At 41.2% G+C, this 51,235-nt stretch overlaps 2 pseudogenes; one reads left to right on the top strand and one right to left on the bottom strand.

Moving 5' to 3' along the window:
* The first annotated feature begins 612 nt into the window (after window positions 1-612).
* On the top strand, window positions 613-43,331 carry LOC127432293 (protein mono-ADP-ribosyltransferase PARP14-like; annotated as a pseudogene).
* Window positions 43,332-47,394: 4,063 nt separating this feature from the next.
* LOC127432294 (histamine H2 receptor-like) lies at window positions 47,395-47,953 on the bottom strand (annotated as a pseudogene).
* Between the last annotated feature and the right edge of the window lie 3,282 nt (window positions 47,954-51,235).

The following is a 51,235-nucleotide window of genomic DNA, read 5'->3' on the forward strand; positions in this document are numbered from 1 at the left end:
CACAGGGGTGCCTGGGTGGGCCTGGCCCACCCATTCATTAGCTTGGCCCACCTTGACAACCACACCCACTCCTCCAACTGCTCGGCCCACCCAGAGGGTCCTCTGGCCCACCTTAAATCTTAGAGCTGGAGCAGGGCCTGGCACGTGATCATCCTTGTGTGAGAGTGAAACCTTGCTTTTGGGAAAAAAAAAAAAAAAAGCTGTTTTAAGTGTACTTTTAAAAGTATTTTGCATTAGGATTGATTATTTATGGAGTTTTTATTCTGATGGTGCTATATAAGATCATAAATTCAGGTGTCATATGTCACTCAACAGGAAATATTAATACAATTATAAATATTAACAAAAAGAATATTGTTGCCTTTCCTAACCACATATTTTTGTGAGACATCGTTCTTAACCATGATGACAAAATACAGGGCACATCTTAATGTAGAGAATGACTTGATTGACAGGCTCTGCAAGGAAAGACAGTCTTGCCTTGTCTTCTCACTAGGAAAACCTGTGCATATTTATAGTGATGTTAAACTGATATTCCATGTTTTATACAGTATATTTCATTTTTAAATGACATGTTTTGATATGGTATGGGTTCAGTGATATGGGCCACAAATGGATGTACCTTACAAAAGGGGTCCTCATGAATGGTTTTTTCTTTCATGTTGGATATTTTTTCCCATTGCTGTAACCATTAACTCAGCAGGGAGTCCTGACCGTCAAGTGATTATTGACCTCCCGCTGACAGACTCTAATGCGCCACTGGCCGGTGATTATGTTATTGAAATTCACACCTGAAAATCACTGGAAAAATAAGCTAGTGTGGTGCCGGCTTAACCCAAATGACTTACACAAAAGAAGAATTTTTAATGAATACCCCGGTCTGTCTTGTCAATATAATGGCAGTAGATATTGAGTCACTTTAAAGACCCAAAGGACCCAAATAATTATTAAAGTAGCCCCTTTTAAAAAATCAAGAGTTCTGGAAGACTTGAGTGAGTAAATTATGACAGAATTTTCATATTTGTGTCAACTATTTCTTTAAAACAAACAGCTGAAATTTATTTCTGATGACATTTGATAATTATGTGTCACCTTTATTTCACCTGGTGATGAAAGTGCCTCTCAAACTAAGGCAGATGTGGAAGACCCTGAAGAGTACCATGCTGTTGTCCTGGAGAATGTTCCAAATTATGTTTCAAAGGGTGTCTTTTGGTGTGCCACTAACCTTTCTGACAATGCTTTCAGCATGGAGTAATTACCAGAATATTATCACAATAGAGCAGTCGTGTGTTATAAGGCATCTTTACATAGCAGATTGCAAAAGCCAGACTAAATTAAGTCTGCTCTGACCCACCTCATTCCCTAGAATCAATGGCAGTTCTGATGCTGCTTAGATTCTGTGTAAATGAAATGCAGCATCAGAGCAGCCTTAAACTTTGGTGTTGTTATGATAAAGCATATATTTCATAATTTAGTTTTATATTTACAAGAATAACTTCATATTTTTATTTGTTTAATGTTTATGTTTTCATAATTGTATATTTAGAACATTCATCTCATAACATTAGTTATGCAGTTGTTCTTGCTCTGTAAATGAATTTATGCCTGCTCTTAACAGCCTGTGTAAATGCACCTAAATGCCACTTTAGATGCAGCTTCTGTGCCACCTTTGCAGTGTAAAGATGGCTATAGAATGTATATATCTGTTTATTTTTTGTATCAAGATGTATGTTGTTGTTAAAATATCATCAAATGTGTCCAGTGCAAAACATGTTTTTTAATATTATTTACTAATTTTAAATTGATTAATTTTTTTATTTGGTACATTTGTGACACTTTACATTTATTTTGTTCTGTCTATCTGTGGAAAGTTCTGTAGAGCAGGACACTTGGAGAGGAGCATATATGTGAGGGTGGAATATCTTCCAACTGAGGCTAATAAGGTGCTGCTGGAACTTTATTTTGCAAAATGGGGTGGTCAATTAGAAGAAGTTATCACAGATCTATTAGAGTAAACAGCCATAATTACCTTTAAGAAGCAAGAAGGTAAAATATGTTTGTGACCTGCTACGTCATTTTCTGTTTAGCAAGCGGTGTAAGACTAAATCATATGACTCTTCTTTACAGTAAAACTGTGGCTCCCAAACTTTTTACAGTGGTGTACACCTCCAAACATTAAACATCCTTTTGTGAGCCCCCTCTCTAACATACAGTATAGATATCATGCACAGCAGGAATATTTAAAATATGTAGGCTATATTTAACACAATCAACTTTGTAAAACAACTGCCTTATGCTGTATAAAACATGTTATTTGCACAAAATCGATCATATACATATTGATAAATGGCTCAGTCAGGGAGCAGGACATGGTACCGGTACATCATAAGAGCTGCTGGTACTCAAGAATACCTGCTGGTACTGTGACATTATTTGCAAATCATTGTCGGTAGGGCACAGCCACTTTGAGCACTGCGGGAAAGTGTCTGCATGATTGCATGGCCAGCTCAGCAAGGTACTTTTTTATGTCTCATTCGACCCTTTCGGCAAGGTGGAGCTCATAGCCACAGTGCCGGGACTGGGTCGGGAGGTGGCCACAGGGCTGGGACTGGGTAAGGAGGCCTGGGTGGCAGCCACAGAAGGGCTTTACTGGTTGTTTAGATCAGTGTTACTATCAGAAATAATTAATAATTATTTCTTTAGTTATTAATTAATATTTAAATTAATTAATTGAATCTAACTCATTAAAACATCATATGGGGCTCCAGTAAATGTAGTGCGCTACGTTTAGGAGCGGGTTTGGTTATTAGCAATAATTAATAATTATTAAGGGTAAATATTAATTATTAAAATCAATAGAACATTGATGAGAATCAGTGTTAGCTTTTTTAATCCTTTAAATCAACAATTATCAAAGATAATCACTAATCATTAACATCGATGAAACATTAATTAAAATTAACACTAGCTTATTGATCATTCAAATTCAACAATCATCAAAGATAATTATCAATTGTCAAAAATCAATAGAATATTAACAAGGATTAATATTGACGGGGCACCACCCTGGAATCAGGGACTAATAACCAGATAGTATAACAGTCTCAATATTAGATTGTTCTCCTAGGAAAATCGACATCCGAAGAATATCGATTTTCGGGAAAAAAACCAATGAATGAAGGCTTGAATTCGAGCACTGACATCCTGTCAGCATGACACAGGTGTATGCAAATCAAACCAAAACACTTCTCTTTCTAATATAACAAAGTTTATTTATGCAGTAATATCAATTAATAATTAATATAATGCAGCCAATAAACTTCCGACTTACAACTACAAACTAAACAGTGATATGATTAGATATGGAAATCAAAATAATCCTATAACACATGAGGGTGTGTGTGAGTGTGTGTGTGTGTGTGTGTGTTAGTACGAGAGAGAGAGAGAATTAAGTGACGGCCCCAAAGCAGATTTCGCAATCATGGGAGAGAAAGAAGCTGTTAGTTTATCACTCAGAGATGCGGTGGACGGCTTGTAACCGTCCTGCGGACTTTGATTCTTTAATGGATAACTCAATTTGCCGGTCTCACCTGCGATGGCGGAAATGCACAACAGTCCAGTGTGGTTGGACTACAATACAGCAAATCAAATTCGTGATAATTAATACCCTGAGTATTAACAATGAGCGGACATGGCGGTCCGTAAACTGTACAAGCAATAACCTTGATACACAAGAATAACACACTAAAATATTCTATCTCTGCCAAGACGTAAACTTCTTACTTGAATGGCACGAGGATGCAGAATGTGTGTTCATCCGTCCTTTAACTCCGACTCGGTTCCTCAAGGCTTGGGTGATGACGGGAGGCTGTTTCCTCGCTCTGTCGGCGGGCGGTACGGCTGCTGATTCTCGGCGGGCTGGCAGAGAAATCAGTGACCTTGACTTGATTGAAGATGGAAGAGAAATCTTTTCTCTCTTCACTTCTGCAGGCAAACGGATGAAGATGCGGATTGCTTGGTGGTCTCCTTTGGATCCGTAAGAGTGTTCGGTGGAACACAGAGTAATCTCAACTCGTCCAGCGAGATGGAGATTGCATGGCCACAGTTTCAAGTCGGATGTTACTTCCTTGTGCCACGAGGCTGCACCTGAGAGCAGCGATGAGCTGTGTCTACACACGGCGAGCAAAGTTGCTGGAAGCAAATCCCGGAAGCATTTCAGAGGTATTTCTACTCTGATGATGTCATGGTTGAGGTGCATTCTGTCGTGTGCCTCATCCAGTAGGAGTTGAGAGTTCGATCCTTTAGTGAGCAAGGCTTCATGGGATTTGTAGTCTGTTTTGGACTTCCTTTGTTTGATTTTGGTGCGGTTTTTATCAGTAAGATTTATGACTTATGTGGAGGCCTGAGTTAGGTTTTATGACTGTGTAAGGCCTGCTTTTGTCTTCTATCTGAATATATGAGGCCCAACACCACAGAATGGGGACAGGGTCAGGAGGCCTGAGAGGTGGCCACAGAGCGGGGACAGGGTCGGGAGGCCTGAGAGGCGGCCACAGAGTGGGGACAGGTTCAGGAGGCCTGAGAGGTGGCCACAGAACGGGGACAGGGTCAGGAGGCCTGAGAGGCAGCCACAGGGCCGGGACTGCATCAGGAGGCCTGGAAGGTGGCCACAGAGCAGGGAAAGGGTCAGGAGGCCTGAGAGGCGGCCACAGAGCGAGGACAGGGTCGGGAGGCCTGAGAGGCGGCCACAGAATGGGAACAGGGTCAGGAGGCCTGAGAGGCAGCCACAGGGCCAGGACTGGATCAGGAGGCCTGGAAGGCGGCCACAGAGCAGGGACAGGGTCAGGAGGCCTGAGAGGCGGCCACAGAGCGGGGACAGGGTCAGGAGCTGGTTCGTGCAGGGTCATGGTTACGTGTACTGGGCCAGCAGTGAGTCTCTCCGAACACTCGACTGACACAGGGCTCGGAGGAAGTCAACCAGGGAACAAAACTTGTGAACACTACTGGGAATTAATGGCACACGTCTTCAGCTCAAAAGGAGGTGGAAGGCACTATGTGCAAGTGATACACCCGGCCGGCTATCCCGGGCTTATCTGCTTGTATTGCGTGCCACTACCTGGGACGAAACTGGTTCCACCTGGAGGTTGTAGAACCTTGCAAAGGTGTTGGGTGTTGCCCAGCCTGCTGCTCTGCAAATGTCTGTTAGAGAGGCACCCCTGGCCAGAGCCCAGGAGGCCGCTACACCCCTGGTAGAATGGGCTCGTAGCCCTACCGGGGGCAGAGGAGGCGGTGGGTGTGTTGTGACATACAACAAGAGCGCAGACCACCTTGGTGGTTGACATATGCTACCGTTGCCGTGTTGTCTGTCTGAACTAACACGTGCTTTCCCTGGATCAATGGCCGAACCTCTGCAGGGCGAGCAGATATGCCAACAACTCGAGGCAGCTGATGTGCCAATGCAGTCGCGAGCCCGTCCACAAGTCGGCGGCTGCATGCCTGTTGCAAACAGCACCCCAGCCCATTTTGGAAGCGTCCGTCATGACCACGATGCGCCTGGAGACCAGTTCTAGGGGAACACCTGCCCGTAGAAACGAGAGGTTGGTCCAAGGGCTGAAAAGACAGTGACAGACCGGCGTGATGACCACGTGATGTGTCCCGCGGTGCCATGCCCATCTCGGGACTCGAGTCTGAAGCCAGTGGTGAAGCGGTCTCATATGCATCAACCCGAGTGGGGTGGCCACCGCTGAGGATGCCATATACCCCAAGAGCCTCTGAAAAAGTTTCAGTGGAACCGCTGTTTTCTGTATGAACGCCTTCAAACAGACCAACACTGACTGGGCACGCTCGTTCATGAGGCGTGCTGTCAAAGAGACTAGTCCAACTCCAAACCGAGAAAAGAGATGCTCTGAACCGGGAGGAGCTTGCTCTTTTCCCAGTTGACCCGAAGCCCTAGTCGGCTGAGGTGTGAGAGCACCAAGTCCCTGTTTGCGCACAGCATGTCCCGAGAGTGAGCTAAGATTAGCCAGTCATCGAGATAGTTGAGAATGCGAATGCCCACCTCCCTTTGTGGGGCAAGGGCTGCCGCTGCAACCTTTGTGAAGATGCGAGGAGACAGGGACATGCCGAAAGGGAGGACCTTGTACTGATATGCCTGACCCTCAAATGCAAGCTGCAAGAAGGGTCTGTGTCGAGGAAGGATCTAGACGTGAAAGTACACATCCTTCAGGTCTACCACCGTGAACCAATCTTGATGCCGGACGCTCACCAGAATGCGTTTTTGCGTCCGCATCTTGAACGGGAGTCTGTGTAAAGCCCAGTTCAGTACTCGCAGGTCCAAGATTGGCCGCAACCCACCGGGCGGATTTGTGCCACAGCTGGGCGCTCAGGGATGGCAGACTGCCGCTGGAGCGCCAAACCTGCCAAATAGAGTGGTGGACGGTGGTCATGATGATGGCCGTGCACACCGGATACGTGACCCAGGGAACAAGGTAACCGCTCTTGCTGAACTCTTGAGTATTGCAGCCACTTGGGCATGCAGCGCAATTAAATGCAAAGGTAACAAAAAGATGGAGAGGTCTACTTATCAGCTCCAGAGCAGCGGGTTTCGTCGTCCCTGGGTCACCCGTCTCAAGGGCGCTTTGAAGCTTTTCACGGGTTCTGGGCGGCCGCGAGATGGGTGGCATCTGCTTCCTGCGGTGGGCTCCACGCCGGGGCTGGGCTGAAGGGGCGGGCTGCGGTGGAGCCAGTGAAGTCACCGCAGGGGGACACCCTTGGCGACGAGTAGACGGGGTGCGGGATCTTGAGCCGCGCCAGGGCAGGATATGCCGGATAGCCTCCATCTATTGCTCCACTGTCGAGAACTGCTGGGCAAAGTCCTTGATGGTGTCTCTGAATAGGCCAGCCTGGGAGATGGGGCAGCAAGGAATCGTGTCCTGTCGGCCTCACCCATCTCGACCAGGTTGAGCAAAAGGTGGTGCTCCTGGACTACTAATGTGGACATCGTCCGCCCGAGAGAGCGCGCCGTAACCTCCGTTGCTCAGAGAGCGAGATCGGTCACCAAGCACAGTTCCTGCATCAATCCCGGGGCGGAACTACCCTTGTGCAGTTCCTTTAGTGCCTTGGCGGACTTGCAGGAGAGCCATGGCATCCAGGGCGGAGGCGGCTTGTCCAGCAGCACCGTAGGCCTTGGCCGTCAGAGACGATGTAAACCTACAGGCCTTGGATGGGGGCTTTGGGCACCCACACCAGGTGGCGTTGCTCTGTGGGCATAGGTGCACCGCGAGCGCCTTTATCCACCGGGGGATTGCTGAATAGCCCTTGGCCACCCCACCATCGAGGGTAGTGAGGGCGGGGAAGCTGAAAAGATCGGGACCGGGCAATAAAAAGTGCCTCCCATGACCTTGTCAGCTCTTCACACACTTCCAGGAAGAAAGGAACAGGGGCGGGGCGTGGCTTTGAGCGGCGCCACGAGCCCAGGAACCAATCATCGAGCCATGAGGGTTCACGAAAGAGCGGAGGGTTCCACTCTAGCCGACGCTCGCGGCAGCCCGGGAAAGCATGTCATCATCTCCATGTCAGCCTGTGACTGGACAATCGTCCCCGAAGGGAGGAGCCCAGCTGAGGCTTCCGCGTCTGACTGGACGAGCCCGCTCTCCGATGCTGCACTTTAGAGCTCATCTTTTTCGCGGGCTTCGAATAAGAGGTTGAATTCACCATGAGACGAGCCGGCGGACTTATCCGGAAGCCCAATCGGGGCAGACGAGCATGCTGGGGAATGGGAGGTCTGCGGAGGGATACCCGGCGGAGGCGGTCCCATTGGGGTCCCCAAATCGCCCCCAGTGCTAGCCGCGCTGGCCTCATACCCGTGGGTAAAAAGACCGAGGCGGGGAGCCTCTGGGGTGGCTTGCTTTCTTATGAAGGCGAGCTGCAACCACATCGTTGCCATGGACATGTCCTCGCAATGAGAACATGACCATCCACGAACGCTGTCTCCCCGTGAGCAGTGCCCAGACACGAAAGACAGTGATCGTGACCGTCAGAAGGCGAGAGATAACGAGCGCAACCAGGAATAACACACAATCGGAAACGCATCTTTAAAAAGACGTGTCTTTAAAAAGACGTTCCGTGTGTGCCGCTCTTTTAGAGAAATATACTCTTATTTCTGCCGAAGTGCCCAGGGGCATTCTCTGCAGTGCACCAGTGCAGAGGAGGGAGAAGCCGCTGAAATGCGCCGTCAGATCCAGCAAAGGTGAATGGGAATTCAGCTCAGTGAGCATGACCGTTCGGCTCCGAAGAGAAAATCTGAATGAGTGGTTGCATACCAGCTCCTTTTATACCCGTATGTCCGGGGGAGTGGCATACAAATACCACTCTCCAATTTTCATTGGCCTTTTATCAAAGACCAGAGGTGTCTCGGGCTCCCAAGAGTGACCCCTAGTGTCACTACATCGACACAACGTCGAGTGAGTGACAGATAGGGAACTGGAAAACATGCATTCTTTAACTAGATTTTTATTTCATTAAACATTTTGAATGTACTTGGCTACAATGGTTGATAGGATGAATTTAAAATTATGATTTAAAATACATTTATGTAATTTAAGCCAAAATGTTCAAAATTGGGTCCCAGGTTGGTCGGTTGCTTGGGGCCTCAGAAATCGTAAACCCACCCCTGCTTGGAGCAAAGAGCCGTGGAGGGCTTTGAGCAAGGAGCCGAAGATGCAGGGTTTGGCCCGGAGTTCCCGCCATAATACACTGTGTAGTGGGAACCGCAAAGTTCCAGAGCCTTCTCCACATATTCACAGAGTGTCCAGTGAGGATCAGCCTGAGGCATCTGTTCCTTCAGTGCACTATTCAGACTGGTCCGGAAGAAAACCACCACAGAGCGGTCTGGATAGTGCACTAAATTCGCTAGTTCCAAAAACTCACAGACATGATCCTCAACTGGACGGGACCCTTGCTTAAGAAGCAGAATTCTAACAGCAGCTAGATCCATGTGGGTCAGTTCTTCTGTAACGGATGGTTGCTGAGATGAGACAGGAGACGCTGGATCTAAATGCAGGCTTTTAATGAAGATGATAATAGTGAAACAAACAGCCAGGAACTTATAAAGCAACAAACAAGAACTGACAAAGAAATGCAAAACTAGAGGGTATATATACACACACACAAGGGCTAACGAGGGAATGGAAAACAGGTGAGAACAATGGGGAACAGATGGCAGTGATGAGGGCAGTGCATGATGGGAAACGTAGTCCGGGGGAAACACTTCAAAATAATAGTCCTAGGAAACACGAAAAGACTCTGACAGCTGCGTGTGAATGTTGAAAATTATTTGGACACACTGGTAAGAGTCGTATCTGACACCTGACATCAAAACTCCTGAACATAATACAATCAGAATAAAAACTCCCAAATGTATTTGACCTTATATACAAATTACATTTCAAATTTAAATGTAGTATACAGTATTTAAGTCTGGTAAAACAGCAATGTATATATTTTACAAGCTATAACTTACATTACCTATCAGTGTGTTGTCAAGCACGATGCATGAGTGGATGCATTTTTTAACTGCAAAAGACAACCGCAAAAGATAGGGCCATTTGATTTGTATGCTAGTTATTTGACCTTTATGATGTAAAGGGGAGGCGACCCACTGGCCCAAGGATGGTATCCAATGGTGTGGCTGAAGGTCTCCTGCTCGTTCTGTCTTATCGTGCGCATTAAGTTTAAGTTATTTCGTTTCAATTAAATAACTATATTATTAGTTTTATTATCCCCTTTTATTTTATCTGACTCCAATTATAAATGTTTTCAAGGATATATTAATGTTCCAATCCTAATTATTATTATTCAGTTTGGTTTAACAGTTGATCATCGTATTTAACTCTATTTTATATTGTACTCATTCATTTGGATTCCTGTCACTTAGAGAGTCTCGCGTCGGCCGTGTACGCGGATCTCAAGGTCACGAATACGCCAGTATTGGTCATTAAAACAGTAATTGACTAAATACTAATTAGATAGCTGCTCATGCTTACCCTTTTATCTAAAAGTATTTTGTTTAGTCCCCTTAGATAGTAAACACTTAATTAAGTAAAATTTTTTCTACCCAGAGGTCATGACCACTAAATTTACAAAGGTAGACCAACAATACCTAAGTTAAAATAGCTTTATATAATCATGCCATAGTTTCCTATGTACACTTAGCTAGAAAATATTACAATAACCAGAGGTTTAGTCGGAGCTCTAAAGTCTCAGTCGGTGTGCCCCATGCTCCACTCAGGACTGAACTTTAGTCCGCTACTAACCTGGTCATAGATTTGCAGAAACATGGACTTAACGTAATCTACTAAAGACAATAATTTTAGAGCAAATCAGAATAAACTAAAATGTAACCGTTTATTTACCAGGTAAAATAATACATTCATCAATTCCAATTAGACAACAATAAGTCAAATGTAAACATTTAACAAAACATAAGAAATAAGAATTGCATACCTGGTAAGAGAAAACCTACACGCAGCAATTGTGCGGGAGATCTGACTACAGATTCCCCGACCTCCTCTGCCATCCTTCCTTAAGTACCAACCGATTCTATTGTTATTTCAGATGTGTATGTTTGATGTTATTTAGGATTTGATTTACAATTTAGGGAGTTGTAAGTAGACCTTTGAAACTTGTGATTGAGTAGGTCGTTTGATGTTTACAAAGAATGCACCTAATCTGCATACAGCATCTGGTCCCTGTGAGAGACTTGGGAGGGGCATGTCCCAGATAGAATACAGTATTTTACTATGTTCTTAAATCTTACTTGTGATTTGACTTGCTGAAAGGGAATGAGACCATTTTACCAGTTGCACTGAGACCTCTTGAATGATACCAAACATGTGTGATCAGAAAACCTTTTACATTACAGAAAAGGATAAGTCATAACTTAGTTTTTGGTGACCCTAAAGTGACCTGAGGTGAGAGAGAGGGCAGATGTGCGTTTTATGGTCCTTAATCAGTAGGATGTGTTGTCACATGTGGAGATGCTCTTCTGTGTGAGAGTTTTATGACGTTGGCTCTCACAGAGCCTTTTAGGTGCAGACATCCCGGTGCCAGCCTTACAATGACATGACCATTTTGGTGTTTCTACACTAGAGTAGGGTTGCATGGTATACCGGTGCTATGGTAGTATTGCGATACTAAAGCTTTAGTATCCCCTGATGCATGCTGGCAAGGGACTGGATAACTTCAGCCAGTGGTGTGGACTCCATGACAACGTGCTAGCTTCCTTGAGATACCAGGTTTCAGCACCACTGTGACAAGGTTCTTGTCTACTCCAAAGGAGGAAACAGGAGACAGGCAATGTTTCAACTCAAACAAGGTAACTTTTATTGATTTCACACAAATGTTTAACTCAAAGGAGTTTGGGCGTGAGTGTGATAGCTCTCTCTCCCTTCCTGTCACGTTGGCCCCCCTCCTATCGCTCTTCCAGGGTTACTGCAATGAGAAACAGCTATTAGTCATAATAATCACCCAGGGGTGAAGCCTTACCACTTTCACTCGCCCCCAGACGCACGCTCCACCATGCCCTCACCACCACAAATGTCAACCAGTAAATCATGTTATATGTTATATACTTGGAAAAAAAAAAAATTCCTGATGGTATTGAACTATTATTATAAGGTAAACCATTAGAATGCTTGAAAGTATTTCATTATTTAGGAATTTGGTTTGATAGTAGATATACTTGAAAGAAACATATAGAAGAAATTGATAAAAAAAATGCAGAAAAATCTTAAATGTGATGAGAGCAATAGCTGGAAAAGAATGGCAAGCAGAAATAACATCCATGTTGACGATTTATCAAGCTACAGTATGATTAGATTTGTCTTTGATTATGGATGTATGATATATGGTGCTGCATCATTATTAAAGAGCTTAGACATAATACAGGACAGAGCTCTTAGAATACATTTAGGAACAGTCAAATCAACACCAGTCAATGCTCTGATTGTTGAGGCGAATGAAATACCACTTGAGTTTGCGTCGAGTGAAAATGTCCTTGGCCAATTGGACATCTATGAAGAGTTATGCTGGAAGCCATATTGCTACTGATGTTTTAAGTAACTGCTGGGAGTATGTAAATAAAAAAGGAAGGGGATTTGGGTGGGTCATAAATCAGCTAGCAGAGATATATCAGATTGTAGACATAGGATGTTGCGTTTCACCTGTATGGGAGAAGTACCAACATGGATAATTCCAGATATAAAAAACTACTTGGAGATACTGGACTGGGGGGTGGGGGGTTCTCTCTATGGCCAGTCCGCCCCTGGGAGTGGGAATATACAGTATATTCCAGACCTTGATGTATCTATAGCTAAAAGATTAACATCAGAATTAACGGTATATGCCATTGAAATGGTCGCTATAATAGTAGGCTGGATGAGATTAGAGGAAATAAGATCAGACAGAGTGGTGAAATGTTCTGACTTGCCTTCAGTTTTAACATCGTTATCTACCCGTCATTCACCTCAAGAGGATATGATGAGTGAGATATTTATTTTTATTATGGCGTATATGAAGGAAAGGAGTGGTAGTGGGTTTATGTTGGGTACCAGCGCATACAGTGGTCTCTGGAAATGAAATGGCTGATGTGCTAGCAAAGAATGCTTTAAAAAGGAAGGAAGTGGATGTTAATGTTCCCTTGGGCAAAGGAGAATTTAAATCTATTATTAAGAAAAATATTACAAAATTAGGAAATTTGGGATATGGATATTAAGGGAAGGCATTTACATTAAATAAAAAATAAAAAAATTGGTAGATGTTAAAAGAGCTATATGTGGTAGAAATAGAAAGGAAGACGTCATAATAACTAGGCTAAGGCTTAGTCATTCATATATGCATCACTGTTTTTAACTGGAGTACATGATAGTGATCTATGTGAGTACTGTGGTGAGAAAGAAACAGTAGAACACATAATATATGATTGTAGAATGTATGGTGAGGAGAGAAAGGAATTAATTTGATATTTATACAAAAAGAGTAGGAAGGATAGGGATTTGGAGTATTTATTGGGATGGGAGTTTAACAGAGATCGAGTAGGATACAGGATTCTTTTACAATACATATATAGTACAGGGCTAAATGTAAGAATTTAAATGTAAAATAGAGCAATTATGCTCTGCTCCACTCTGGATCTTGAGGGGTTCTGTGTGGATGCTGGAGAAACACCAGCAACCTTATTAAACACCTTCGGAGTTCAAACACATCCCACTCCTTCTGCAGAATACACACCGGTTAGTGCCACTTCATTTATCCTAAATGCTTTATCTGAACATTTACAGATTTACTGTTTCTCTGAAAAATTGAACGTTGCACTCGTTTATTTATTTCCCATTACAAATGCATGGTGGCGGTATCTTCGCACGGATGATCAGGGCTGTGTATACCAAAAGCATGATAAGCTTTTGCGCCAGTGGTCTCTATGATCAACTTAAGCTTGCAATGCTTTTGGGAAATGCAGCGCAAACTGGGTTGGTCACAGTTTGAGCACATCCCTGAGCCGTGCGATCAAACTGGTGTGTGTAAATCTACATTTGTACTGCTCTTAACCAGGAGAGAGGGGCAGACGCGGCTGTAATAAGAGGGGCTGAATCAGTTGTAGTAATGAAACAGCTGCTCAAAATAGTCTTTTCAACATTACAATATCTTTATTTTTATGTTACCAACAGTCAAATAATCAAAGAATAATGGAATAAAAGTTTAAAGCCGTTGCCGTTTGAACTGGCAGTTTTGATATGGCAAAGTTTTTTTTTGTTTTTTTTTTTTTTACATCAAACTAAGAATGTATTAAGTAACAAGTTAGTCCATTTGAACCTTCTCCCACTTATGCACCATTGTGTGGTATCGTGATATTACTTGGTATCATGATACTTTAGCTGGTGAAGTATCGTAAGATATGATTATGGTATTGTGACAGCCCTACACTAGAGGATGGATAAAATAATAATTATTATTATTTTTGCCTGTGAGAAATACATGAACCATTCAGACCGGGATGAAATTGTATGAACACCAAATCTGAATTTTGTTCGCACACCCCCATCATCATCTCACATATCCCTTTGGGAAACACTGCAGTACACTGCTGTCCAAGACAGTAGTTCTAAGTTAAAATTAAATTAAAATAAATGGCGACTTTCTCTGTTGTGTCTCTTGCTTTTAACATCTTTCAACTTAGAAATAGACCCAGTATTTCATTTGTCTTCTTTAGAGTTTCAGAAGATAGTTTAACAATCTGGATATCTCACACACTGTGCTCAGATTTATCAATACACAAAAGTCTGCAATCAAAACTTCTGAGTTGAGTAACATGCATGTTGCTACCTCTACCTCTTCACATATCAATATTATTTACTGTACATATTTCACTATATCAACTTATTGCTTGCTTTCCAGCTAAGGAGAGAGTTTTGAAGTTAGAGCATATGATCTGCAGTGTTCCAAACAAAGTATATTCTTACTATAAATTATTAGGAATAGCCTTACATGGCAATGACATGCCAAGTTTGAGGTTTCTTCAACCCATCACACTCAGTGTCCACCCTGCTATCAGGGAGTTCCTTTTCAAGAAAGGGCTGATTTCCTGCTTTACTGACTAGCTGAGCTCACAGTTCTGCCAAATTAACATGAAAAAACAAAACAAAAAACTGTTGTCTTGCTTAGTCCTGATCCAGCATTGCTGAAACAGAGAGGTGTTACTGAAAGACACACTGATGGCTGGGAACAGAATGCCCAGGTGCCTTCCAGGACATAATTTTCAAGTTTGCAGCATTTGAGTGGCCAGTCTTCTGGACCAAAGTAGAGAGTGATATTCATGCAGTGGCTAACAATCTGGGTTTCATAGACTTGAATGTTTATAGAGGGACCCTAACAGTGGCAGGTGTTAACCAGGATATAAACGTGCTGAAACCTATCATAGAAGACATTTTTCAAACAGCATCATCTCAAATGGAGAGAGAAAAGAACAGTACCACAGAATATGTGGAAATGTTCTCTGCTTCTAATGGAAGGCCTACAAAAAAAAAAAAAAAAAAAAAAAAAAAAAAAATGACAGCAGTTTTGTCTCCACTACTGCTCCTTGGCTACTAAAAAGAATTGAATGCATTAGTTTTATCAGGTCTTCTAGCTGAAATTCTTACCATCAAGAATTGTATCCTCGAGAAGAAACTAAACCTGACACAAAAGCATCTTAAGATTGACCCGTGAGTACTTGAGATCAGTGGATTTCAAAGAGACTTCCAATGATCTGTTTATGTCTCAAGGAATAAATGTTTTCTCCAATGTAGAAAGTGAGGATGTTGTTTTGATTGGGAGCACTTACTGATACAGAGAAGAAGCTAATCTATTTGCCCGTGGAACACCATCTTTCTGATGGACAGGCAGCAGCTAGTGAGACTGTGGAAATTCACTTCCAGCACATGTACGATCAGCACTGGTGCCCCCCAGGGATGTGTGCTCTCCCCACTACTCTTCTCCCTGTATACCAATGACTGCACCGCCAAGGACCCCTCTGTCAAGCTTCTGAAGTTTGCAGATGACACTACTATCATCAGCCTCATCCAAGAAGACGATGAGTTTGCATACAAAAGGGAGGTTGAATGGCTGGCTCACTGGTGCAGTCATAACAACCTGGAGCTCAACATGCTAAAAACAGTGGTGATGATTGTGGACTTTAGGAGGAACACCCCAACACTGGCCCCACTCACCATTCTAAACAGAACTGTGGCAGCAGTGGAGTCATTCAGGTTCCTGGGCACTACCATCTCACAAGAACTGAAGTGAGAGACCCACACTGACTCCATTATGAAAAAGGCCCAGCAGAGGTTGTACTTCCTTTGCCAGTTGAGGAAGTTCAACCTGCCACAGGCGCTGCTAATCCAGTTCTACTCAGCAGTCATTGAGTTTGTCATCTGCACTTCAAAAACTGTCTGGTTTGGTTCAGCTACGAAATCGGATATCAGAAGACTACAAAGGACATTTCGAACTGCTGAGCGGATTATTGGTTGCCCCTTGCCTTCCCTTCAAGAACTGTACACTTCCAGAGTGAGGAAAAGGTAAAATCACTCTAGACCCCACTCACCCAGCCCACAACCTTTTTGAACGGTTGTCTTTTGGCCAATGCTACAGAGCACTGAGCACCAGAAACGTCAGGCAAAAGAACACTTTTTATCCCTCAGGCTATCCATCTCATGAACAGTTAAAAACTATACTATAATTACGTGCAATACACAGCCTAGTCAATTATATTATTTAACACATCCTACCTCTTCTGAATTACATTCCCTTGCACTGTATATAAAAGATTTGTATTTGTACATACTATATATATTATGTCACTTTTTGTGATCTATTGTGTTCTAATTAGCTTTTATTACTTAATTAAGTGGTTGTCTGAGGGCTTGAGCTGAATCTCATAAAATTTTGCTCTGTCAGCACATAATGCACATTCTATCATCTAGAATGTCATATCATCATAGTATTTTATGCTGTTTTTCCATGGTTTCCATCCACTGAACAATGTCTTCAAACAAGCACTCATACACAATTTCAGGTGATAAAGTCCTTTTCAAGAGGAAAATGTAATATTGTGTGCTCTGACAGATGCTTAGAGTTGTCTTTGTTAATGTTGTAGGCTGATGTCATTGTAAACACTATATCAGCGGACATGGACCTCAAAGATGCCATTTCTAATGTACTCCTTAAGACTGCTAGTCATCAGCTCCAGTCAGAAGTCATGACATTTGCTCATGCAAAAAAAAAAAAAAAAACATGATTTATGGGGAGATGGTCATCACGGATGGTTGTAATCTGAAATGTGCAAAGTTCTTTTATATTGTTTGCCCATCTTGGAATGCTGGACATGGCTCAGAAGATGAGGTGAGAGTAATGATTATGAGACATTACAGAGATATTAGCATATTATATTACTTCAGTTTTGCATTTTTGTTATTCAGTATTTTTTTTTAATGACCAAGAGGGTAGAAATGACATTGCAATGCTTAACTGGGTAATGTTAAAGAGCCCATATTATGCTAATTTACAGGTTGATGATTTTATTTTGGGGGTCAACCAGAATAAGTTTACATGCTTTAATGTTCAAAAAACACATTATTTTTCCTCATACTGTACATTGCTGGAACACCTATTTTCATCCTCTGTCTGAAACGCTCTGATTTAGCTCCTGTCTCTTTAAAGCCCCCCTTTCTGAAAAGCCCAGTCTGCTCTGATTGGTCAGCTGGCCCAGCCTGTTGGGATTGGTCAAACACGTGTTGTAATTGTAACGCCCCTTACCATAACTGAGTTTCAGGCTTCCTTAACAGCTGTAAACACTATTGTAACTACGGTAACAGTGGCGTCGGTTTTTGCCTTACCAGTTTGAGTCTGAGTCCGATAATGAAAGTTTGGAAGAACAAGCTGATCGACCTGAACCACCTTTGCAAGCACGACTTGAGCAGGAATTTTCACATTGGTGAGTTTTTATTTTGTAGCTCTCTTACATTACAGATGTGATGTTATAACTGTGTAATTTCTCTACATCATGGTACCAAAGGTAGTGTAACTCATGACCGAGTACACTGTTGATTATTGTGAACTTAAAAAGCTTCAAGTAAAAGATACGTAGTGCATTTAAGTTAGTCATCTTTTGCTGGAATAGGTGTAGCCGAACTTTTTTCGCCAGAAATATGAACGGAGAACAAAGGCTTACTCACGGTTTGACATAACAGGGGGTATTAGAGAGTTAGTGAGCAAGTTAGCCATGGACTACCGTGGATAGCGGCCATAACATTAAAGCTTGTAATTATATAATTATATAAGACTCTTGAGATTGACCATTTTGTTTAGGTAAAAGCCAGCCCACAGCTGAATATTAAATATTTACCAAAACAATAACGTTACATAGTAAGTTAGCCGAGCACTACCGTGGATTGCAGACCTTAAATTACCATTTGTAAAAATAAATCCATCTCCACACTTGATCACTATTCATGATAGTAAGAGCGACAAACAATCTGCATAATTCTACACAACTGTAGGTAAAAGTGGGCCCGCAGCTGATTAGAAAAGCTATGTCAACACAATAACATTAGGTTAGCAGAGGCCTACAGCTGTGCACAGGGTGTACACTGCAGCTGTAACGCTGGGTCGTGGAGTTGAAGGGGAAGAGAGGAGACGCAGGAGTAAATACTTTAAATCCTTTAATAACAATCGCTGGAGTGGAACAAACACTGGAGTGGAACAAACAGTTCTCAGTTCTGTCTGTTCATTGGTTCCCTCATCATTGTTTTACCCCTTGTCCATGTATTTAAGCCCTCATGTTCACCATTGTCCTTTGTCAGGTATTATGTTTGGTAACGTTGTCATGTTAAGTCAAGTCAAAGTTAAGTCAAGTTCATGTTTATAGTTAGGGTTATTGAATAAACTGATGTAAATAAACTGCACTTGGTTTCATCTTTACTTCACATCTTCATAGTCTGCCTGTCATTGCTGCCAGCTTTGTTACACACAGTGTGTTAATCTTTTTTTTTTCATGTAATGAAAAGTAATGGTGACTGAGGCTGTCATTATGCCTAACATAATTTTTTTTTTTCCAAGAAGGAAAGAGTGTGTTGTTGAATGCTGTGCTCCGCTTTGGGGAGTCCGAGTTGGGGTGGGAGGTGGGGTGGCAAAGCTCATTTTTAGGGTGGCAGTTGCCACCCTGTACCACCCTTATGGCCCTGCCCCTGGCTATTGGTACTGGGAAACTTGGCTTTCCAAAGAATCTGGTGGCCAGAATCCTACTGAATGATTTCCAGCTCACAGTCAGTATCAAACTTGAGACGGACTGAAAGGAAATGGATAAAGGGGCCATTATTAGATCCAGGGCCAAATGGTTAGAATCTGGGGGAAAAAACTCCCCATTGTCCTCCCTGTATATTGATAATACTCTCATTTCAGATGAGAGTATAATCTCAAAGTATGTCTCAGATTTCTATCAGTGATTATATACTGTATGTCTTCTTTTAACCCAGATATTAGTGATCTTTTCTTTAGCAAGATACAACCCTTTATTCCCTCTATAGGTATAAATAGCAAAAACCTTTGCGAAAAGGAGATGTCACTGAAAGAACTAGATGACATTATTCAAAAAAACTCCTTTTAATAAAAGCCCAGGGCCTGATGGTTTTCCCTTTGAGTTTTATTGAATTTTTTGGGAAGATATTAGAGTTTTTATTTTGGATATGTTTAAGGAATGTGCAGAAAATGGTGAGCTTTCAGAGTCAATGAAGCAGGGCCTAATTACATTGATTCCAAAACCTAATAAAGATATTTTGCATTTAATAATTGGCACCCTATAACACTACTTAATTCAGATTACAAATTATTAGCATCTTTATATGCCAATAGATTAAAACCATGCTTGGAGGAAATTATATCAGTCACCCAATCAGTTTTCATGAAGGGAAGACACATTTCAAATAATATTCGATTGGTGTTAGACAGAACTAGTTAATGATGAGGCTCCTATTTTATTTTTAGATTTTTATAAGGTGTTTGATGTGGTAGAACACAACTTTATGTATCAGGCTTTAAAGTGTTTTGATTTTGGCCCAGGCTTTATAACTATGGTACAAACATTTTATAATAACATTTCTAGTAATGTATCCTTGTCTAGTGGTACCTCTCCTTGGCTTATTCTTCAAAGAGGTTTTAGACAAGGTTGCCCTATATCCCCCTTTTTATTTGTATTTGTAGCTGAAACATTAAATCTGTACATTATACATTGATCTAAAATTAAAGGCATTGAGATAGGATATCACAATTGAATTATTACTCAACTTGCAGATGATACCTGTTTATTTTTAAAGAACAAAAACCAAGTCCCCATTACTCTGGAGGCAATAAAATTGTTCTCTGATGCCTCAGGTCTATCTGTGAATAAGTCTAAAAGTGAGATTATGGCAGTGCATCAATTGGACGACTTAAATATATCCGGAATAGAGGTCAAACAAGCGGTTAGATACTTAGGAATTTAGATCAGCAAATCAGCCTCTGAAAGAGACAGAGATAATTTTTTTTTTAAATTACAAAAAACTAGAAATATTTTTAACTGTTGGCTCCAAAGAGGCATATCTATTCAGGGTCGTGTATTAGTTTCCAAGGCTGAAGGGATTTCAAGACTGGTATATCCTGCATTGTCCCTCGTTGTAGATTCTAAGATGTGTGCAGCAATTGCTACTATTTTATACAGATTTATCTGGAGAAATAAGACAGAGTATGTTAAAAGGAAAACGATTATTAGAAGTTTCTCAGAGGGAGGGTTGAATGTGTTAGACTTTAGTACTACTAACAGTATATTTAAAATTATTTGGATCAAACATTGTCTCGATGGGAATAATAGTGCATGTTTTTTTATCCCCAACTTAATCTTTAATAGATGTGGTGGACTTAAGTTTCTACTTTCTTTTAATTTCAAATGTTCCAAACTCCCCTTTAAACTGTCCAACTTCCATAAACAAGTTTGCATGCGTGGAAATTATTCTACAAACACAATTTTTCTCCACACTCATGCATAATTTGGAACAATCAACATATAGTATTGAAAAACAAGGCTATTTTCAAGATAGACTGGTTTAACAAAGGATTCATTTTTGTTGCAGAATTATTAAATCATTCTGGTGAAATGTATAGTTACAATGAATTCATTAATACTTTTGGAATAAATGTACCTCAAAAAGAATACTTAAAATTTGTTTGTTGTATTTCCCCAAAACTACTTCATCTCATAAAAAATGAAAAGATGTATATTTCTATAACTGGTTCACTTCCAGGTCTCACTGTTGGGGGCACTGACATCAGGGAAAAAAGATATTAGATAAAAGATATTAACCAAAGATAAAAGTCTCCCTCCTATCACTGTTATGAAGTGTGAATGTGATTATCCGTCTCTTTTCATTCAGAAATTGTGTTTAGATGTTAATAAATATGTAATTCCTAACAAAATTAAAGAAATCCAATTTAAAATAATAAATCGATATTACGCCTGCAATGCCTTTGTTAGCAAATTTAAGGATGATCTTTCACCATTAAGTTGTTTCTGCAAAGAGGAAGCAGAAACAATCTTACACTTATTTTTTGATTGTAGGCATAACATTTTGGTCTCAAACCTCTTTAATTGTTGTTGAGATTTTTCACAAAATTATTCAAATAACTGATTCAATGGTCTTGTTTTTGGAAAGTGATAGCGGTTTATTGGAGACTGACAACACTATTAAAGTTTTTGCTTTGTTTGGGAAATATCACATACACAAAGCAAAGTGAATGTCAAATGTACCAAATATTATAATTTTTTACAATGACCTTAAGATTTTTTATGAATCTTTACATTCTTTAAAGATCAATAGAAAAGCTGACATCTTTGCTGTTGAAAAAGATTATTGATAGAGATTCATAATTGTACTTTGGTGCTATAAGTCAGAAGTATATTGTATGATGTATATGTATATTAAGATGCATGATTTATGTATTTGTATTACCCTGTTATATGTTCCAATATAATAAATAAATAAATAAATAATAATAAAAAAAAAAAAAAACAGCTAGTCATTATAAGCTTCTCAAACTTCCTACATTCTACTCCTTCTCTACTTCTTTATATTGGGGTGACACTTTACTCAAAATGCTCTCGAGTGCCCCCAGTGGTTAGGATGATAACAGAAGAATGAACCGTGAAAGAGGCAAAAGATGCATACTGAACAGTGAAACTGTTACAACTTTAAGCGGAGTAAAAGTGCCATGCTCAAAGGTACAATATTAGGGCTGATCCAGCAACCTATTTGCAGCTTAGGTCTTTTTGGCAACCACCACTCTTACGATAATGATCTCCATCTTATTCTTTAATTTAATGTCCATAAAAATTAAAATATGTTAAAATATAGTTCCCTATCTGTCACTCACGTGACGTTGTGTCGATCTAGTGACACTAGGGGTCACTCTTGGGAAGACTTTCATAAAAGGCCAATGAAAATTGGTGAGTGGTATTTGCATGCCACTCCCCCGGACATACGGGTATAAAATGAGCTGGTATGCAACGACTCATTCAGATTTTCTCTTCGTAGCTGAACAGTCATGCTCACTGAGCTGAATTCCCATTTCAGCGGCTTCTCCCTCCTCTGCACTGGTGCACTGCAGAGAACACCCCTGGGTGCTTCGGCAGAGAAAAAAAGAGAGTATATTTTCCTGAAAGAGTATATTTCTCTAAAAGAGTGGCACACACGGAACATCTTTTTAAAGACACGTCTTTTTAAAGATGTCTTTCCGATTGTGTGTTATTCCTGGTTGCGGTCGTTACCTCTCAACTTCAGATGGTCACGGTCGCTGTCTTTTGTGTCTGGGCGCGACCCACACAGAGGCAGCGTCGTGGATGGTTCATGTTCTCACTGCAAGAACATGACCATGTCATCATTGCGGTCACGGCATGCTTTTGTAAGAAAGCAAGCCACCCCAGTGGCTCTCCGCCTCAGTCCTTTTACCTACGGGTTTGAGGCCAGCGCGGCTAGCACTGGGAGCAATTTGGGGACCCCAATGGGACTGCCTCCGCCGGGTATCCCCCTGTGGACCTCCCATTCCCCAGCACGCTCATCTGCCCTGATTGGGCTTCCGGATGAGTCTGCTGGCTCGTCTCATGGCGAGTTCGACCTCTTGTTCGGAGCCCGCAAAGCTGATGAGCTCTCGAGCGCAGCATCGGAGAGTGGGCTTGTCCAGTTGGACGCAGAAGCCTCAGCTGGGCTCCCCCCTTCGGGGATGATTGCCCAGTCACAGACTGATGCAGGGATGATGGACATGCTTTCCTGGGTGGCCGCGAGCGTCGGGCTAGAGTGGAACCCTCCGCTCTCCCCTGAACCCTCGCGGCTCGATGATTGGTTCCTGGGCTCGCAGTGCCGCTCAAAGCAGCCGCGCCCCTCTCCAGTGCCTTTCTTCCCGGAAGTGCACGAGGAGCTGACAAAATTGTGGGAGGCACCTTTTACTGCCCGGTCCCAATTTCTCAGTTCCCCCACCCTCACTACCCTCGATGGTGGGGCGGGATCTTGCTATACGGCGATTCCCCCGGTGGATAAGGTGCTCACGGTGCACCTATGCCTGCAGAGCACCGCCACCTGGCATGGACACCCAAAGCTCCCATCCAAGCCCTGTGGGTTCACGTCGTCCCTGACAGCCAAAGCCTGCAGCGCTGCTGGACAAGCCGCTTCTGCCCTGCACGCCATGGCTCTTCTGCAGATCCACCAAGCCAAGGCGCTAAAAGAACTGCACGAGGGTAGTTCCACCCCAGATCTGATGCAGGAACTGCGCTCGGCGACCAACCTCGCTCTCCGAGCGACGAAGGTCACAGAGTGGTCTCTCGGGTGGACGATGTCCACATTAGTGGTCCAGGAGCACCAACTTTGGCTCAACCTGGTCGAGATGGGTGAGGCCGACAAGACACGGTTCCTTGCTGCCCCCATCTCCCAGGCTGGCCTATACGGCGACACCGTCGAGGACTTTGCCCAGCAGTTCTCGACGGTGAAGCAGCAGACAGAGGCTATCCGGCATATCCTGCCCCGGCGCGGCTCAAGATCCCGCAACCTGTCTGCTCGTCACCAAGGGCATCCCCCTGCAGTGACTGCACCAGCTCCGCCGCAGCCTGCCCCTCCGGCCCGGCCCCAGCGTGGAGCCCACCGCAGGAAGCAGACACCACCTGTCTCACGGCCGGCCACCAAGAACCCACGAAGGTCATCAAAGCGCCCCTGAGACGGACAAGCTGGTAGTTAGACCACTCCATCCCCCGGTGGAGGGCCGGGTGAAGAATTTTTTGTTGCCTTTTCATTTGATTTCGCCGCATGCCCAGGTGGCTGCGGTACCCAACCATTCAGCAAAAGTGCGGTTTCCTCCTTCCCTGGGTCACATACCCAGTGTGCATGGTCGTCATCACGACCACCGTCCACCTATTTTCCCTTGCAGGATTGGCGCTCCAGTGGCGGTCTCTCCACCCCTGCGTGCCCAGCTTTGGCACACATCCGCCCCGATGTGACAGTCTCCACGGGTTGTGAGGACAGGCCTCTTCCTCCCCCGTCCCAGGAAGTTCCGGGGGTGGTCACAAGGAGCCAGGTAAGTGCTTCGATGTCCCTAGACTCAGCACGGCCACGACATGGTGTGGCACCTCGAGCTCCGCCCCGCCACGAGGCCCCACCTGCCGGTACGTCTGACGATGTTGTCCCTTTTGTCCCCCCCTAGATTTGCTGAACAACCTACAAAGAGAGCTCACAGTCAGAATACAACTGCAGAAAATCATATATGTGATGTGCTCCGAAAGGTGGAGATTACAGCAACATGGTTGAGTGACAGTACCTAGATAGCATGAAAAATATCCAAACATTTGACATCTACACATATTATGACCTGGAAGAGGCCCACAAGCAAAAAGTCCCTCATTTGAAAGTTTGTATCAACCAGAAGCAGTATGATGTTGATTTAGCCAACAGACTGGCTTTTGAAAGAAACAGGGAAAATAGTGAACTAAAAAGAGTTGATCTGAGAGGTGAGATGGTGGATTTAATTAAAAGGGCATAATATTTTCTAAAATGCAAAATTTGCATGCAAAAAAAAAAAAAAAAAACAACAACAACAACAAAAACAAAAAAAACAATTATATACATTTTATTCCAGTCATGTTTCCAAATTTCTCCAGATAGAAAGACTTATATTTCTCAGTCCCTAGTTCTTCAGTGACAATACTTTGAACTTATTCCTTTAGCAGTAATGAGAGTCAAGTGTTTGAACTTTGCTCAGTTTGTTTCTTCACTGCAAATTTGCTCCAAATCAGCCAAAATGTAAAATATCAGCAAAAAACAATTGTTCATTTTTATTCAGATTTAATACTGGGTTCTGGCTGGACCATTCCAGAATAATTAACTTTTAACTAGCTATTCCTTTGTAGTTTTTACTGTGCTTTGATTCATGGTCCCTGCATGAATTTTATTTTATTTTTTGTTTGTTTTTTTCATACAAAAATGCCGATCTCTGGCTGACTAAAATTGGTTCTTTGAGGGATTATACCTGTATTTGGCTTCATGCATGCTGGCTTTATGGCAGTAAATTTTCTAATAACCTCTACAAGCAATCACAGAGCATATTTCTGGTTTCACCCCCAAGCAGTAAAGATGGTGGTGCCTTGGTGTTGGGTCTGGTTTTAGAGCCAAACACTGTGCTTTAGTTTCAGGCCTAAGGGACCACAATGTTCTTTCAAATGGTTTCAGGTTTTGGCTTTTAGCAAACTCCTTTTCAGAAATGTATTTCTTGAAGTCAGTGTGCTGAAGAGATTTTTAATATCTAGACAGTATTTACCATTTTATCTCACATCATCTCAATGGTGGCATTTTGCTTTCCTTTCTTGTAATTCTGTTATTTATGTTATTTTATTGTTTTTTTGGTTGCTTAATTTGGTTGAACAGCCTGATCTTAGTCATGTCCAGATTGTGCCAAGCTATTGTGATGTCCAACTATTTTCTCATAACACATTCCTTTCAATGTTCACTGGGCAGCTCTTTGATCCGTTTGACAGCAGGACTAATCTGTTATTTTATCTGTAATCTCAAAAGGCGATGCATTCTTATCAATTAAATGATCAATTGAAAATTATGGGATAAACAGATGCTTCTTTAAAGTGCTTTATTTCAGCGCAAAACTCTGTCTTATTCACATGCAATCATTCATATGAACATTTTGATGGAGGAGAGTGTCATAACCTGGTTTACAGTATATTCAGATGTACAGTGCACTTCCAGTATTTTAAAGAGCCTATAATACATTTAGTAACTGCAAAATGCAAAAGCAATAGTGTGCAATGCAACAGTTACAGTATTAGCAGACACAATTAATTCTTAGTGAATTGTGCGTTAATTGTTAATTTTAATATAATTCTCAAGAAATTAAGAAATAATTTGTTGTTTTGACATTGTAATTTAGTAATTTACTTTGCTTAAATTATGTTTAAAATACACTTTAATTTGACTTCACAAAGTGAGAAATATCTAGCATAGATTATATATATATATATATATATATTGTCAGGGTTTAGCAGAGAATGACAGGCAGGACCCAATTAATTAGGGGAAAATTAGAATCCAGGCTGGGGCAGACATAATAGGGACAGACCGGACTGAACAGGGCTGTTAAACAGGACTGACATGAATGAGACCAAGAAACAAGACCAACTGTAACACACAAGACGAATTGGCACTTAATAGCACACACGAGGAGACTAAAATAGGGAAGGAAATCAAACAGGTTAATACAGGGCAGGTGAGACAGGTTAACTAATAATGGGTAAACAAGAGGCCGGGGTATGATGCAAGACAGAGAGACACATGGTGATACAGACACAAAGCAAAGCCACAGGCTCTCACAAGACACAAAACACCCGAATGGCATGAGCACACATCGCCAAGACAATAAGGCAATATACGTACATGCCAACTGATAGACAAGACAAGAGAATGGGTAGCAATGCCAAACAAAGCAATGCCACGCATTCCCACACTAAACAAAGCCTGAGCGTACATCGCATTGCAAACAGCACGCGATGCACCCAACAGGCAACAAAGTGAGACAAGACAACTGTCCGAGAGTTCGGCCACATACAAACCCGACACCTCATACCGAAGTGACCGAACCTCAGCACAATGTGAAGACAGCGCAAAACGAGTGCAACACGCTTCCACGGTCGCAAGAGACAGACACAGATTATTGATGCAAGTGCATCCCGCCAATATGACATAAGCGCAATGCACTCACGCCAATACAAGACATGACATGGAACATGAGTGTCCGGATCCCGACACCAAAACCGAAACTGAACCAGACAGGGAAGTCAGGATCCAGACACCATGCTCCAGACATGAGACACGAGCCCAACCAAAGAGCACATGGCAGGGAAATACAAACCGAAGCCATGCACTCACACAAAGACAGACAGAACATGGAGCATGAGTGTCCAGATCCTGACACAGACCGAAACTGAACCAGACAGGGGAGTCAGGATCCAGACACCATGGGACGATAAGACACACATGGGACGATAATGTCACAGTCCTGTCACACAAAAACCCAGAGTGACAGGAACATGACATTAACCCCCCCCCCCCCCCCGCCAAGGAACTCATCCTGGTATCCCAAAAAGGGAACATCAAACAATAGACAAGACAAACAAAACAAGCACTAACACAGAACAGAAAACACATCAGAATGGGAGGGAAGGGAGGGAAACCAGGGAGGGATTTTAAAGAAAGGGGCGGGGTCTGGTGGCTATGGAGGCAGCTTAAGGGCATAGGCAGGGTCCGGCGGCCTGGGAGGTAGCCTCAGAGCAGAGAAGGCAGAGTACTGGGTGGCTGCTGCTGGAAAAGTAGGCAGCGTGCTGGGCGGTGGCTGCTGGACAGGCTTCAGGAGGGAGCAGCTCAGGGAGTGGAGAAGTGGAAGGCTCAGGCAGCAGAGCCGTGGAAGGCTCGGAGGGTGTAGCCAGAGAAGGCTTGGAGAGCAGAGATATGGAAGGCTTGGCAGGTGGAGCCCTAGCAGGCATGGGCACTGAATCTTTGACTGTGGCAGGCATGGGCATTGGCCGTGGCATGGGAACAACCTCCATGACCGTGGACGTGGCAAAGTCTGGGGAACAGCCTCCATGGCTGTGAGCACTGGCAGAGACTGGGGAATGGCCTCTGTGGCCGTGAGCACTGGCAGTGACAGGGGAATAACCTCCGTAGTTGTGGGCTGGCAGTGACAGGGAAAGAGCCTCCGTGGCCATGGTTACTGGCAGTGGCAGGGGAACGACCTCCATGGTTGTGGGCACCAGCAGTGACTGGGGAATGGCCTCCATGGCTGTTGGCACTGGCAGCAGCAGGGGACCGGCCTATATGGCCATGGGCACTAGCAGCATCAGGGGAATGGCCTCCGTGGCTGTAGATGCTGGATTCAGCAGAGGAGTAAGTGCCCTTCTCTTCATCTTCTTCCGGGCAGTGAGAGATACTATACTGCTGCTGTAATGGCCAATGCCTCCTGGCGGTCAGCTGCGGGTTCCTCCACCTCCTGGCGGTCAGCTGCGGGAACTTCCACCTCTTGGCGGTCAGCTGCAGACTCTTCCACCTCTTGGCGGTCAGCTGCGGACTCTTCCGCCTCTTGGCGTTCAGCTGCAGGCTCCTCCGCCTCCTGGCGGTCAGCTGCGGGCTCCTCCACCTCCTGGCGGTCCACAGCAGATGAAGCCTGAGGAGCTGGCGAGGGCTAGGTGGTGGGAGTGTTGAAGTTGGGTTCCAACAGCCCGAGTAGGAATCTTTCCTCCATGATGTCAACGACATGATATACCACCTCCCAGAAGGACCAAGCCTGCAGGTCTCCCCACAACTCCCAATCCAAAGGCTCTTCCAGTCCAGACAGGAACAGATATATCAGGGCGGCATCACCATAACACAAGCCCTGAACCGCATCGAGGAGCACCTCTGCGTAAATACCAAAAGGGCGGTTATCCTGATGCCAACTCCTCGGATTTCAGCCCAAGACCGAGTCATGGAAGACCGGTTCCTGCCAGACTGGAGCGGGAGTTAAAAAAATATCCATCACGCCACTGCTGGGTCCAGTTTCGGCCAGTTTGTTCTGTCAGGGTTTAGCAGAGAATGACAGGCAAGAACCAAACGCAGAGGCAAGTGAAGGGCTTTATTACAAATAAATATAAAAACAAACAAACAAAAAAAAGTCACTATCCAGAAACCATGCTTTGGACATGAAACAAGACAGACTGAAGAGTGCACTGCAGGAAATCAAAACTGAAACCATGCACTCACACAAAGACAGAACACGAAACACAAGACAGACATGGGACGATGAAGTCACTGTCCTGTCACACAAAAACCCAGACTGACAGAGTAACAGGAACGTGACATTCAAATTACTCAGAGAAATACAGAGAAGTACAAGAAGGGAGGAATGTGAGAGAGAGTGGTGAAAGGATGGACTGTTTTTTTTTTAAGAAAGAAGACAGTTAGTGCATAAGTACGATTAGTATATTTGGTTTTAACAAGCTCTTCCTCACTTTCTTTCTAAATGTAAAGTATACGCACATTCAATGGGTGCTCCACGTGAGCATTCGCTGTTCGTACAGTGGTCACACTTGAGCATTTTGCCCAGTCACTGCCCTCATTCAAAGTTTTTTTTTTTGTGCTGTCTAGGTCCTCGTGGTGGCATAGTGACTCACGTCAATCCAGGTGGCGGCGGACGAATCTCAGTTGCCTCCGCGTCTGAGACTTCAATCCAGGCATCTTTTCACGTGGCTTGTTGAGTGCGTTACCAAGGAGACGTAGTGCATGTGGAGGCTTCACGCTATTCTCCGTGGCATCCATACACAACTCACCATGCGCCCCACATTATAGCGACTATGAGGAGGTTACCCCATGTGACTCTACCCTCCCTAGCAACCAGGCCAAATTGGTTGCTTAGGAGACATAGCTGGAGTCACTCAGCAAGCCCTGGATTCTAACTCGTGACTCCAGGGGTGGTAGTAAGCATCTTTACTCGCTGAGCTACCCAGGCCCCCTCATTCAACGTTTTTGATGCTTTCACTGAGCTGCTGCCCTACGCAGCTGCCTAGTTCACCTATCCACCTTATTTTTGAACCTAACTAGGGCACAGCCATTTTCAAACTTGTATGTGCACTGCTTCCGGTATAAGTCACTTCCAGCTATTTCGATGGCAATATATGCCATCTTATTTTTGTAATTCATTATTATTCATTATTAGTATTAATCAACAAAATGACACGCGATGTGTTAAAATAGCTAAAACACAAAAAAGTGTGTTGTTATTTAACATCCTTTTAGAGAGTGTAACAACAAATATAAATTTATTCATTATAAAACTAAAATGTTATAAAAAAAATATTTTTTTGTTTTTAAATTGATGACTTGGACCAAATAATAAAGAAAATCAGCAAATAAGTGCCCAACATAGATGGGAACTCCTTCAGTACTGTTTAAAAAGCATCCCAGGGTGATACCTCAAGAAGTTGGTTGAGAAAATGTCAAGAGTACATGTCTGCAAATTCTAGGAAAAGGGTGACTACTTTGAAGATGCTAAAATATTTTTCTCCCAATTTGGAATGCCCAATTCCCAATTTGCTTTTTTAAGTCTTCGTGGTCACGTAGTGATTCGCTTCAGTCCGGGTGGCGGAGGACGTATCCCAGCTGCTTCCGCGTCTGAGACCGTCAACCCACGCATCTTATCACGTGGCTTGATGAGCACGTTGCCATGGAGACATAGCACATGTGGAGGCTTCACGCCATCCACCACGGCATCCACGCTCAACTCACCACGCGCCCCACCGAGAACGAACCACATTATAGCGACCACGAGGAGATTACCCCATGTGACTCTACCCCCCTCCCTAGCAACCGGGCCAATTTGGCCAATTTTGGCCGCTGACCGCCAGGAGGCATTCTTACCAGAACTAGGAACGCCCACTAGCGTCCAACAGTACAGCGACCTAGCGACCTCCAACAATAAAGACTCTGGGTTTATTTGCTTAATAAATAAGCTTGAACATCCCATAAACTAAAACTGACATTTGCAGTATTCATTTCAAAACCATATTTTTAAAACAAGTAGTAGTCATCTGCAGACATTGTGTGAAAGCACAAATATTATTGGTGCATGAACCGTTTTTCTTTTGCTTTAGCAGTTCATTGTGCTAAGAAGAATTGCTGTGTGAAGGTAGAGAATCTTTCGGATGTTGCAGACAAGGAGGTTCTTGAAATGTATTTTGAGAAGTGGGCTGGACCAGTTAAGACTATAACCATTATTCCAGAGGAACAAGCAGCTGTTGTCACCTTCCAGGAACAGGATGGTAAAAAGGCAATATTATAACAAACAGTGTTATGCCAGTAATAGCCCACATGTAAAGTGGCTCCAGGGTTGCCAGGTATGCGTGACAAATCTATCCCAATGACCAACAAAACCAGCCTGAAAACTAGCCCAACATCAGAAATCAAATTATGCCACTCCCATTTCTAAAAGGCATTTTTTTACTGTCCCTATTATGCACTTTCATTTTTCTCTTCCTGTGTAGGCCTAGTAGAGCATAATTAGAATTCCGGAAGTACACACCCATTTTAGAAATGGAGTGGCTATTTGCACTATTTTGCTATTCACGAAAGAGGAAAGTGCGCTTCATACACTTAAGTACCTGGGGGGAGTGGGGGGCGGAATAGACATTCTGTCTATGCTGATGAGTGCCGTCTGTAGCGATGGCAGTTGTTGCTTGTGTGGACTTTTCAGACGGTCCCTTATCACACCTGCAACAATATTATGACTTTTTAGCACAATGTGTGTGTTTTTAGATGGTCCCTTACTCGCATTAGGCAACATTTACAACCAATATCAAGGTTAAATGAACGATCTTGAATGATTTTGCCGTATAAACAGGACAATCCTGTATTTTATGGGATGGGTGGCAACCCTATGTCTGTGTCTCTGCACGCACTCTATGTATCCGCTTCATTTGCTAGCACAACAGCAGCTCTACACAGTTGTAGGCCTATGTGCATTGTGTGGTATCGGAGCATTGTACATGAGCAAGTACATGACCAATTACAGAGCCAGAGTCCTAATGTATACAACATGTCAAACCTTCAACCCACAGAACAAAAACTGAACCCTTGGAAAAAGTAGCCCAGTTCTTGGCAACTTTGAGTGGCCCAGTGCTATCACTGTCTACCACTACTATCCTCTGATGGTCTTCTTAATAAATGACTGTGTTTCACTAGTAGGTGAAATTTCATATTTGTTTGTCTTGGCAATAATTAAATTTGAACATTTACGAGTGCAGTTGACTTTAAGGTACCACTTGTATAGTGTCTGTGTCCTGACAACCTCATAATTCTGTTAACATAGGTTTAAAACTATTACAAAATTATTTATGTTTTATTCCAAGGAGAAAGTACAAATAGACCAGTTCAATTAACTACCGTGATGACTACTAATTTTTGTTCCCATAGGTTATTTAATTTACTGTTATCACATTCTGAACAGCAACTGTATATAACAGCAATATAAGCTGTCAATTAATTGTCACATATCAAAAATATTGCATACAAGTTTCATACCTGGATCATCTAGGGCAGTGTTTCCCAACCACTGTGCCACAGCACACTAGTGTGAAAGATTGTCAGGTGTACCGTGGAAAATTATCAAATTCCACAAAATAAATAAATGCATGAAAATAATAATAATAATAATAATTTCAGGGATCCAAACTCCTCACCTTTTGGAGAAATTTGCCATTTTGAAACCATAATCGGTCACTTTTGTGATTGTTAAGAGCAATGATTAATGTGCAAAAGTGACTGATATTTATATGCGTTAAGGGTCTTTCACATGACTCGCGTCAGCGCTGCAGAATATAATGAAGTCTATGAAGTGACACCACTTTACACCAAAGTGTTTTTCACATACACGTTTTTGCTTCACCAATAATGTCTTTGAGAGTACTAAGCAACAAGAAATATTTAAAAACTGTCGAAATTTGTGAAGAGTCATTGAATTTCTCATAATTTCTTTTAACTTCTTAACTTCTTATTACCTTATCGTTTACAAATATCAGAGACTCCAGTTATTGAACTAATTTAAATTCACCAAAAAAACACTTAGACCTAAACATAAATGAGTCCTTTTATTACTTTCTGCTATCAAAGCAACTGCAAGCTTTTTTTTTTATCTCTTCCAAATACATGTTTTCAATGTTTATTGTGCACACCTCCCGCTTTTTTACATGGCAAACTCGTAAAATTGCCCCTCTGTGACTCTCTCTGCAACTCTTGTCATGTGGAGGGCAATGTGGTGCTTGACGTTGGCGTTGAACGGAGCGTTGACGCATTGACTCAACTCATGTGAAATGCGAGTGATTTACAATGAAGAAAGAACATTATTGATACTCAAAATTATTATTATTTGTCTATTATTGTGGTCTTTTCTGATAAAAGCCATGCTCAGCAGTTTAAATAGGCTACTGTAGGAAAATGATACCATAGATCTGCTTTGTGTTTATAATTCTTATACTGAAGTCAGTAGATTTGTAGCCATGCAGGTTTTAATAAAGGAGTAAGTAAGGACGTTATTGAAACTCACTATTATTAGACTATTATTGTTGTCTTTTTGGATGAAAAATAGTGCTCAGACTGAAGGAAGACTATAGATCTGATTTGTTCTTATAAAGTAGATTCTTGGTAGATTTCGGTCATGAATGACTCAAAATGATTCACTGACTCACTCATAGCACAATAAGATGCTCATTTTTCCCCATACCTAGTGACATTTCCAGAAGGGGTCACTGAACTAATCATTTAATAAAATTGAACAAATTTGTGAAACAGAAGCAAGCCTCACCAAAATACTCTTTATTTTGCAGCTAATTCTGCACAGTTGTAAACTTGAATAAACTTGAATCACTAAAATAGCTGGAATTGGTGCTTTTACCTTATTCTTTAAAAAAAAATATCCCCAGAAAAAAAATGTCGTGGACCAGTGATTGTCTTACCTTTTTTTTTTTTGCCTCTCATGAGCTTACATCCTTGTAATTTGTTGTGGCATTGCAAGAACAAATCTACAAATTAGAAAAGAAGCAAATTTGTTGTTTTTTCATTACCCATTTAGCGCTCTTGCCACCTGTGACCTCACACAGTGTAGCCGTAATGTGATTTAAAGAAAAAAAAAAAAAAAAATGTTTTCATAGCCGAATTTCAAACATTACAAGTAAACATGCTACTAAGATGGATAGAAAACACGGACAAGTTCTTGAAAAGGAAAAATACTGACGATGGTTAGCCTATGTGGGATAGTGGTGTGCCGTAGAATTTTTTAGTCGTAAAAAGTGTGCCGTGGCAAAAAAATATTTTTCTACTTAAAAAAAATAAAATAATAAGCAGCCTAACCTCTGACCAATTTGTTTAAAATGATGGTTTTTGTCCATCACCTAGCTGATCTGAAAGAAGGACATGATCTTGAAATGTTGTCAACATCCAACATGGTTGTCATAGAAAATGTTCCCAGTCAATTCTCAAATGGAGTCCTAAGTCTGATGGTGGAGAACATCAGTGATCTGTCTGAAAAAGACTTCACCCTGGACATCTGTGATTTGAACACAGCAGTGGTTACTTTTTGTGATTCAAATTGTATGTGTAAAATATCCTTTTTATATCCAGTTTCTTGTATTTCTTTCATTCCTCTTTCAACCCTTTAAACGTCTTTAAGATTCACTAAACAAATTATTTCAAGTAATATAGATTTTTCCATTTGTTTACTTTCTTCACTTCTTATATTCACTTCTTATGTTTTTTAATTTTAAAAAAAGTTTAAGTTTAGAGGCATTAGTAAAAAAAATTCCATATTTGTCACACTTTGCAGCTGGCCAATATTAACATTAGTATAATACATTTTCTTTTTTGTAGCTGTAGGGAAGTTCCTTTTTGATTGTAAGTCCAATAAAAAATTCAAACAGCATAATCTAAAGACTCACATTCTGGAGAGGAGCACATCTGTGAAGGTGGAGAATCTCTCAGCGAAGGCAGACAAGGAGCTGATCGAACTTTACTCTGAAAAATGGGGTTGATCAGTAGAGAAAGTCATCACAATCCCAGAAGAGCAGGCAGCCATTGTAACCTTTAAGGAACAAGAAGGTAAAAATAAAGCAAAGCAAATGAAATCCATAGCTTGACTTTGTGACACATTTTAATTTTTAAATAGTACATTTAGATGAATTTCCACTCATTTCATATGGTATACACTTACATTGCATGTCTTTTTCTTACTTTGCTCAGCTGCAGACAAAATGTTGCAGACAGAGCATGTTATATCTGGGGCTCAGGTCAATGTATATCCATATTATCCATATACTAAAACAAACAGGTGTGTCCAGAAAACACACTGATGGCTGGGAAAAGAATACCTCAGATGCCTTTGAAGACATTATCTCCAACTATGCAGTAATTGAGTATGCAATGGTCAAAGCTTCGTGGTCAACAATTGAAAAGATGTTAAGTCATTGGTTAAAGACTTGGCTGTTGTGAATATAGACAGCCAAATCTTGCTACTGGCGGGATTAGCCCAAGACCTTACAAATCTGAAACCATCACTGGAGGACATTGTAGAGAAAGCAACAAGCCAGATTGAGAGAGACAAGGACGCTGTCTCGGATCATGTTGAGTTATCCCCAGAAATATTCTTATTGCTTGAGCAAGATGGGCTACATCAAAGTGCTGCAGCCATTTCTCCACAACTGCACATGGACTACAAGAAAGACCTGAATACATTTATTTTATCAGGTCTTTCACGTGAAACCATTGCTATAAAAAACTGGATCCACGAGAAGAAATTAAACATGAAAGAGAAATCTCTGAAGCTTGACCCTTCGCTTTCAGAGTTTTTGAGATCTGCAAACTGCGAGGAGATATCAAAACAACTTTTCACATCTCAGGGAATAAGTGCTGTCTGTAGAATTGAAAATGGAGGTGTTGTTTTGACTGGAAGTACAGGTAGATCACTTGCTGAGGCAGAAAAGAAACAGAGGAGGACAGACCTTACAATCAGTAGCCTCACTCTACATGACTTGGGTGTGCTTGCAAAGCCAGAATATCATGCCCTCAACAGTCAACTGCAAGATTTGTATGAGAGAAAGTCTGTGTATATAAACATCTCCAAACATAGAGACAAACTCATTGTATCAACCAGTAAATCAAGAGTGCCAGAACCTAGAACATTTTGTTGACAGACACTCTACAGTTGAAGAGGGTGTTCAAGTCAAATCATCTTCAGTAGTGAAATTCATAAAAGAAAAAAAAAAAAAAAAAAAAAAAAAAGATTGGCAGCAATTTGCAAAGAAAAAGGAGGTGGAAGTTAATTTTGATTTCAAGACATCTTCAATCAAAGTGTCTGTTTGTATGTGAGATTGTATGTTCAGCCAGTCATAGCCTTGTTTAAGAGCTTGGCAGACACACTCCACACAGATAAGTTAGTCATCAATAAAGCAGGAGCCATGAAGTACTGCAAGGAGCAGGGAGGCATGTTTCTGTCTATGCTGATGAAGGAACATGGATTTGTGGTGGTGATGGAGGAAAATAATGTGCTTCCAGGAAAGGAAGATGACAAATATGATGATTGGAGAAAGGATGATGATGGAGAGCAGCCCACTTATGTGCTTTAGTTCGCCCGGTACCCGCTCGCGTTCAGCGGTATCCGCTTCACCTTAGTGAGGGCTAAGAACGCTGCTGCCCTCCACGTGGAGATCACGAACCTTCTGCGGAAGGACGCAATAGAGCCAGCCCCACCAGCCGAAATTAAGAAGGAATCCTACAGCTCCTACTTCATTGTGCCAAAGAAAAGCGGTGGGTTGCAGACAATCTTGGACCTGTGAGTATTGAACCGGGCCCTGCACAGACTCCCGTTCAAGATGCTGACTTATAAATGCATTCTGTCATGTGTTCAGCATCAAGATTGGTTCTCGGCGGTAGACCTGAAGGACGAATACTTCCATGTCTCGGTTTTACCTTGGCACAGACCCTTCCTGCAGTTCACTTTTGAGGTCCGGGCATATAAGTACAAGGTCCAGTGGAGGCCACTGCCCACTCTGGTATTCTCTGACCGAGGCTCCCCTCAGCACAGATGCGCTGGCACACAGCTGGCCCTGGGGGCTGCGCAAGTATGTGTTCCCCCCAGTGAGCCTGCTTGCACAGACCTTGTGCAAGGTCAGGGAGGACAAGGAACAGGTCATCCTTGTGGCGCCGTACTGGCCCACCAAGACTTGGTTCTTGGAACTCATGCTCCTCATGACTCCTGACAAGTTCCCCTGAGGGAGGACCTCCTCTCTCAGGGACGGGGCACCATCTGGCACCCACGCCCAGACCTCTGGAATCTCCACATCTGGCCCATGGATGGGACGCGGAAGATCTAAGTGGTCTACCACCGGCAGTGGTAGACAGGATCACTCAGGCCAGGGCTCCCTCTACGAGGCAGCTGTATGCCTTGAAGTGGTGTTTGTTAGCAAATTGGTGCTCTTCCCAAGGCGAAGACTCCCAGAGGTGTGCAGTCGGTTCGGTGCTTTCCTTCCTGCAGGAGAGGCTAGAGGGGTGGCTGTCCCCCTCCACCTTGAAGGTACATGTGGCCACTATAGTGGCGCACCACGATGCAGTGGATGATAAGTCTCTTTGGAAACATGACCTGATTATCAGGTTCCTGAGAGGCACCGGGAGGTTGAACCCTCCTAGGCCACGCCTCATTCCCTTGAGGGATCTCACCATGGTCCTGCTGGGCCTGCGGAGAGCCCCGTTTGAGCCCCTGGACTCAGTTGAACTAAAGGCAGTCTCATTGAAGGCTGCCCTCCTGACTACGCTCACGTCCATCAAGAGGGTTGGGGACCTGCAGGTGCTCTCTGTCAGCAGGGTTGGGGACCTGCAAGTGCTCTCTGTCACCTGGAGTCCAGTCCGGAATACTCTCACGTGGTCTTGAGACCCCGACCGGGCTATGTGCCCAAGGTTCCCACAACTCCTTTTAAGGATCAGGTGGTGAGCCTACAAGCGCTGCCCCAGTAGGAGGCAGACCCAGCCTTGTCATTGCTGTGTCCGGTGCGTGCTTTGCGCATCTACTTGGATCGCACGCAGAGCTTTAGACGCTCTGAGCAGCTCTTTGTCTGCTTTGGCGGACAGCGGAAAGGGAACGCTGTCTCCAAACAGAGGCTTGCCCACTGGATCATGGATGCCATTGCTTTGGCATACCAGGCCACGAGGAGTGTGGCATCCTCCTGGGCACTAGCCAACGGCACTTCTTTAGCAGACATCTGCAGAGCTGCGGGCTGGGCAACACCCAATACCTTCACGAGATTTTACAATCTCCAGGTTGAGCCGGTTTGTCCCGTGTGTTGTCAGGTACAAACAGGTAAGTTGCGGGACAGTTGACCATGTGTACTGCTTGCGCACAGCACCTTTCCCCTCCAGGAGGGGAAGATGTATGCTTTTTTCCCCATGCGAGTTCACAAGACGGTGGACCCTGGATGTCCTTCCTCCCTAGCCCTGTGGCTAGTGAGTTCGGTGGAGGAATTCGTAGCCGAGCCCAGTACGTGTGCTAGGATGCCTTGTACTGGGGTAGGTACTCCACATGTGCTGGTTACCGCTGGTAGCCCCTTGTGAAGTATTTTCCGCAGTACGGTTTCCCTGTTGGTAAATCTGTGTCTCTCTTTGGCAGAGCTTCCTCTGACTCTGGTCGCTGTGTTTGTAGAGCTCCTCCCCTCTGGGTAGGACCTACCACAGCGCCTCTTCCACGTGTGGCTGGCAAGCCCATGTGTCGTATTTGCCACATGTTAACCTCCCCTTCGGGTAGGATGTGGTCTCCGCGGGATCTTTCCCTCCTGGGGAAGAACTCCTTCCCTGACACGAATACATATGGCCCCAGCCGAAAAAAGTTTTAACTCTTTTCAATCAGAAATCTCTACTTAAAAAAGCATCACCTGAAAAGTCAACATTTTCTGGTAAACTTCTTCTATAGCAAGCATTTTTCCACCTGTGGACAGAATATGGAATATGGAATTAAATGATTTGGATGTAAATGTCTTATATTCCGAATCTTCGCTGTGTTTTATTTTTGCCAGTAGGACACCTTGGTGCAGTCTGCACTCCCTCTCTCGGTGTTCACTCTATGCAGGTGGGTAATTTGACCCTGGAGGTTTCATCTGGATACATAACTAAAGAAAAAATGGATGCCATTGTCAACTCCTCAAATAAGTAATTTTCTCAGAAATCAGGTGAATCCCTAAGCCTTTTTTGTTTTCATGGAAAACTTGAAGAATGTCTAAAACAGTGAGATGAACTTGGGGTTGCGGCAAGGTGCTGTAAATAACTTTAAATATTATTTTGTCATCTAGGAGTTTCCAAGGCTATTTAAATGCTGCTGGACCAAATGTTGAAGAGGAGATTTTACAGACAGGTTTGTAAACCCTAATAGTGTTTGTGAGGAAGACATTACAGTAAATTCAATTATGAATTAAGATGTGGGTGTTTATTGTTTATGTTTTAAAGATCCATTTTCTTATCCACAGTCACTGTGAATAAACAGAACCAGATTCAGGACATGATTGTGACCTCAGCTGGGCGGCTACCATGCAAATTCATTATTCATGTCTGTGTAAAAGGACAACGACATTAAGGATGTTGTACACTCTGTTCTTAAGCTATGTGAAGGGAAACAAATCGCATATGTTGCTTTCCCCACCCTTTTAACAGGTAGTCAATAGAGTTGCATTAAAGTTCTTTAGAGTTGAAGTACGTGGTAGCATTCTTGTTGCCTGCATTAGTGCAACTTATTTGACTTTACTTTTTTTGTATCTAAGCAGACTCTTTCAATCAGCTTTTCTATATAGAATTAATGAAACAGTTTTCCTGGAATTTTCCTGGAACTTTAAGCAGGGTTAAAGTGCCTTGCACAAAGGCACAATGTTAGGGCCCATCCAGCGACCTATTTGAGCTTAGATCCTTTTGGCAACCACCACTCTTATGAAAATGACCCCCAGCTTATTTTTTTTATTTAATTTCCATATAAATTTAAATATGTGAAAATATATTCTTGACAACCTGCTTACTTCTATTTGCCACAATATTTTTCCATTATTTTTTCATTTCAATTTGTCTGCAACTTTTAGGGCTGGGTGGAGCAAATCCGGTTGATGTTGCAGAAGCAATGATTGATGGGGTGTTGGACACACCCATGTAAAAAGTGTGAAGTTCCTCATATTCCAGACGAGCATGGTTACATACTTCTATGAATGCATGCTTAAAAAATCAAATGATGGAGCAAAGGAGGAGAAAGGCCTGTTGGGCAAGATTTTAGGTGATCTCACATTTCACATCATACCTGAATGTATAACAAAAGCATCTAAAGCAGTAAATACAGTATGAAAATGATTATTCTCTTCTTTGTTTCTTTTCTTTCTTTCTTTCTTTTTTTTTTTTTTTTAAGATAAAGTCCACCCCTGGCTACCTATTTCTGGAAAAAGTACAGAATCTTCCATTGAGTTTGTGATGGTGAATAATCAGTTTGAGCCAGCAGTGTTCCAGATTTGTGGAGAGACACCGCAGGATGTGAGCAAGGCCATAGATGAGATAAATGCCCTCATTGTAAAGGAACAAGCCAAGTCACCAATCCAGGATGCAGCCATTGCCACTTTCACGAAAAAGGAAGTAGAAATGCTGAACAACCTACAAAGAGAGCTCACAGTCAGAATACATCTTGAAAAGAAAGGCCAGGACTCTATCATCACTGTGGAAGGCCAGACAAGAGATGTACTCACTGCCGAAAGCTGGAGATGAAGGCTGTGATGTACAGCAACATGGTTGAGTGGCAGTACCTAGATAGCATGAAAAATATCCAAACATTTGACATCTACACAAATTATGACCTGGAAGAGGCCCACAAGCAAAAAGTCCCTCATTTGAAAGTTTGTATCAACCAGAAGCAGTATGATGTTGATTTAGCCAACAGACTGGCTTTTGCAGGAAACAGGGAACATATTGAAGTAAAAAGAGTTGATCTGAGAGGTGAGATGGTGGATTTTAATTAAAAAGGCATAATATTTGCTTAAATTCAAAATTGTCATGAAAAAATATTTTTATATACATTTTGTTCCAGTCATGTTTCCAAATTATCAAAGAATTACATTTCTCAATCCCCAGACATTCAGGGACTATACTTTGAACGTAGTCCTAATTAGAGTCAAGTGTTTGAGCTTTGCTCAGTTTGATTCTTCACTACAAATTTTCTCCAACTCGGCCAAAATGGATAATATCAACGAACAGCAATTGTTCTTTTTTATTCAGATTTTATATTGGGTTCTGGCTGGACCATTCCAGAATAATTACATTTTAAATAGCCATTCCTTTGTAGTTTTTACTGTGCTTTGATTCATGGTCCCACATGAATTTTATTAAATTTTTTGTTGGTTTTGTTTTTTCACACAAAAATGACTATCTCTGGCTGACTGAAATTGGTTATTTGAGGGATTTTACCTGTATTTGGCTTAATACATGTTGGCTTTTATGGCAGTAATTTTTCTAATTAGCTCTACTGAAAAGCAATCACAGAGCAAATTTCTGGTGTCACTCCCATGCAGTAAAGATGGTGAGCCAAACATGGTGCTTTATTTTCAGGCCAAAGGGATGAACTCATCAGACCACAATGTTCTTTCAAATGGTTTCAGGTTTTGGCTTATAGCAAACTCCTTTTCAGAAACGTATTTCTTGAAGTCAATGTGCTGAAGAGATTTTTAATATCTGGATATTATTTACCATTTTGTCTCATATCAACTCGTTGGTGGCATTTTGCTTTCCTCTCTTGTAATTCTGTTATTCTTTTCCTGTTGCTTAATTTGGTTAAACAGCCTGATCTTAGTCATGTCCAGATTGTGCCAAGCTATTGTGATGTCCAGCTATTTTCTCATAACACCTTCTTTTCAAAGTTCCCTGGGCAGCTCTTTGATCCTTTTGACAGCAGGAATAATCTGTTATTTTATCTGTAATCTCAAAAGGCGATGCATTCTTATAAACAGGTGCTACTTTAAAATGCTGTATTTCACTGCAAAACCCTGTCTTATTCACATACAGTCATTCACATGAACATTTTTTAGTGATCATTGCAGCAGTAATTCAAATGATGGTCAAAAGATGGAGGAGAGTATTATAACCGGGCTTAGAGTATATTCAGATGTACAGTGCACTTCCAGAATTTTAAAAAGCCAATAATACCTTTAAGAATCGCGAATTGCAAAAGCAATAAAGACAGCGTGCAAAGCAACAAAGTTACAGTATTTGCAGACACAATTAATTCTTAGTGAATTGTGCTTTTATTGTTAATATTAATATAATTCTCAAGAAATTAAGAAATAATTTATTTTGATATTGTAAAGAATTAGGTGTTATTTACTTTGCTTTAATTATGCTTTAAATACACTTTAATTTGACTTCACAAAGTGAGAAATATCTAGCATAGATTTTATATATATATATATATATATATATATATATATATATATATATATATATATATATATATATATATATATATATATATATCACCAGCGAGGGCAGCCAGATGCCAGTGAAAAATAAATAATTATGTAATTTATTTTAAGCATTTAAAGACTTGTCAGTGGATTATAGTGACAAAGTGTAACTAGAAAATACCTGATAAAATATGCCTCTTTTGTCTTTGCTTTTAGAACAAAACCATGCAACTTTTCGTAGTCAATGGGAGGACATTAAATATTGCTTGGTTAAGCTTGTAAAACTTACAAGAGGCTCACTGGAATATAAAGAAGTGGAGAGAGAGTTCAGAAGAACTGGATTATCCAATAACATTATTGAAGTAAGGTTCTACTGAAGCAACAAGAAATGACAAGGCCTGTGTATTTACAGTATTTGTATTTCACAGAAGCATCTACAACTTTTATGTTATATCTTTGTTAAAATTATCTGGAATAAAGTCCACTCTCCTCATTGGCATAATCTAATCGTTTATTACCTCTATTGAAAAATAAATAAAAATAAAACAGATGCTTCCTTATGGTGTATTGTGATGTTTGCCTGATGTGTTCTTTCAATATATCTTTCTTCACAGATTGAAAAAGTCCAGAACAAAATACTGTGGAGTAACTACTCAATTTAAAAGAAACACCTGGACTTCAAAAACAAGGAGAAAAACAATGAGAAGCTTCTCTTCCATGGCATTGGCAATGATAAGACTGATCATATCAACCATCATGGTTTCAGTCACAGCTATGCTGGGTTGAATGGTACACATTAATATTTAGAGTAATAATTTGCCATTTTAAAATGTTGAAGTAATTTGTTTTTAATGTAGTAATAATAAAGATAGCTTAATGCAATAATAATAAATCATTATTGACTCTTTTCCTTTAAGGAGCCATGTATGGGAATGGTACATATTTTGCAGTCAATCCAAGTTACTCAGCCCAGAATTACTCTAAACCTGATGCAAATGGACACAAACGCATGTACCTCGCCAGGGTGCTCGTTGGTGACTGTGTTCAAGGAAAACAAGGCTTTGTTACTCCTCCTGCGAAAAGCTCAAATGGCATTGATCTCTATGACAGTGTAACTGATGACACAAGCAGCCCGTCCATGTTTGTGGTTTTCCATGATGCACAATCTTACCCAGAATACTTAATCTCATTTCAGTAAGCATTGTGAGATCTTAGATTTAGGGCTTAATCAGTAGCCCTGAAATGTGCAATGCTTTTGTTGCTTGTCATTGCTGTTTCATTTTGCTGATTAGTTGAAGCTGAACACATTCTTGTAGCATGAAGCCTGCTTGTTTGTGCTTACAAAAATCTTAAGAGAACAAAAACTAAATCAGTCCTGACTTATCCTGAGCAAATCTTAATTTAAGCAAATCATATTTTGGGATCTATTTTCACAAGTGAAATGACCGTGTGTTACGAATTTCACATTTTCCTGAGAGCGTTAATTCTAAGTGCAATTTTTGTGTCAGCGCAAAGCGCAAGTGGTTGTGGGTGGGAGTGTTTGCGCTATCTGTGGGTGCATTTGCGCAAACTGTGGGTGTATTGTATGTTAATGAAGTGGTGCAAAGCGCAATTTGTTATTTTCCTGAGAAATTGGTCATTGCGCTAAGATGTTTCAAAAGCAGGTCTGTTTTCAGTGCAAAGTTCAGACACTATAATTGCGGTGTGGTAATAAAGTTCATGTCCAAACTCGAAAACATAGAGAAACATCAATTAATGACAATCACAGTTGTAACCAGTTTATGAAACACAAAATTAGATTTGTTTTGAACTATCTATAGGTCATGGATAATTTTTAATCATTAGTGCATAGCGCACAATTTCACAAAACCCACTTGCGCCTAGACTTATTGCATGCTTGTGTTGCGCTTAGCGCTAGTTCTCTTAAAATAGGGCCCTTAATTTACAATGTATATATGATTGAACATTGATTAAAATGATTAAGAAACAATTACAGAAGAATTTGACACTTACCAACTTAAAACAACTTTGTCTTTCTGAGTTCTCTCTACTTTATAAATTCTAAAAAACCTGTTGACTTATGAAAATGAAGTACCATATGTTAAATAACATATACTGCACATTAGACACTCTACAAACTGTTACCAGTTGCACTGATTTGAATTAAAATGTCAGATCAAACCAGTATTTTGTGTTGAGTAAATTAGATAATTACTATGAAGACACATGCATTACGGCATTAATAACTTGCACTGTTAAACTGTCTTTTGTCTGGTTTTATGTGCTATTGCTTTTGTTGTAGTTTTGGTAACTATTAATGTTAGTATTCTTTAATGTTAGTGTTGTAACAGTGTTGCTCTGACAAGAAGAGACTCAATTAAAATTTAACATGCTTCAAGTGCCCAACAAAGGGAACCTTACCCTTATAAATAAATCGAAACTAGCCACAAACTTGCTGCAAATTTGCCGCTCTTTATTTTCACAAGCAAATGAGCTTTTGAATCGCCGCAAATGTTTGCCAGAAGTTTGCAGCTCTTCACCAGTAGTGGTGAACCTCCGGCAAACCTTTGGCAACAATGGACAATTTGCAGCAAGTTTGCCGCACAGCTCATTTGCATGTGAAAATGATCTGTGGCGAATTTGCCAAAGTTGCAGTGAACTCTCAATGTTTGTAAGGGAAATCATCATAAGGTGAATCAACATACACTCTTGAGAATAAACAGAATAGAACCTCATTTTCGACCTCTTTCCAGGAACACAAATGACCAAGCTTAGTAAACTTACAGTATTTAAAATACATTACCTTAAAATTAAATGAATTTAATAAAAATGGATAATGTCGTCAGAGCAAAACAAATTAAATTAAATGAACTTTTATTACTAAGTTAACAATTGTTAGTCTTTTACAGGGTAAGAAACAATCCTTTATACCCAAAAGAATTCTTAAATATTGTATGTGAACATAGACTAATTACTGTAATGATACTACTGTAATGTCAATAAAACATTTTCTTCATTTTTGTTAAAATATATCATCAAATAAGTCATGCAGAATGTAGCTATGCAAAATATCCCATGTTTCATTACAACACATTACAATATGCATAATAACAGTTAAAGTTAATGCACAGATAAATAAAAAAAGTATATTCAATGTAGTGATGCCACGGTGTGAGTTGTTGATGGTTATAAAAGAGTTTTTCAAAAGATAGGAAAAGCCTAAATGGGAAAACTCTTGTGCTTGTGTGGGTACTGGAGCTGTTGCTATGGTTACGGACGATGGCCATGTGGTGCTTTAATGGCCAGGTGTCGCAAACTGAAAGTGAACTTTAATTCACGCGAAACTGAAGCTTATGCTGCCTTCACGTGCTCTTGTATTTATCTTAAATACAAGTTTCCCATTTTGGAAGTTGCAAATGAAAGACCCCTCAAATCGTAATTACGAATAGGAAACTCTGAGATAATTTTAATACCCAAGTTTCTGAGATGGGAGGAGTCGTAAACGTTCAACATGGCGGAGGAGAGTACAGTTTCTGAAGTGAATGACAGATTTTATTAATTTTTCTAAATACAGCTAATTGTTAGCATTTGCCGTTTCGGTTATATTCATTTATGTATATCAGCAACCATTTGATGCATGTTGTACATTTTTACACTGTGAAAATAGCTTGTATTGACCAGAATTCCATTATTGCAGCAGGCTAACTGAGTAATGTATTATGCTGTCAAAATAAAAGTTCCTTAAAAAATATGTATGAATGAACCTGGCGTCATCCATGTTTCCTGTTCTTTCCGACAACTAAGCACGTGAACACGACATACTCGTAATTACCACATCAGAAGCACTTGAAGGCAGCATAAAACACACAAATTCCAAAATATAACAGAGGAATTCGATCTACCAGACTCATGTCCATCAAAAAAGCGACTTAAATCGGCTGTTTGGCAGCATTTAATTGACTGACTGAAGATGACGGATGTAAAACATGCAGATTTTATGAGGTTTAGAAAAATTGTATGTCCTCACAATGATCAGAGAATGGGTAATCAGAATCCTAATAATCTTAATAATTGTGTGTATTCATGACTATAATAGTTTAATGAGAAATAATACTTTTGGATGCTTTAATCTACATTTGAATTGTTGTCACTGCCATTAATACACAAGAGTCATTGATCTTTCAGTCATCAGCAATCAGTTCTTATTTTTGAAAATTGGCTTTTGTAATTTATGTAACTGGTTCTGCCTCTTCATGTTAGCATACTTGTACTGATCGGAATTTGTATTGCAGTTAATACGTCATGTGAAATGAGTCTGTTCAGGTTGATCACTGTTTTTGGTCACACTGGAGTTTTTTGTAAGTGGCCAACAAAGAGGAGTTTCCCCTGATTAGGGCGTCTGCAGTGAATCAACTGACTGTATGCTTGACGGAAATCCCTGTTGAGCACAGGATAGAGGATGGAGTTCAGTGCAGTTCAGTTAATTCATTAAATTAATTAAATTATTAAATGTAACAATTTTAAACATTACCTTTAAAATGGTAAATAAATAAATAAATAAATAAATACAATTGTATCACCAATTATTGAGTCCTATAGAGTTACTCACAATCTCCCTTTCTTAATGGGTAATATCTTGGGGATCCTTGTACATGTTGCCATCAAGAACCCAAACCGGAAGTAAATAATACATTTTTCAAGCTGGTTAGTGAGAGAGAATTTTAACTCCTACCATTATTTAAATTCTTAATGTTTATGTGGAACTACTTCCATGCATGTTCATTTATTCAGTCTTGCAGTGTGACATCTCAGTTATAGAAATATAATAGAGAGATTTTCAGCATTAATAAGTAAATAATAAGTTACAAATGTACTTATTTGTGTGGATGCTATCATATGGGAGCTAGAAAAAATGAGTCAAAATAGCCTGATAACTTGATAGGTCCTACAGTGTGAAAGCACTGTCCTTTGATGCAAAATTTGAACTCAAACTACTTTAAGCAGAATTTATCAATTTTTTTATTTTATTTTTATAATCTCATAACAGTTGAAAGACATTGAGTATTTATACTTAAAAAAATGAATTTGTCACACAGCAGGACCATTTAAATGAACTAATGTAGGCGAGAAGTTGATAGGAGGTCATTTAAAACTTTAAAGAAATGCTGTCCAGTCCCACCATCTAAAATATATACTTTCGTATATATACAAATAAATGCATTTTAACCTAAAATCTTGGCGCTGGAAAAATAAGTTTGTGTCTACAACGCAACACGTGCAACACAGAATATCCGATAATACATTCCACACATGACCAGTAGAGGGAGGTATACATTTCCAAATGCATTCAGGAGCACACAGTTATTATTCCACTCATAGCAGGTTCTACCTTCCTCTCCATTGTCCGACATGTCCCAGTCCTGATTTTGCACTCTGAAGTCAGGTGTGTTCCAGCCTAAGTGAAAGGAAAAAAGGACACAGCCAGAGAGCACATCCAGATAGCTGTTAGAGTGACTGCCACCCGTAAAGGTGTAACTTTCCTGGGATAGCAGAGATGACTGCAGATGGCAAGATAATGATCAACACTAATGGCCAGGAGAGTGAAGATGGAAGCAGTGCAGAGAATCACATCTAGAGATATGTAGATGTTACCACCAGCAAGCCCAGCAGCAAGTCTGTCACGGCCAGTGATACTATAAAACAGCTACTGATCTGGCGCAGATGCCAACTGGTAGCCACGGCCAGACAAACCAGCATGTTTCCACAAATGGTCAACGTGATTAAGGCCACCAGCACCACCCAGCGCAGGACTGTGGACATTCTTGTTTCCTGCTGAAACAGGAAATCTTGGAGCTTACTGACCCTCAAGTCAGACTGATGTACAAAATAGTCCAGACACTAATAAACTCCTCATCAGTTTATCTCAAATATTTAAAGGAACATTTTGAAGACCTTCTCATTGGAAATTGGTGGACAAAATTGCTAAAAAACTGACATAAGGGCACCTATAGCCACTTCCCTGAATTTAGGCCAGGTTCATTCCAACAAGAGAAAGAACATAGTTACTGGTAAAGCAAGCTGATCAATGTGCACCAGGTGATTCATTTAGTGAATTTATTAACCCAAATGTATCCTCTTTAATTTAATTTAGTTGAGATTTACAGTTACTGCAGATGGACAGAGGGATAGACATTTTCATTGGAGGTTATTCTCAGCCATTTATATTTAGAAACATACGTATTATCTCCAAGAAATGTTAATGAATGCACTTGTCTGATATGCTGTGGTATTATGTCTTTGGAAGGTCATTAAATAAATGTAATGCAAATTTAATGCGAAGCTTTGGCCCCTGTTTACTGCAAGGACAAAAAGTTTCACAGTACAAGTCCTCTGAGAATCCGATGAAAAAGGGAAAAGTCTCTCTAAGTTGAACCTTCAATTAATTTCATTTTTCTTTTCCTCTTTTTTTGAATGATTAAATATACATTTTTAACTTAAGTCTAGGGGTACGTTTACACGACAACGATGTACTAAAAACAGAAAGGTTTTTCCTTTGTGTTTTTGAAAGATTTCGTGTACAGACGACAACATTGTCAAAACGATCCCCGTTCACACGGATTTGCAAAAATGACTAAAAATGCTGTATTATGCATGCCAGGCCAGTAGCTGGCAATATCACTTTGTAAAGAAACTCTACGAGCCTGCGCACATAAGCATTCTTCCACAGAGCGGTGAATACAAACAGTGAAGATGGCGATTGCTGGTCGTAGTAGTGATGCAGTAAATCTACACTTTGCTGGAGAAGCGTCAATAAACTCAAAATCTTGAGCAGCACAAACACAGTCTTGTAGTCCACCATTGTAATTTTGAATGTCACGCGCATTGTTTTGAAATACTCACACGCATGCCTATAGACTGAACTCTCAAGGTTATTCAATAAACTCTGCTCATTTTTACCATCACTTTGTCTCCTGCCTTCTTCTGTATTCCCCCTGCTGACTCTTGGGCTGGTAGGAGAGTAAGTTAAAATAACAAGCTGATGATGTTGACTGGTTTTGGATATCAGAAAGAACTCTGATATATGGATATCTTCTGACGGAGAAAGAGGTCTTGTGTACAATAGATCTAACATGCATTTTCACTGCCTCATGTTTTCATATTCTAAGCATATCATTGAATACTGTACATGGCATCACATCTCTGTCTATAGGCTATATAAGCAGTGAGTGAATGAATTGCAGGGTAAAGGTACATCAAATAAAATTAAGTAAATAAATAAATAACATTTAAAATACAAATACATTTTTCCCATCTAAATCCATACATTAATTTCAAGATTTTCAAATTGCAGGTTCTGCCTACTGTACAATGTTCACACTCCATACAAAACACTCCAAATGAATAAATTGTTGATTATTATTATTTGCACAGACAACAGTATTCATATTGATAATTATACATCTCAAAACTGATGCCTATCAATCCATCATTCTTTATATAACACGTAATACGCGTGCACATGACGTCATTGTTTTCACAAATTCACGTTTTTGTATGTTTACACGGAAACGATAACGGCATCGTTTTAAAAAACTTGCACTTTGAAACCCGTTTTCAAAAGTTTGCGTTTTCAGGCCCCAAAATGCCTTTGTCATGTAAACGAACAGCTAAAACACATAAAGAGTTTTCCGTTTTTAGTTGAAAATGTTGTCGTGCAAACGGCCCCTTAGTGGTATTTGAACCTTTTTTTCTTTTTTTTTTTTTTACATTCATAGCTAGCATGAGTTGCCATTGATGAACACTGTTGAGATAACTGGAGTCATTGGTGTCCATGTGGACTTTACAGCACCAGATCTGTGGTTTTATATAGCATATTTATACAAATTTTCACAGAGATGCAATAATAGACAAGAAGATAAAGACAAATGCAAAACTTGTGCATCGACACCACTGTAGAGCATCAAACACATTTAGAGGAATGATTCTATTCTTCACATCCATGTAAAAATTCTGAGATTATCTATCTATATTGCCATTAAACTAAACATGTATCCTTTCAGTAAATGCCTGATTATGCTATTAATTAATTAAATATATTTGTCCTGAAAACTGACTGACTGATCACACTGTGAATTTGGTGACAGGAGGTTGAAAGTTCTGCTGCTGAAATCGGTCTGTGAAATTCAAACCACTGCCTCTAGTGGCCGTAGCTGGAAGTTTTGTAGAGATTAAATGTCCACAGGGTGGCACCAAAACAAGTTGTATTCTTAGTTTAAAATTATGTAATACAATCAACAAGAATACATATTTAATTAACACTACTCCCTAACTCAATCTCCAACCTAACCATCAGTGGAGGAATCATGTAATTGTAGAGCAAAAATGCAGTCTCCAAATTACACTATTTTTTATGTGAACATGTTTACCTCATGGTTTCAAAGAGATTGGTCACACAATGTGCTATCAGTAGCTCCACAAGGAAAGGTGTATACATTTGAATTGATGCAAATGAATGATTTGAATCTGTCTGAAAGGGGCGTTGGCATTTGTCGGTAATTCGGCTGAATGGGGTTAATTTCAGGGTACATGAACATTCGGATATGTCGATATCTTGTGTTATCATGTTGAAATTGAAATGTAATTTCCTGGGTAAAGTACAACAAAGTTACTGTCCCTTTTGGTTATTTTATACTTAATCATTAATTACATTTAATTGTTTCTGTCATTTGATGGTCAGACTGTCTTGTGAATTTATGTAAAGGGAAAATATGGAGTGTTGTTTGTCCCCTACACAACTGTGGCGAGACACCTGTGCAGCAATCAGCGTCGCCCCTGGCAACGGCAATCAAAGGAGCCTCTCAGGCTGTTCGCTCACACTTGCAGCGGATCTTCTCATCAAGAAGAGAGGAATATAAACACTGGCAGGAGAATCGGAATAGAGAGAAGGATGAATTTGAACCTGTTGAATTTGTTCTAATCCTAGGAAGCAACTGACGGCACTTGGCTCTTCAACCAGATGGCGTTCATCTCCTCCGCCCCCACGCCCGAGATGCTCCAGCAGATTTTTTATAACCAGCGCACTTTCTGCCCCTACCAGCACGA

The sequence above is a fragment of the Myxocyprinus asiaticus genome, chromosome 42 (genome assembly GCF_019703515.2).
Source record: "Myxocyprinus asiaticus isolate MX2 ecotype Aquarium Trade chromosome 42, UBuf_Myxa_2, whole genome shotgun sequence".
Lineage (NCBI taxonomy): Eukaryota > Metazoa > Chordata > Actinopteri > Cypriniformes > Catostomidae > Myxocyprinus > Myxocyprinus asiaticus.